Source organism: Schistocerca cancellata, chromosome 2 (assembly GCF_023864275.1).
Source record: "Schistocerca cancellata isolate TAMUIC-IGC-003103 chromosome 2, iqSchCanc2.1, whole genome shotgun sequence".
Taxonomy (NCBI): domain Eukaryota; kingdom Metazoa; phylum Arthropoda; class Insecta; order Orthoptera; family Acrididae; genus Schistocerca; species Schistocerca cancellata.
Genome location: NC_064627.1, coordinates 125,796,050 through 125,868,138, shown reverse-complemented (window position 1 = coordinate 125,868,138; position 72,089 = coordinate 125,796,050). Strand labels below are relative to the sequence as shown.

At 42.9% G+C, this 72,089-nt stretch overlaps 1 protein-coding gene across 1 annotated transcript; it reads right to left on the bottom strand.

Annotated features, from left to right (window-relative positions):
* Window positions 1-26,938: 26,938 nt before the first annotated feature.
* On the bottom strand, window positions 26,939-53,513 carry LOC126151670 (trypsin-1-like). Its single transcript, XM_049915960.1, has 5 exons — window positions 53,396-53,513; window positions 42,882-43,015; window positions 35,962-36,053; window positions 27,473-27,585; window positions 26,939-27,018 (listed from the first exon to the last, which is right to left on the bottom strand). The coding sequence occupies exons 1-5, from the start codon at window positions 53,511-53,513 to the stop codon at window positions 26,939-26,941; spliced, it is 537 nt and encodes a 178-aa protein (XP_049771917.1).
* Between the last annotated feature and the right edge of the window lie 18,576 nt (window positions 53,514-72,089).

The following is a 72,089-nucleotide window of genomic DNA, read 5'->3' as shown; positions in this document are numbered from 1 at the left end:
GAAAGAACGATATAATGAATTTACATGTGCTCTTTTAGTGAAATTTATGTAATTTTAAAGGTACTTTCCTCTTGTCTTGGTGTCGAGCACATATTTGCGCCAAAGCTGTAAGTTAATCTTCTGAAATTCAAAGTTTCGCAAATGTGTATTAATGCGTAGTGATTGCTGTAAGTAATAAAAGTTAGTTAACATGTTTTTATGCGATCATTTTCGGAATTTTAGGGTATTCCTTTGTGATTTGGTGATGAGCGTAAGTTCACTCCAATTGTTTAAGAAAGTTTCAACATTCAGAAATTCATGTTGCTACGCGAATTTTTCATTCTTGAGTCAAACGATTTTTTAATGATATATAGAGTATTAAGTGTAGTTTTTTGTACTTTATCTGTGACCACATTTTTCGCGCCGTTTTCGAGAACTAGCGCATAGCGATTAGTAATCAGGGCTTGGTATGGGTTTTCTTAACGTAAAACAATTTCCAGGGGAAACAGAAGCTCGTTGACCTTGCCTTTATTGATTTATAATAAATGTTGGAGACTTATGGCCTACCATGTGTGAATGTGAATTCTTTATACGTCTCTCAGAGGCTTTAGAGTTGAAATAACTAACTCGATAAATTTTAGAACTGCTTTAGTTTGCTACGAAATCGTTCTTGCATGAGGAATTTTCCCTCATTTTAACTGGTTTCGATTTCAGCAAAATTTTGATGATGTGGTGGAACTTATCTAATTTGAACTGAAACACAATTTAATTTTTCAGAACGCAACAGTAAATTTTTAACTGCCATTAGCCACTTTTGACGTAATAATGTTGGCAACTGCAATTAATAGTATTAAGACAATGAATGTATTACATGAGACTGATCTTATAGCCATTGTCCAATTTAAATGACTTGTTTCTCGTACTTGACGGAGGATAATTCCATTCAGGTTCTCTTAATCCCATTGAGTACAGTTTTCTATTGACTAATGCCCCTTATCCTTTCTTTATGTGAATGATTAGTACGACAGTGTCTGTTGAGTATGATAAAGGTTTCGGTAGATACCAATCAATGCACGGTTTATATAACAACCCGATTATCTCTACCACATGCGATAGTACATTCAACAACGCAGCAGTTATTGTGACAGCTATGTATTTTGGCATGCCAGTGCGAATGCGGTGTTGTTCATTGATCTTCCTGGACCATATACTGCGACACAATTTTATTATATCCATAAGAGACCAAAAGTGATCCCAACTGGAAATCAGTACTGGTAATGTTGTAGATTTATATGAATTATCAGAAACTGAACGTGAACCTGATGCAGACTTGCTGATGGTGTAATAACCTTTTTGTGTGGCTAAAGAATAAAGTGTTGCTCTCGAAATCTCCCCCACATACCAGTCAATTATGTGTTTTCAGTAATAAAAAATAATTGCAGGAAGGGAGCATTATCTGCTGCATATTTCCGTAACTGGGATTTTGGAACTAATTTTGTGCCAATAATTAATTAGCTCAAATCTAGTCATTTTTAATAAAACAACTTGGTATCAAGACACCCAACAAGCAGTAAGAGCTTATCTTAAGTAATAGAAGTTAACAGTAATTAGAAAATACAAGAAAACTTTCTCGGAAAGAGTTGTATCTGTTCATTCACCTCAATCTCAACCAAATAATCATGCAAGCTTTAGGGTTGCAATGTCAACAACAGCAGAAAGTAGTATAATGGGAGTAGGATTTGTTATGACTATGAAGGTAGAGTAAACAGTTCAGTGATAGGGATCTTTTCATCAGGTTTGACAGCAAACCAACACCAACAACAATACTTCATTTATACATGCCAATGGCACAAGTAGAAGATGAATAGGCAGAGAAAATATATGAGGACGCTGAACAGGTAATTCAGTACATAAAATGAGCCAAAGATCTAATAATCATGGGGACTGGAATGCAGTTGTAGAGGAATGAGTAATGAAAGGATTACAAAAGAATGCGGGCTTAACACCAGGAATCACAAAGAATAATTGAATTTTGTAATAAATTTCAGCTAATGATAACGAATACTCTATTCAAGAACCACAAGAGAAGGAGGTATACTTGCAAAAGGCCGGGAGATACGGGAAGATTCCAGTCAGATTACATCATGGTCAGGGAGAAATTCAGACAGTGGATTGTAAGGCGTATCCAGGAGCAGATACAAACTCAGATCACAATATGATACACTTCAAGTCCTCTTAGGCTATAGATAGAGCAATAACGAATAGCTCAGTAGGCAGTGCCGTTGAAGAGGAATGGAAATCTCTAAAAATGCAATCACAGAAGTTGGAAAGAAAACATAGGTACAAAGAAGGTAACTGCAAAGAAGTGATGAGTAACAGAAGAAACATTTTATTTGATCGATGAAAGAAGGAAGTACAAAAATATTCAGAGAAATTGAGGAATATAGAAATGAAAGCCGCTGGAAAATGAAATAAATAGCAAGTGCAGGGAATCAAAATCAAAATAGCTGCATGAAAAATGTGATGATATCGAAAAAGAAATGATTGTGGGAAGGACTGTCTCAGCATATACGAAAGTCAAACCTCACTGAAATTAAGAGCAAGGGAGGTAACATTAAGAGTGCAATGGGAATTCCCCTGTTACATGCAGAGGACAGAGCGGCTTGGTGGAAAGAGTACATCGAAGACTTCTGTAATGGGGAAGATTAGTCTGATGTGATAGAAGAAGAAACACAGATCATTTTATAAGAGATGTAGACTCAGTATTAGAATCAGAATTTAAGAAAACTTTTTTGGACTTAAGATCAAATAAGGCGGAAGGGATATATGACATTCTAACACAGTTTCTAAAATCATTAGGGGAAGTGGCAACAAAACGACTATTCACGTTGGTGTGTAGAATGTATGAGACTGGCGATATACCATCAGACTTTCAGGAAGAACCTCGTCCACAAGACAGCAAGAGCCGACATGTGCGAGAATTATCGCACAATCAGCTCAGCAGCTCATGCATCCAAGTAGCTGACAAGAATAACATACAAAAGAAAGGATAAGAAAACAGGATATTTTAGACGACGATCAGTTTGGTTTAGGAGAAGTAAAGGCACCAGAGGCGCAATGCTGACGTTCCGTTTGGTAATGGAAGCAAGACTGAAGAAAAAGTAAGACACGTTCACGGTATTTCTCGACCTGGAAGAAGCGTTCGGCAGTGTCAAATGGAGTAAGATGTTCGAAATTTATGTTCGAAATTCTGTGAAAAGTATGGGTAGGCTATAGGGATAGAAACAAGAGGGAACAGTAAGAGTGGAAGACCAAGAGCGAAGTGCTCGGACTAGAAAGGGTGTAAGACAGGGACGAAACCTGTCGCCACTACTGTTCAATCTATACATCGAAGATGCAATGGCGGAAATAAAAAAAATGTTCAAAATAAAAGAATATCTGTGGTAAGGTTCGCTGATGACATTGCGGTCCACAGTAAAAGTAAAGAAGAATTAGAGGGTCTATTGAATGAAAGGAGCAGTCAAATGAGTACCAAATATGGACTGAGAGTAAATCGAAGAAAGTTGAAAGTAATGACAAGTAGAAGTAATCAGAAAAGTCATGAAGAATTGGAAATCACGATCTAAATATGAGGACATGGGAAGATATTTCTGGCCACCACAGGCCTACTAGTATTAAATATGGTCCTTAATTTGAGAAGGAAATTTCTGAGAATGTGCACAGCAGCATATGGTAGTGAAGCATAAATTGTGGGAAGACAGGAACAGAACAGAATCTAAGAATTTGTGATATGGTGCTATAGGGAATGTTGAAACTTAGGTGGACTGATGAGATAAGGAATGAGGAGGTGCTCTGTACATCTATTGAGGAAAGGAATTCATGGAAAACACTGACAAGAAGAAGGAATAGGATGATAAGACATCTGTTACGAGATCTGGTATTAACTTCCATGGCACTAGAGGGAGCTGAATAGGGTAAGAACTGTAGAGGAAGACAAAGATTGGAATACATGGAACAAGTAATTGAAGATATGGGTTGCAATTACTACTCTCAGAAGAAAAGGTTGGCGCAGGAGATGAATTCGTGATTGGCCCTTTCAAACCTATGAGAATACTCATGACAAGCAGTGAGCCCTTTCCTGGCATGTAAAACTACTGCGTTGCTCGTAATGCTCACTAATGGCAATTAAATTCATAAAAGACAAGAGACAGTAGATGTCACCCCTAGCAGGTACATTTCAGAGCCTGTATTGCATCATAAAACAATTTATTATATCATACTCTTCTTCCTATACATTTTTAAACCACAGTAACAGTAATCATGCTGGAGTGGATTATTCTCTCCCTACTTTTATTGTGATTCGATTCAATCTTCTCCACGTAGCTCTATATCTGAGAAATTTTTGTAGTAGGTCAACTGATACCGTTCAAACTGCATAAGTTTATAATGTCATTGGTAACTTTCTCAGCTGTACCGGAGGCAGACGCCTCATTGCAAGTGAATTCTGAACCAGTGTTAGTAATGCTCGCAATCACTGGTATTCTTCCACGTAGCATCTACGTGGATGTAGTAAGGGAGTGGATTAATGCTGTTCATCAGTAAGGTGGTTTATGCAATCATTGGCAGATTCTTAACACTCAAGATACTCATGCTGAGTAAAGTAAAATAAAGAAGTGTGGAAACAATTTGTCTTAGAAGATGGATCATGAACAGTAATGTCGTAGTATATATTTCTAAAATAACATTACGTGGTAATTGTGCAGACAATAAGAGTTCACCAGATGAGGTTTTAAACAGGTATAAAATAATTTATTTATTCGTTAATGAAATTGAGAAAAATATTGAATTTAAGGTTGATAGAGTGAAGCAGGTGAAATACTGGATTGTCATGTCAGTGGAAGGTAGTGGGGAGGTATTGTTGAGCGAGAGCGTCTGAAAATCAAGACAGACGCAAAATAGATGGGCGGAAACGCAGTAGAGAGTGAACATAGGGTGAGCTCAAATCGCTAACGACGAACTAAGCCAGAAGTGACCTGAACAGCAACACCCAATCACACATAATTCTACGTGGAAACCCAGATTTACGTATATAATGGAGTGCATATCTCTCTAGCAAAATTTCGTCCCACAAAACGATGGAAGTCTCTAAACTGAACATTTACATGGACATAAGTGGTTGTATCATTATGTTCAGAACGAGATTTATGTCTGCCGCACACTACGTCTATCACGGTACCTACGTTGTAAACACATAAACGATCACTAAATAGCAAGTAATTTAATTTAAAATAATTATGGTTTAAATACTGCCTTTAATGTGAATTAAGTTATTTTTCCACGTCAGGCTGTTTTAACATCAAAGAAAGACTTTATTTCATATCATTAGCTATTAGCTTATTTCGGCGCCTTGGGTATTAACAAGTGATATTAAACAGAAACACAGCTGTTAGCTAATTTTGGTGCGTTGGGTATTAAGGGGAGGTTCACTATCTTTGGGTTCAAAAAATAGATTTTCTAAAACTGCATTTTTGGATTCATAATAGTGTTTAGAATCCACACCTAAGACGGTTTTTCCGAATACGGAACGGAAACGTTTGTTATCCGCGGTTCAATAAAAGAAAACGCCCCTGCCTGAAATCGGCCTTTTTGACACACCCGTTTTTTCCTTTCGGAGGACCAGTTATGGTACCGGTGCTTGGGAGGTAACACACAAAATTCAAATGAAAGTTTGAACGCGTGTGTTTGGAAGTTAGCCCCCAAGCATTTCCATTCTGGTGCGAAGACTGTGGAGATTGCGACTTTCCCGGCAGTGAGCAGCTTCAACGAAGGATATTCAGCAACTCTGAAGACCATGACAACGATGGACGTCACCCTGGTACTCTGTTAGACGCAGTTCTCCAAGCATTCGGACAACCACCGGATTCAAGCGGCCGAAAACAGCTTGTCACCAGATGTACGAGCGGCTCTGGAGCAGCGCAGGATGGCCCAGATGGAGCAGAACGCCCTCTATGATGAAGAGGAAGGACTAGTTTATCGACCCGAAATAGCAGATTCAACGTTGCATAATATTGCATTTATATGTAGTGAAAACTACATATAAATTGTAGCGTCTGTGGGCCCAAGCATAAATAAGACTAGATTAAATTAGACTAGATGTGTTACTGAACGTGTTTCACTTCCTCGAGCTTGTGAATCAGATACTGGAACTGTTGTCATGCAACGATAAACTACCGTGGAGATTATACTAGTGAGATACTGGATTTTCTGCACGATTGGGGCCTCTTTCTGATAGTTTGACAAATGTAAAATATGACAGCTAATTAAACTAATAAGGGGCTCATGCAGTAACTGCTGATCCACGGTGATAAGAGGATCGATATTATTTCTTACATTATTAAACTACGGTATCTTTATTGGTTTGTACGGCAGTGTGCTAGAAAGGAGAATACGGATTTTCGTAACAAGTAACTAACGACACGGTAGTGGAGTAAGTGAAATTATCCTACCCAGGAAGTACTATTAATCAGGACGTCCGGAACGTTGGAAGATATCATAAGGAGATTAACAAAGACAAAGAACGCTCTCATCGATAGAAGGTCTCTGCTGGTATCGAATAGTGAGATGGAGTTGAAAATGAAATTTCTGAAGGTTTATGTTTGGAGTGCAGCATTATATGGACGTGGAAGTGTTCCTTAAAAGAGTTGATGTACACAATAAACTACACTCCTGGAAATTGAAATAAGAACACCGTGAATTCATTGTCCCAGGAAGGGGAAACTTTATTGACACATTCCTGGGGTCAGATACATCACATGATCACACTGACAGAACCACAGGCAACAGAGCATGCACAATGTCGGCACTAGTACAGTGTATATCCACCTTTCGCAGCAATGCAGGCTGCTATTCTCCCATGGAGACGATCGTAGAGATGCTGGATGTAGTCCTGTGGAACGGCTTGCCATGCCATTTCCACCTGGCGCCTCAGTTGGACCAGCGTTCGTGCTGGACGTGCAGACCGCGTGAGACGACGCTTCATGCAGTCCCAAACATGCTCAATGGGGGACAGATCCGGAGATCTTGCTGGCCAGGGTAGTTGACTTACACCTTCTAGAGCACGTTGGGTGGCACGGGATACATGCGGACGTGCATTGTCCTGTTGGAACAGCAAGTTCCCTTGCCGGTCTAGGAATGGTAGAACGATGGGTTCGATGACGGTTTGGATGTACCGTGCACTATTCAGTGTCCCCTCGACGATCACCAGTGGTGTACGGCCAGTGTAGGAGATCGCTCCCCACACCATGATGACGGGTGTTGGCCCTGTGTGCCTCGGTCGTATGCAGTCCTGATTGTGGCGCTCACCTGCACGGCGCCAAACACGCATACGACCATCATTGGCACCAAGGCAGAAGCGACTCTCATCGCTGAAGACGACACGTCTCCATTCGTCCCTCCATTCACGCCTGTCGCGACACCACTGGAGGCGGGCTGCACGATGTTGGGGCGTGAGCGGAAGACGGCCTAACGGTGTGCGGGACCGTAGCCCAGCTTCATGGAGACGGTTGCGAATGGTCCTCGCCGATACCCCAGGAGCAACAGTGTCCCTAATTTGCTGGGAAGTGGCGGTGCGGTCCCCTACGGCACTGCGTAGGATCCTACGGTCTTGGCGTGCATCCGTGCGTCGCTGCGGTCCGGTCCCAGGTCGACGAGCACGTGCACCTTCCGCCGACCACTGGCGACAACATCGATGTACTGTGGAGACCTCACGCCCCACGTGTTGAGCAATTCGGCGGTACGTCCACCCGGCCTCCCGCATTCCCCTTTATACGCCCTCGCTCAAAGTCCGTCAACTGCACATACGTTTCACGTCCACGCTGTCGCGGCATGCTACCAGTGTTAAAGCCTGCGATGGAGCTCCGTATGCCACGGCAAACTGGCTGACACTGACGGCGGCGGTGCACAAATGCTGCGCAGCTAGCGCCATTCGACTGCCAACACCGCGGTTCCTGGTGTGTCCGCTGTGCCGTGCGTGTGATCATTGCTTGTACAGCCCTCTCGCAGTGTCCGGAGCAAGTGTTCTTTTTTCCATTTCCAGGAGTGTATATTTAAAATAGACCCGTAGTCGGGGAGTACAACATAACATTTTGTATACAGTACAAACGTAGAGTTACCTACATATTGTGCCAGTCCACTTCAAATGAGGTGCATGTCAGTTATAAGATCTCTCTGATATCAAAACTGAAGTGCATCTGAGAAACGCAGAACGCTGATTATAGCCACGTCGATGTGGTCACAAAGGAGCCTTCACCTATTCCACCTTTGCAGTAAACTGCACAGCATGCACATGTTACCCTGTCAAACGCTAAAAGGTCACACTTGACGGTCACACTGTACACCACTATCACAGTGTTCAGCGTACAGGGTTTATATTAACGGTCTCTTGTTATGTGTGATATACTCTCTCAATATATCTCTGCCTTGTCGTAGAAGTATGTATTCAATGCCACGTTTTACAATTACAACAGTGGGTGATTCAGATGCCCCTGTCGATCTTGTTTATGCAGCCCGCAAAATTATATCTGGCCTTCAAAAACTACGCGTGAAATTTTCATTCCTCTCGCTCGCCACTCGCAAACTAGTACTCCTACAACTCCTACAGAAAAACTGAGCACGATTTTTTGTAGGAAATTTAATGTACAGTAGTTAAATTTTGTACTGGGATACTCTTTCTCTAGAGGCCATGATCTTCAAGTTATTCAAGAAAAGCGTAGAAAAGTCTCCTTCAAAAGCACCCGCACTCCAAAACACACCCTCCACCGGTCGAGAATTCTACTGTGTTGTTCACAACACTCCGTCGTACTTTTGCGACCGCATGAAGTGTTTGCCCCATTCGGCCTTTTGTGGTCTTCATTGACTGCCCTTTTTACTCCACGGCTTTGTGGAGAACTTACAATCTGAAAACTGACGATTCTGTAAATTTACCTAACAATTTTGTGAATTTGAGCAGCATAAAATAAACAGTTACGCCTTTGTATTTGTCAGGCCTCCTGACTAGGAAACTACTGTTCTTGTAAGGGTAAGTTTGAATCAAATTGAAAATGTAATTAGGTTTAGTGTAAAGTTTACAAGATTTGTTTACTTCCATTACCCTTACGGATATGTTTATATTAATAACGTTAACGAAATAGCCAACTATGCTGACAGCGTATTAGCCCAATTACTATAGACCAAAAAAGGCGAATATCGGAAATATTTTGGGTAGTCGGAAATATTTGTACAGTGGTGGGAGGGAATGCCGTGAACAAGAAACTAGAAATCACGAACGGTGAAGGATGAGTTTTGGGATGGACATGCTTTCGAAGCTCACTTTCATACATTTTCTTGAATAACTTGAAAATCACGGCCTCTAGCATAAAAGTGTCCCCTTACAAAATTTAACTACTGTACATTAAATTTCCCAAAAAGATATATGTTTTGTAGAGCTATTAGTTTGTGCATAAGAAGTGAGACAACATGAAAACCTCATCCGTGAATTGTAAACGCCAGCTGTAACATTGCAGCTTGCATAAAACGACGTCCGTAGATGCAGGTAAATTACCCTATGTAAGCTAGAATGCATAAAAATTTATAAAGGTAGAATATTTATAACGCAATAAAGCTGATATTATCTGTCACAAACAACGCACATACCAAGTTGAACATAACGAGACGAAACTTAGTCTACCACATAACAAGACACTCAACTCGAATTTGGACCTAAGGCTGATCCAACATATTCTTCAAAATTTTGTCTATTTTACATGCAGGAAAACGCATAAAAGTGTGATCCGAACATATCAGATTAAAACATTGTTAATCTCCTGTATTTACGTCTTACATATGCCTCTGGCTATGAGCTATGCGTTCGAATAACGGCATGACAATGAAATATATACTACATGCATCTCATGTTGTACAGCAAGATGTATTTTAACACATACTTGCTAACTGCGGAGCACCAAACATACAAGGAATGGATGTGGGCTATAGGAAATCCGGAGAGGAAATTGGCAACATTTGAAATGAGCTACTACGGAATAATAATGAAAAGTTAAGAGCACAGTTAAATGAGTAATGAAGATACTTTAAAAAAGACTAGGCACGGAAACACGTCTGTGAAAGAACCTTCCAGGAAGAAGGAATAAGTCAGTGGGAGATTTAGTAGTTTCAAGGCATAGTTAAGAGATTATCAAAGGAGAGTAAACGGTGGATGTCAGTGTAAAACTAGCCAGAAGGCTAGAGACTGCAAAAAATAACGCAGTTTTAAATATTTTCATTAACAAAGTCGAGGAAAGCAGACACCCTGGTGTGCATGGTGGGGCCTCCCTCCCTGCCACACGGGGTGATGACCCACGACGCCACGCCAATCAGCGTGCCGTTTTGCGCGAGTGGACCGCCAGAGTCACCCTGGAAAAAAAGTAAAAGTATACAGGAAACATAGGAGCAAGCAGTAACAATGTATAGGGTAACCCAGAGGTCCGTTACCATTCGAAAATGTACTAATTCTCGGAGTAATGTAGTTAGAGAGATAAACATTGACACACACACACACACACACACACACACACACACACTTGAAATTACATTGGGTTTTATTGAGTCCAAAAACTGGACAACTGGACGGCAACACGTCTGTGACGCCGAGAGTCCGTCAGCGGCCACAACTGCAGAATTCGGGCTACCGAAAATCCTAGAAATGTCGTGGAAACCCCACTATATGACTAGAAAGTCACGGTGTGGTGTGGATTTGTCACATGAATCGTGATGGGACTCCGTTTCTACAGGGAAATGTGTGGTGCTGCTTTTGAAACTGCGAGCGTGTTTGTTTCGAGGTATGCTGATATGTTACACATTCGCATTATCTATAACCTGGGTGATAAACACACGCTGAGAGGTACAACTTTTATACAGGATGACGCTCCACCCGATATTGCAATACGTCTGAAAGATCTCTTGCCAACATACTGGAGCGCCACTTCCGTCATGCTTTGCCTCCCAGGACCTCAGACCTCAGTCCGTGTGATTACTGACTGCGATATTTCCTGAAGCCGAAAGTCTACTGCGATCGTCCGACGTCTTTCGGATGCTAAAAGACAACATCAGACGGCAGTTTCTCACCATATCTACTGACATGGTGTCAAGTGCTCTTTACAATTTTGTCCCACGACTACAAGTGTTGTTGATGAATGGCGACCGACATGCTGAGCATTTGTTATAAAGAACATGGTGTTTGCTAAAAATTGTTATGCTAATTTTTACTTTTGCATGATATGAAGTGCCATCTGTCGGTCATTTTGTGCACTTTCTTTTTGTTTCAATAAAATCCCATGTCATTTCGAGCACTTGCGTCACTTTTACCCCCCCCCCCCCCCCTATATTATTCCGTGAAGTACAGAATTTTCTAAGGTTAACGGAGTTTTGGGTCACCCCGTAAAATAGTACAGATGAATCTCAATAGGAAACATTGAGATACTACTTCTAAAAACGTGAAATGTGCGAGACTTAACAGAAACCATTACAGCTGTTTTATTTTATAGTGTATGTACAGCCATTCTTATGCCGCCTTATCAGATACGAAACACTGAAACATAACAACTGCGTAAAGTGCATAGTTAGAAGACTCCAAATTTAGGTATTCTGAAAACAGATCAAATGCATTTGGATATAGGAAGAACCAAAGCAGTTATCTTTATTTTGCAACTTCTTACTTGTCCACAGAACATTTGTTACAAGCTGCTTTGCCAGCACATACACAGAAAAGTATGTAAGTCCAAAATGTTAAATGGAGGTAAAAGTAAGTCTCTGGTGCAAATATAATGAAATAATAATCAACCAACTGCGTAAAAGAAATTTAAATTTTTTACCAGTTTCGGGCACTTAGTGTCCTTCTTCGGAAGGTTATGCGTAGCGCATTATTTGCAAGTGTCAGTAATAAAGTGCATACAGCAATACTAAAATATTTATGCAGGAGCAATAAGGAATACAATACTGAATCCATTAAAACAATAAGAGCTCTTAGACGCTTACATGTAGGTCACAGTGCCTGCATAAAACTGGTGCAAGCCCGCTACCGGTAGGTTGACCAGACTGCAAGCGGAATGCAGCCCTTCTACACGCCACAACACAATGATGGGGACGGTGGCCTGTCCGTCACCCTTGCCGCCTTTTATCCCTGCGAAACGTTCCTGGTATTCAACTGACCAACAGGCTGTGGCCGTCCATGAATGAAGAAAATCCCCGCACCCACCCGGGACTGACCCCGGGAACTTCAGTGCCATTGTCTACCTTCTACACCAACAAGTTTACAAAATGAAATTTGCAAGGTAACGTAATATCCGTGGTAGAACGATTGCGCCGATATTTCGTAATTTAGTGGAAAAATTTGTGCCTCCAGAATACATCTTCAGTTTCATCAGTCCGCACTTCATACTTTATTCATCTCATCTAGTATTGTTTCAAATACAGCAAATTTTTTTCGGATTTTCTACTTCCTTTTGTTTTAACTGCCCTTTTCTTGTACGAGAAGTAAGTGCAATTTTGCCTACTTTTCAGCTTTGGGGCAAATTCTGCGATATGATAACATTCGATTCTACGAGAGGGAGTCAAATGAAAACCTTGAAAGTATGATTAAAACAGACATTTCACGACATGTTCTATAAGTTCCTAAAGGCGGCAGCGTACAACACACAACCGAAACGCGGCAACAGTACCAGTTCAAAATGACTGCCCCAGTTGCGACTTACACCAAGGAAGGAAGAACAGTGTTACGTCATACGTTTTTTCACCACTGAAGGTACGAATCCTGAATCCTACTGAAATACACTACTGGCCATTAAAATTGCTACACCACGAAGATGACGTGCTACAGACACAAAATTTAACCGACAGGAAGAAGATGCTGTGATATGCAAATGATTAACTTTTCAGAGCATTCACACAAGGTTGGAGCCGGTGGCGACACCTACAACGTGCTGACATAAGCAAAGTTTCCAACCGATTTCTCATACACAACAGCATTTGACCTGCGTTGCCTGGTGAAACTTTGTTGTGATGCCTCGTGTAAGAAGAAGAAATACGTTCCAACACATTTCCAACTTCGATAAAGGTCGGATTGTAGCCTAACGCGATTGCTGTTTATCGCGTCGCGACATTGCTGCTTTCGTTGGTCGAGATCCAATGACTGTTAACAGAATATGGAATCGGTGGGTTCAGGAGGCTAATACGGAACGCCGTGTTGGATCCCAACGGCCTCGTATCACTAGCAGTCAAGATGACAGGCATCCTATCCGCATGGCTGTAACGGATCGTGCAGCCACGTTTCGATCCCTGCAGATGGGGACGTTTGCAAGACAACAACCATCTGCACGAACAGTTCGACGACGCGTGCAGCAGCATGGACTACCATCACAGAAACCGTGGCTGCGGTTACCCTTGACGCTGCATCACAGACAGGAGCGCCTGCGATGGTGTACTCAACGACGAACCTGGGTGCACGGATGGGGAAACGTCATTTTTTCGGATGAATCCACGTTCTGTTTACACCATCATGATGGTCGCATCCGTGTTTGGCGACATCGCGGTGAACGCACATTGGAAGCGTGTATTCGTCGTCGCCATACTGGCGTATCAGCTGTCGTGATGGTATGGGGTGCTATTGGTTACACGTCATGGTCACCTCTTGTTCGCATTGACGGCACTTTGAACAGTGGACGTTACATTTCAGATATGTTACGACCCGTGGCTCTACCCTTCATTCGATCCCTGCGAAACCCCACATTTGAGCAGGATAATGCACGACCGCATGTTGCAGGTCCTGTACGGGCCTTTCTGGATACAGAAAAAGTTCGACTGCTGCCCTGGCCAGCACATTCTCCAGATCTCTCACCAACTGAAAAGGTCTGGTAAATTGTGGCCGAACAACTGGCTCGTCACAGTACGCCAGTCACTACTCTTGATGAACTGTGGTATCGTGTTGAAGCTGCATGGGCAGCTGTACCTGTACACGCCATCCAAGCTCTGTTTGACTCAATGCCCAGGCGTATCAAGGTCGTTATTATGGCCAGAGGTGGTTGTTCTGGGTACTGATTTCTCAGGATCTATGCACCCCAATTGCGTGAAAATGTAATCACATGTCAGTTCTAGTATAATATATTCGTCCAATGAATACCCGTTTATCATCTGCATTTCTTCTTGGTGTAGCAATTTTAGTGGCCAGTAGCGTACATCGGAGAGTGAAGATCCAGTGTGGTGATACACGTCTATGACTGCTGCAAGTGTACGACTGGAGTAGAAAGATTACAAATGGCGTGACAACTGTGACAGACGTGCACCACACAGGTCAGGCACACCACGTTGTGCCACAAAATCTACTGCACCAGTTGAAGCCACTGTGGTGAAAATCGTCGTGTGACCCTGGGTGGAATTTTCGTAGATCTGAACTTTAGTCACGGCTCAACACATCACATCACTCAGGAAGTGCTTAAGATTCGCAAAGCGTCTGCAAGATGGGTGCGACGGAAGCTGACTCCGGAACTGAAAGAGCGACTACCGTAGGGCATCGTAAACTATCACAAGTAACCCGTCGACTATCGTAGCATTCCTGCAAGAGCTGGGCAATTAAGATAACAACTGCATTACCTGTACGTTAGGTGTGTTGTATACATATCGGGCGGTGCCTCATTTCGATTGTTTTGTTGGCATGTACGACCAGTGTCTCACTAGCTTCCCCTAGATATCGGAAGCGGTGGACCTTCTAGAAACTAGGTGAGGATATATAAAGGGCTGCGTAACCGCCGAAACATTTTCGTTCTGCATAGATATTCTCCTGTCCGTTACTTATAAATAAGCAGTATTATTAGTAAAATTGAAATTTTCAACATTTAATTTAGGTTTTATTTAAAAATTGTTGATTTGTAATGTGAAACAGTGGAATGCTGCACTAAAAACAAAGAAAAACAATACAGATTCATCATATAACGCTGTAGCGCTATACCGCTAGAAAACGCAATTTCCTGAAAAAAGAAAGAAACAAACAAACATCGCTTCAGTACATCGTCTAGCTAATATAAAACATATTTCTGGCATTCAAAATAACTTTCACACTTATCAATAATAACAGGGAATTCTTGCCTTTGATCATGATCAAGAAAGTTCAATTGAAAAAAGCAATTATACTCGTAATATACTATGTCTTATATTTGTGCACGTAAAATGTACTTGCATCAGAAGTGATTGATTTGGTTACAGACAAGCGCAGAAGTTACGCGATAAATTAATTTTTACTACTTATTAACACATTTTATATTTAATTAGGATACAGAATAAACAATAGCCCAACCCCGAACGATGTGCGGTTTTAATATCGCGGAAAACAAGCAAAAGACAAGGAGAAGTCATCGGCTCCTAGTTTCTCTCTTCATTTATGTTTTTTCCCACACCAATGTTACGATTATTACCGGCAACCCTACTATTTCCTACGTCATTTATGTATCGTATCAAAACAAGTATACAGTAATTTTGGTAGAGTGGAACTCTAAGTGACGTGTTGACGTCTATGAAATGCCTTGGCTCATTGAAGCGGAAGGTGTTTGTACCGACTTGTTTCCTGATGAATTGGTCAGCCAGAAAGGTGATGTGAGGAAAGAAATTTAATTCCGTTGAAAAGTTGGAGCAGGCTGTACACGAGTGGCTTCGTCACGAGCAAGAGAATTGTTTTTCATGGGAATCCACGCACTACCTACTTTAGCCGTTTTTTTTAATATATAGAGCAACAATGGCGAAAAACATACTTGCACCTAATGCTCTTGATTGCTTCACCGAAGTGCAAGTCACAAGACATGAAACAAAACAGACACTACTAAGTCTGTCCTACCCCTCCCACCTTCCTTTTCAGTTTTCCGTGTTTCCATCATCACTGATCGGTAGTCCAACAAGGTACTTACGTTGCAGAGACTAATTCCTCCTGTGACTGGTCCTGTGCAGATCATGGTGTCAGTCAGCGGGTTTTCAGACACGAAGTTGTCCACCAGCTGCCGACAAGTCGCTTCATCGATAATGACGACATCAACCGTCTGCAGGATATCTGGTTGGCTGCTGTCCTCTGTAACTCCCCAGCCTGATGCAACAGCCGATGATCCAGCTGCGGAAGACAATTCTCTTCCAGTCCTCATGTTATTCAGGTGCATAGGGCCAGCACATTTCTATGTGAAATAGAACTTATTTTTAGATGGGAGATCTTTTTGAGTGCAGATATGTTTGTGCTGCTTCTGAATTTTGAAAAGTCTCTATCATGTTTAGAGACCAATAACTGATACGGAAAAGAAATTTTTATGGAATTTCTAATGGCATTGTTTAACAAGAATAGACCACCACCTGTAACACTTGTAGTAAAAAATAAGATCGTTGCACTAATATGTTCAATGTTGGATTAAGCTGGTGTTTACATACATTCCTCCACAAAAACCGGAAGATCTTCTTTTTCTTACTGACATGTTTATAAGCAAATAATATTTTTAAAGCTCAGTGTTACAAGAAGTCTTATCTCTGCCGATGCAGCTATTATGTTAAGTGCCAACGAGGTAGGAAAAGGAATGGTTTAGGGATTTGGAATCGTAAGATGGATAGAGGTCATTACAAGGAAGCATAGTATCTACCAACACTCAAACCCTAAAAGCATGAAACTAGTGGAAATAGCTAATGTCCTTTTCTGATTTAAAGACGGCGACAGGTATAAACTGATTTGAAAACTGAACAGGACGAGACTATGGAATATAAAGAATAAACAGGGCATCCACATTGACACATCCGAGTTCTCTAAAGAATGTATAGGACTGCATTCATTGTAGGGGTATGGTTAATAAATCAAAATGGTGTGAGGACTATGCAGAGGATAGCGCAAACTCTTCACTCTTTTCAATTTACACATTTAAAAGAGTGGAAGGAAAGGATAAACGCTGGAATCAAAATACGTGAACTGTGTTGGTAAACGTTCTTCTATATACTGTATATACTATTGGCGTCTAACCTACTGCTGCGATATACAGTCCCACCGATGTAGAATTCTTCTACTGTTCACTCGCGATGTTAACCAGATTCTTATTCATAAAACGACACTGCACAACACAATTAAACGATCACTTTTTCTAAACGCCGTAATTGTCTTCCACTGCGACGTAGAAGGTTGAAATTTGGCTCAAAGCTGCCTACAGCATTCATTTATAACTGAGCAAAAGCGTGGCATACTGATACGTTACTTTCGAGCTCGGAGACTCTTCGAACAGCAAGGTGTCGACATCAGAGGAAAAAAAGGACAGAGCTCGAAAGTTAATTTGAGATGTAAGGTAGGTTAACGATGGCACATCGGTACCAAATTTCGCCAAAATCCTTCCCAACGCCACCGTGAACGTATCACACATTACAGCCCTTCTTACCCACATTTCATAGCTTCTTTTCTAGCCTCTATGATGGAATTCAAAACTGGAACTCCCAGCTTTGAAATCAACCGGTTTTCTAATGGGTGGTCGAGGAAAACATATCAGACATGAAGAAGAAATAATGATGCGGTCAGTGGGCCAACAAGTAAATGGTAATGCCCAGAATGATACTTTGTATAAGGCTTGAGATATTAAATTTGATTGGAACAAACAAATATAAAAGTGCGTCATCTGGTACAGGCAAAAGGTAACAAGGACGACTGAATATGAAACTGTCAGCTGCTGGAAAATGGTAAAGCAGGGGTGGATAGAGGAGAATTAGTGTAAGGTTTTAGATGTCACATATAGAAAATTAAAGGAACCTGTGGAGGAAAGTCTGCCGCGGTGGCCTCGCGGTTCTAGGCGCTCAGTCCGGAACCGCGCGACTGCTACGGTCGCAGGTTCGAATCCTGCCTCGGGCAGGATGTGTGTGATGTCCTTAGGTTAGTTAGGTTTACGTAGTTTTAAGTTCTAGGGGACTGATGACCGCAGCTGTTAAGTCCCATAGTGCTCAGAGGCATTTGAACCATTTTTTGTGGAGGAATGAGAAGCAGTTGTATGAAAACTAAACGTTCGGATGGGAAGATAATATTAATGGAAGAACCTAAAATGGGAAGGAATATATAGGAAAGCTATATTAAAGAAAGAAATTTGATGACAGTATTGTGGAAGAAAGGAAGAGGAAAGATGAAAATGGGATGGGGTATAATATAGTGCGAGCAGAATTAGACAAAGCCCTTCGAGACCTAAGGTTCCTGGAGTGGACCACCTTTCGGCAGAATTTTTAATATAATGGGGAGAGCCAATAAAAACAAAACTGTTATACTTGGTGTGTGGGATATATGAGGCATGGAAAGTAACCTCAGACTTTAAGTAGTAACCCAATACTGAAGAAGCTAGGTTTTGAGAGGTGTATTATCGAATTATCACTATAATACGCTATTGCCTTGGAATAGCTATGGAAGAATCGAATGACTGGAAGATGCTGTCCCGACACGTTCTTGAAGCAATGCGGATCACACTGTCTTAGAGGATAGGTTGAAGAAAAGCATGCCCACGTTTATACCATTTGTAGAGATTGAAAAAAGCTTTAGAAAAGGTTCACAGTAAAATATCTTCGTAATTCTGAAGTTATCGCTGATAAAATACAAGAAACGAAAATTTAACTACAAATTGGGAGAATCTAGACTGTATCTCCAAGAGCCGAAGAACATGAAAGCAAAATAAAAAAGCTCGGCTGTTCTGGCTCAATTGGAAAAAAGGAAAGATCTGACGTTCTAGCCAAAGAACACAGAAGGGCCAATAGAACACGAGCATCATCCGTGTCATCCGTCAGCGAATAGCGTCATTTCGACTCGTTGTCGGGGGGGCGGGCATAGGCATAGGTCAGCAAACCGTTCTCCCGGCTGCTGTCGGGTTGGCAGACCTGGCGGGAGCTCCTTCTACTAGGGATCATCTGAAAGAGTGTAGCAATGGTCTACAAAGGAATGAGACAGTATTGTAGCCTACCCACCATGTTATATTTATATACAGTGAGCCAGTAATAAAAAATTAAAAAGGAAGTTCAGGAGCATAAATGAAACATAAAAGTTCACCAATGTCAATAAAATTCTGTCTGAGATGGCAAAGGACTTGGAATATTAGTTGAAGAGAATGGGCAATGGCAATATGAATGACAGTTTTGTTATTATAATGAAGTACAACTGGAAGAAGTTTTCATAAAGTTGCAAATACACTCCTGGAAATGGAAAAAAGAACACATTGATACCGGTGTGTCAGACCCACCATACTTGCTCCGGACACTGCGAGAGGGCTGTACAAGCAATGATCACACGCACGCCACAGCGGACACACCAGGAACCGCGGTGTTGGCCGTCGAATGGCGCTAGCTGCGCAGCATTTGTGCACCGCCGCCGTCAGTGTCAGCCAGTTTGCCGTGGCAAACGGAGCTCCATCGCAGTCTTTAACACTGGTAGCATGCCGCGACAGCGTGGACGTGAACCGTATGTGCAGTTGACGGACTTTGAGCGAGGGCGTATAGTGGGCATGCGGGAGGCCGGGTGGACGTACCGCCGAATTGCTCAACACGTGGGGCGTGAGGTCTCCACAGTACATCGATGTTGTCGCCAGTGGTCGGCGGAAGGTGCACGTGCCCGTCGACCTGGGACCGGACCGCAACGACGCACGGATGCACGCCAAGAACGTAGGATCCTACACAGTGCCGTAGGGGACCGCACCGCCACTTCCCAGCAAATTAGGGACACTGTTGCTCCTGGGGTATCGGCGAGAACCATTCGCAACCGTCTCCATGAAGCTGGGCTACGGTCCCGCACACCGTTAGGCCGTCTTCCGCTCACGCCCCAACATCGTGCAGCCCGCCTCCAGTGGTGTCGCGACAGGCGTGAATGGAGGGACGAATGGAGACGTGTCGTCTTCAGCGATGAGAGTCGCTTCTGCCTTGGTGCCAATGATGGTCGTATGCGTGTTTGGCGCCGTGCAGGTGAGCGCCACAATCAGGACTGCATACGACCGAGGCACACAGGGCCAACACCCGGCATCATGGTGTGGGGAGCGATCTCCTACACTGGCCGTACACCACTGGTGATCGTCGAGGGGACACTGAACAGTGCACGGTACATCCAAACCGTCATCGAACCCATTGTTCTACCATTCCTAGACCGGCAAGGGAACTTGCTGTTCCAACAGGACAATGCACGTCCGCATGTATCCCGTCCCACCCAACGTGCTCTAGAAGGTGTAAGTCAACTACCCTGGCCAGCAAGATCTCCGGATCTGTCCCCCATTGAGCATGTTTGGGACTGGATGAAGCGTCGTCTCACGTGGTCTGCACGTCCAGCACGAACGCTGGTCCAACTGAGGCGCCAGGTGGAAATGGCATGGCAAGCCGTTCCACAGGACTACATCCAGCATCTCTACGATCGTCTCCATGGGAGAATAGCAGCCTGCATTGCTGCGAAAGGTGGATATACACTGTACTAGTGCCGACATTGTGCATGCTCTGTTGCCTGTGTCTATGTGCCTGTGGTTCTGTCAGTGTGATCATGTGATGTATCTGACCCCAGAAATGTGTCAATAAAGTTTCCCCTTCCTGGGACAATGAATTCACGGTGTTCTTATTTCAATTTCCAGGAGTGTATATGTCTCGTTTATGCTTGGAATTATATATGAGGCTTTGAAATACGCATTATGCTCTGATAAAATGACATATTTGCTGATATAATGAACACGAATGTGTCCTCGGAGCCTTTCTCGACGGCATGCATGTTCTCGGTTTTCCATCCGCATCAGTTCCAATAAAATTCTCGAGCTTTCGATGACCATCTCCGCCATCGCAGTCAGGAGTTCACTGACTGCAGGGGCTGTTACGGTCTCACGCTTTTATAGGCATGATGACATCATCAGCATCCACTCAGATAGACGCAATGTGGCGCGCACGCGTAAGTTGACCGGGCAGTTAGCGGAGCTATTGCCCGTTGCCCTGGCAGCACTGGTAACGTCGGGTGGCGCCAGGGGCAGGCGCCACGTTTGAAACTGCCGCTCCAGCGTCGCCCATCTGTCTCTGCTTTCTTTCGATGCCCAACGCCTGCCCCCATGCCCTGCTGAGTGTGTACCCCTGGTCTCTGTTGAAACTGTTGTTGTTTAAGTGAATCTCGGCCGCTTCCTTTAAAACGGAGTCCCAATATGTAGACGCATGAGCGAACACTTTTGTATTTTCGAACTGTATTTTACGTCCGTTTTCTAGGAAATTCTCCGCTATGGCCGACTTGTCAAGCTCCCTTTGTTTTATATGGCGCTTGTGCTCAGTACAACGCTCCGCAACAGTGCGAATTGTTTGCACGATATACATGCTGCCACATTCACAGGGTGCACCATACACACCGCGCACTCCAAGATCAATGTCGTCTTTAACAGGGTGCAACATATCTTATATCTTGGGGGCCGACCAGAACGCTGGTCTTAGCTCACGTTTATGAAGCAGACGTCCTAAATTACTGCTAATTGCTCCACAGTATGGCAGGAATACAGTCCGTTTGGCCCTCTACTGATTCACCAAGTGTCTTTCGTCGGCTGCCCTTTAAAGCGTTTGCGATGTCTCCTTTGCTGAATCAATTTTCCCAGAAAACACGTTTTAAGTTCTGCAATTCAGACTGTAGGTGGTCGTCGTCAGAGATAACTTAAAATGTGAGTACTGGAATCCTCCAGGTTTTTTTATGACACAGACAGAACACTACATGATTATTTGAATATATTGTCAGATAGATAACTTTGTTTTACTGGCAATACTCATTCCTTTATTATGAGAAATGAAATAACGAGTTACACGTGTAATTTCGAATCAGAGCTGTTGGATACGTTTGGTGTTTTGCACAGGTATCGCATATCACTTTATTCAAACTGAGTCAACGGTTCAATGCTACTATGTATTGGCACTTACTGAGATGTCAGGTGGGCCTGACTAGATCCTCTTTCTATAAAACAGATAAACAAAGGTAAAATCAGTATCTATGCCACACAGAAAGATTCTCGTGCAATATACATCGTGTGCGGCGAGTCCTAGTCGAGATGCCTAGTTGTTGTCAATCCAAGACGGAAACTCTGGCCCGATAACTTATTTTGGATATAAATAATACTTTGTGAGTTATCAAGAAGTATTTGTGGATAACTCATGCTCTGAAAACGGGCAGCAGTCAATCCCACAAATGCGCATTCTATTTTGGAGCTTTATAAAGATAGAAGAGACACTAATTGTCAGCACATTCAAAACACAGAGTAGGAAGTTTTGGAGAAACTACAGGGGAGTCAAACTGATAGCGTACTTTTTTTTTTGGTCATCAGTCTACTGACTGGTTTGATGCGGCCCGCCACAAATTCCTTTTGCCCTCTACAGCTCCCTCTAGTACCATGGAAGTCATTCCCTCATGTCTTAGTAGATGTCCTATCATCCTGTCCCTTCTCCTTAACAGTGTTTTCCACATATTCCTTTCCTCTCCGATTCTGCGTAGAACCTCCTCATTCCTTACCTTATCAGTCCACCAAATTGTCAACATTCGTCTATAGCACCACATCTCAAATGCTTCGATTCTATTCTGTTCCGGTTTTCCCACAGTCCATGTTTCACTGCCACACAATGCTGTACTCCAGACGTACATCCTCAGAAATTTCTGCCTCAAATTAAGGCCGGTATTTGATATTAGTAGATTTCTCTTGGCCAGAAATGCCTTTTTTGCCATAGCGAGTCTGCTTTTGATGTACTCCTTGCTCCGTCCGTCACTGGTTATTTTACTGCCTAGGTAGCAGAATTCCTTAACTTCATTGACTTCGTGACCATCAATCCTGATGTTAAGTTTCTCGCTGTTCTCATTTCTACTACTTCTCATTACCTTCGTCTTTCTCCGATTTACTCTCAAACCATACTGTGTACTCATTAGACTGTTCATTCCGTTCAGCAGATCATTTAATACTTCTTCACTTTCAATCAGGATAGCAATGTCATCAGCGAATCGTATCATTGATATCCTTTCACCTTGTATTTTAATCCACTCCCGAATCTTTCTTTTATTTCCATCATTGCTTCCTCGATGTACAGATTGAAGAGTAGGGGCGAAAGGCTACAGCCTTGTCTTACAACCTTCTTAATACGAGCACTTCGTTCTTGATCGTCCACTCTTATTATTCCCTCTTGGTTGTTGTACATATTGTATATGACCCGTCTCTCCCTATAGCTTACCCCTACGTTTTTCAGAATCTCGAACAGCTTGCACCATTTTATATTGTCGAACGCTTTTTCCAGGTCGACAAATCCTATGAAAGTGTCTTGATTTTTCTTTAGCCTTGCTTCCATTATTAGCCGTAACGACAGAATTGCCTCTCTCGTCCCTTTACTTTTTCTAAAGCCAAACTGATCGTCACCTAGCGCATTCTCAATTTTCTTTTCCATTCTTCTGTATATTATTCTTGTAAGCAGCTTCGATGCATTAGCTGTTAAGCTGATTGTGCGATAATTCTCGCACTTGTCACCCCTTGCCGTCTTCGGAATTGTGTGGATGATGCTTTTCCGAAAGTCAGATGGTATATCGCCAGACTCATATATTCTACGAACCAACGTGAATAGTCGTTTTGTTGCCACTTCCCCTAACGATTTTAGAAATTCTGATGGAATGTTGTCCATCCCTTCTGCCTTATTTGACCGTAAGTCCTCCAAAGCTCTTTTAAATTCCGATTCTAATACTGTATTCTTTCCACCTGTCTGCTCTCTCCTCTGCATTTAACAGTGGAATTCCCGTTGCACTCTTAATGCTACCACCGTTGCTTTTAATGTCACAAAAGGTTGTTTTGACTTTCCTGTATGCTGAGTGTGTCCTTCCGACAATCATATCTTTTTCGATGTCTTCACATTTTTCCTGCAGCCATTTAGTCTTAGCTTCCCTGCACTTCCTATTTATTTCATTCCTCAGCGACGTGTATTTCTGTATTCCTGATTTTCCCGGAACATGTTTGTACTTCCTCCTTTCATCAATCAACTGAAGTATTTCTTCTGTTACCCATGGTTTCTTCGCAGCTACCTTCTTTGTACATATGTTTCCCTTCTCAACTTCTGTGATGGCCCTTTTTAGAGATGGCCATTCCTCTTCAACTGTACTGCCTACTGCGCTATTCCTTATTGCTGTATCTATAGCGTTAGAGTACTTCAAACGTATCTCGTCATTCCTTAGTACTTCCGTTTCCCACTTCTTTGCGTATTGATCCTTCCTGCCTAATGTCTTGAACTTCAGCCTACTCTTCATTATTACTATATTGTGATCTGAGTCTATATCTGCTCCTGGGTATGCCTTACAATCCAATATCTGATTTCGGAATCTCCAAGTATACCTCCTCCTCATGTGATTCTTGAACAGGGTATTCGCTATTACTAGCTGAAACTTGTTATAGAACTCAATTAGTCTTTCTCCTCTTTCATTCCTTGTCCCAAGCCCATATTCTCCTGTAACCTTTTCTTCTACTCCTTCCCCTACAACTGCATTCCAGTCGCCCATGAATATTAGATTTTAGTCCCATTTTACATACTACATTACCCTGATGATGATGATGAGCGTTTGGCGTCATTGGCCGGGAGGCCCCTCGCGGGGCAGGTCCGGCCGCCTTGGCGCAGGTCTTATTACATTCGGCGCCACATTGGGCGACCTGCACGCCGGATGGGGATGAAATGATGATGAACACAACACAACACCCAGTCCCTGAGCGGAGAAAATCTCCGACCCAGCCGGGAATCGAACCCGGGCCCGGAGGACGGCAATCCGACACGCTGACCACTCAGCTACTGGGGCGGACACTACATTACCCTTTCAATATCCTTATACACTTTCTCTATCTGTTCATCTTCAGCTTGTGACGTCGGCATGTATACCTGAACTATCGTTGTCGGTGTTTGTCTGCTGTCGATTCTGATTAGAACAACCTGGTCACTGAACTGTTCACAGTAACACACCCTCTGCCCTACCTTCCTATTCATAATGAATCCTACACCTGTTATACCATTTTCTGCTGCTGTTGATATTACCCGATACTCATCTGACCAGAAATCCTTGTCTTCCTTCCACTTCACTTCACTGACCCCTACTATATCTAGATTGAGCCTTTGCATTTCCCTTTTCAGATTTTCTAGTTTCCCTACCCCGTTCAAGCTTCTGACATTCCACGCCCCGACTCGAAGGACGTTATCCTTTCGTTGATTATTCAATCTTTTTCTCATGGTAACTTCCCCCTTGGCAGTCCCCTCTCAGAGATCCGAATGGGGGACTATTCCGGAATCTTTTGCCAATGGAGAGATCATCATGACACTTCTTCAATTACAGGCCACATGTCCTGTGGATACACGTTACGTGTCTTTAATGCAGTGGTTTCTACTGCCTTCTGCATCCTCATGTCGTTGATCATTGCTGATTCTTCCGCCTTTAGGGGCAATTTCCCACCCCTAGGACAAGAGAGTGCCCTGAACCTCTACCCGCTCCTCCGCCCTCTTTGACAAGACCGTTGGCAGAATGAGGCTGACTTCTTATGCCGGAAGTCTTGGACCGCCAATGCTGATTATTTATCAAAATTTAGGCAGTGGCGAGGATCGAACCCGGGACCGAAGACGTTTTGATTATGAATCAAAGACGCTACCCCTAGACCACGGTTACCTCTTATGCCCACGTATATGGAAAGATCCTGGAGGCCAGGATTCGAACAAAGGTCGAGAACAAATCGAAAGAGGGACTGCATAGTGTCAGATCCGGGAGCTCAACTGTTGACTTCATTTTTGCTGTGAGGCAGCTGCAGGAGCACCATTGCGAATTTGGTGATCTTGTGATAGCATTTATCGATATAGAAACAACATTTGACAGGGCTTGTAGAAAAAGGTCAGGAAGCACTATAAAATAAAGGAGTGGAAAAAGAGACAACAAGCAGAGTGGAGCAGATGTACTGTGGAAGACTCAGTTGTGTGAAAGTGGCAAATGTGAGCATAGACTGGCTCCAGCAAAGAAGTGGTTTTGGATGTTCACAGATAACTCGATGATTTGGGGAAACAGGGAGGAGGAGATTCAGGAACTGCTGGATAATAGAGAAGAAACTGTGAAACATTACAGAATGAAATTTAATGTAAACTAACGTAAGATCCTGATTACAACTAGAAAGAGAGATAGCCTAAGCGACGGAATAACGACTGGAGATGAATAATAGCAGAAGGTGGAAAGTATCAAGCAATGGGGAAGCGTGTCAAAGGAAAATGGAAGAAATGAGAAAGAGATCGATGAGCGTGACTGAGAGGCCAAAGCATTCCTGCGAAGTGGTAGAGCCTAGTTTGTAATACAGACGCCCCACAAAGAAGAGCAGACGTAATATATATAGAAGTTACTACATTCCAATACTGACCTATACGTCTGAAACGTAAATAATGAAGAAAAGAGATAAGAGTTCATGCGAAGTAGGCCAGCAGTAGCTAGGAGAGATACGATGAGGAATGAAAAGACAGAGGAAATAGTGAAAGAGGAACGCTGAGAGCAGAATACACGAATCAAGGCTAAGATGGCACAGGCACTTAAAGAGAATAGAAAACAAGAGGATTCCCAAGTAAATACATAAAATGGAGATTCGAAGGAAACTACCAAGAGGAAGACCACGGGATAGATGGCTGAAATGTGTCAGGGAGTATGTTGAAAAAAGAGATGAGGACTGGACGAGAGCGAACAAAGAAAGATGGTGGGGAAAACGGGACTAGATGGTGACCCAGCCTGGGGCTGGAAACTGATCAAAATGGTGATAATGATACAGATCGAACAGTTGTCACTTTTACTGTTACATCAGAATCCTAATTTTATACACTGTCTTAACAGGAGCTACAGCACTCAAATATTTCTTAGCATGGGCAACTGAATTATTAAAGCGGTCTAGTCGTCAGCTGGAAGCATCGTGTCAGGGGGTATTCGATGATTAATCATTTTAATATCAAGACATTTCAACTTGTAACCTGAGCAGAATTAAGGGAGTTTGTACTAAAAACCTTTTACACATGTGCATATAAAATCTTTTGGGAGCTAGGCTGCGTCACATTCATCTTGAACTGCTTATCGAACTCGGTGTTTCGCCACCTTTGCTCGAATATTCTTCAGATGTCCTCTGGTGTCCTTGTGTGGCTGAACACTTGCAAGAGCGCAATCACCCAAAAGATTTTATCTTCAATGGCAACATTCATGAAAGCCAGCAAACGCATTTAGACATATTTTGCTCCGATACTTTAAAGCTATTACAAATACTGCACAAGTATAAATAGCAGCTTCCTCTGATAGTTCCAAAGTATCCAAAAGTTTATATCTGTTAGTCTATTTTCAGTCTGTATTTTCTATAATAACTGTGTACTTCACTTACAGACAGTTCAGTTGCGAGGTGTAACAGTGCCGTATATTTACCGGTTGAGAACATACCTTTGGGGATGACTCCGGCGTATGGAAGGCTAATGGGCTGTACGTAAGAGTTGAACGTGAAGGCAGTCCTCAGTCTGAAGACGGCGATGTCGTTGGGGTTCACGTTGTTACCACTGTAGAAGAACAATTGTTACAGAGCTACATATTGGCATAACAAAACAGAAAATGAATAATAAAGGTCCGCAGCTCGTGGTCGTGCGATAGCGTTCTCGCTTCCCGCGCCCAGGTTCCCTGGTTCGATTCCCGGCGGGGTCAGGGATTTTCTCTGCCTCGTGATGACTGGGTGTTGTGTGAAGTCCTTAGGTTAGTTAGGTTTAAGTAATTCTAAATTCTAGGGACTGATGACCATAGATGTTAAGTCCCATAGTGCTCAGAGCCATTTGAACCATTTGAATAATAAAGGAGTGGATAATAAATTAATAAACATATTAATATGTGTAAAATGTATGATGTCAACTATACTGACACAGAAAGGTAGGGCTAGATAACTGTCCCGTGATCCTCATAGCCGTAAAAAGACTACAGTGATCGAAATTCATGTACCTGTTTTTTACTTAATTCCCCCTTTCCTCTTCATTTTGTATCCTTGTTTAAGAAATCTGAGCAATGTATTTTCTGGGTTCTGAGATTACGTTTTGTTATTAAGGTAAACACTTCTTATTTGCTTCCTGTGTAAATTAAGAGACAACTCTTGCAGTAAAAAAGGTTTATGTTGTCCTTATGGAAATTCTATACGATACGACATGCTCATTTGTCCACCGATATCCCAGAGGGAACTTCAAAATTAATTTACATGACATGTAAAAATATTACTTGTCGCAGTTGAGGAAGGTCAGACGGCTCAGTGCGTAACGAACTCGCACATGAGTATATCAGTTGTCTGTTAAATGCGGTTGGAAGATGTACGGGAATAAACAAATTGTTTCTCCCTCACATAATATAGAGGGTTCGACAGGCTATCGGTGTTGGAAAATTCAATTCTCACACTCTTTGAGTTATTCTTTTACCATCCTTACATATCGTCAGGCCATACCATTCTAGATGTTTTCCTTTCTGCCAACTACACCAATACTGAATCTATTTTTATAGTTCGCTTGATGTCTTAATACCTAATCTATTCATTATTGTGGTTTTACAACACTTTTTTCAGTACATTATTTCGTTTGCTTGAGCCCTTCCCTCAATTTCTTTGTTAAGTGGTGCCCACACATATATCCCAAACGACACAGTGTTTTCTACGAAACCCCTACGCAGTACTTATCGTAGCTTTGAAAATACTGCTATTCCATAACACTGGATGTAGCTGTGTAGCTGTCTAGTTACGACCTTTCCTATAATTTTTAGTTCTGTACATCTTGAATATTCCTCCCCTCCGCTGTCAGTGTCACGTCTAAGTACTTACATTAGGTGGTGTGCTCAATAACTATGTAATTGGTTTTTAAGCAAAGCCCTTTCACCTATACAATCATAGACTGCGTCTTTCCATCTTTAAACCCCAATTCCCGCTTTCTTCCGCTAATTTTCTAAATGCACAACATATGTGTTGTACGTCATTTTTGGAACACAACCGACGACCAGCTTAGAGACAGAAATGATGACATTTTCTGCAAGACCCGTCCATCATTTTGCAGGACAATGCTCAAGCACGTACAGTGCAAGCTGTTACTGATTTGTTTGACTGATGGAGCTGCTAAGTACTATACCACCTACTGCACTCCCCTGACTTAAGCCCTCGTAAGTTCAACTCCATTTCTAAACTTAAGGAAACACTTCACGGCATTAGCTTAAGAACTGCTACAAATTCGTCGGGCAATAGACTGCGCCACTCGAACTGTCAACACAACTGGCACTGCTAAGAGTATCCTACGACTTCCACATCGCTGGAAACTGATTATACACAACGCTGGTGACTACTATGAAGGTCAGTAAAACTTTGAAACACGTATCTAATTTGTACGAGCTGTAAATAAATAGTAGCGAATATTAAAGTTCCAACCCTCGCATCATGGTAATAATAAATAAAGCAGATGAGCTATTAGTGTATTAAGTGTCAGTATATATGGGTGCAATTTAGCACTTTACATGTGCAGATCTATCATTAATAGAGGAGGAGCTGCCATTTACACAAAAAGGGTATAAGTACAAAACTGTAGAAGTAAGCAAGTTTTGTGTCGATCAGCACTCTGAAGTTTGTGCTTGTGAACTACAGTTAATTAATGTGGTGCTGATATTAGCAATAGTGCACAGGTAGGTCCCTATTAGGAGATTGGGAGCTATTCATAAAAAGTTTTATTCCCTGTTATGCTGTCTATCTGACAAAAAGAAGTTATTAATATATGGTGACTTCAATGTTAACTTCCCAAGGAATTATGACAGGAAAAGTGAACTAGAAGTGTTATTAATGACAAATAACTCAGAATCAGTGATCAACTTCCCTACATGTATACCTCAAAACAGTAGCACTCTAATACATACTGTATTTGTGTAGCACGAGGATGTAAACTAGCACATGCTTTCCCTGTGACAAATATATTATCAATCCATGATGCACAATTGAGTACCTTACAAAACATAGCAGGGAGTACAGGTCAGAAACCATTACTTTAATCAAACTGGTATCTATAAAGCACTCCAGAAAAAGTTTAAGAAATGTTAAATGGAAGATTTGTATAATAGGCCAAATGCTAGTGATAAATGCAATATTTTTCTTGATAAATTTATATCACTTTTTGAACACTGTTTCCCCAAAATAATTACTAAATTTAACACCAAGCACTTTTCAAAGATATCTTGGATTACTACTGGTATTAAAGTGTCTTCAGAAGGAAAAAAGAAAATTGTATGAGACAGCAAGAATTAGTAAAGACCCAGACGTAATTTTACACTATAAAAATTATTGTAACATTCTGAGTAAAGTCGTCAGAAAATCTAAAAATATGTGTATTAGAGATGAAGTTAACAAGTCGGGCAATACAATCAAATCAATATGGAATGTTGTTAGAAGACAGACAGGAAAAGTAACTAATAGGGTAGCTAGCATTACTATCAAATAGAATGAGCCATATTAACCAAACGTACACAAGCAGCTAATGTATTTAACAACGATTTCTGAAGTGTAGGTGAAAAACTTGGTGAGAATAGTTCAAAAGAAAAAACGAAGCAGTATGTGGAAGAGCCAGTTTTGAAAAATCCTTGTCAGATTAATTATCATTTAACAATATCTTGTGAAATTATGAAAATCATCAAATCTTTGAAAAATAAATGATCTGTTGGAGTGAACGATACCTCTGACAAGATATTAGTAGAATGTGGAACAGTTACAGCTGATGTTCTGAGTCACATCTGTGATGTATCGCTAACTCAAGGTTCTTTCTCAGACAGGTTAAAATATGCCACTGTCAAGCCTCTCTACAGCATTTTCAAAAATCGTCACGAACGTAATGTACTCAAGAGTGGTTAGCCATCTCATCAGTGATGGGATACGTAGTAAATCACAGTTTTGGTTTCGAAAATGCTGTTCTACTGAAATAGCAATATTCAATTTCAGTGCCCACATAATAGACGCTTTAAATAATAAAATGTCACCAATATTAATTTTCTGTGACTTATCCAAGGCATTTGATTCTGTGAACCTTGACATTATGTCATAGAAATTACAATTCTATGGTATAAATGGAACAGAATATGAGTGGTTTAAATCATATCTACAGAACAGGAAGCAAATTTATATGGTTTAAGTGATTTATGGAAGTTTCCCACTTCATCTATCTGGAGTGAAATTACGTTAGGTGTTCAACATGGTTCAACCATGGGTCCCCTTTTGTTCTTGATATATATGAATGACCTCCCATCTTATCTGAAAAAAGAAGCTTAACTGACACTGTTTTCTGATGATACAAGCGTAATTATTAATCCAGTAAAAGAAACTCCAATAGAAAATGATACACTCCTGGAAATTGAAATAAGAACACCGTGAATTCATTGTCCCAGGAAGGGGAAACTTTATTGACACATTCCTGGGGTCAGATACATCACATGATCACACTGACAGAACCACACGCACATAGACACAGGCAACAGAGCATGCACAATGTCGGCACTAGTACAGTGTATATCCACCTTTCGCAGCAATGCAGGCTGCTATTCTCCCATGGAGACGATCGTAGAGATGCTGGATGTAGTCCTGTGGAACGGCTTGCCATGCCATTTTCACCTGGCGCCTCAGTTGGACCAGCGTTCGTGCTGGACGTGCAGACCGCGTGAGACGACGCTTCATCCAGTCCCAAACATGCTCAATGGGGGACAAAAGGTTCAAATGGCTCTGAGCACTATGGGACTTAACTACTGAGGTCATCAGTCCCCTAGAACTTACAACTACTTAAACCTAACTAACCTAAGGACATCACACACATCCATGCCCAAGGCAGGATTCGAACCTGCGACCGTAGCGGTCACGCGGTTCCAAACTGACGCGCTTAGAACCGCACGGCCACATCGGCCGGCAATGGGGGACAGATCCGGAGATCTTGCTGGCCAGGGTAGTTGACTTACACCTTCTAGAGCACGTTGGGTGGCACGGGATACATGCGGACGTGCATTGTCCTGTTGGAACAGCAAGTTCCCTTGCCGGTCTAGGAATGGTAGAACTATGGGTTCGATGACGGTTTGGATGTACCGTGCACTATTCAGTGTCCCCTCGACGATCACCAGTGGTGTACGGCCAGTGTAGGAGATCGCTCCCCACACCATGATGCCGGGTGTTGGCCCTGTGTGCCTCGGTCGTATGCAGTCCTGATTGTGGCGCTCACCTGCACGGCGCCAAACACGCATACGACCATCATTGGCACCAAGGCAGAAGCGACTCTCATCGCTGAAGACGACACGTCTCCATTCGTCCCTCCATTCACGCCTGTCGCGACACCACTGGAGGCGGGCTGCACGATGTTGGGGCGTGAGCGGAAGACGGCCTAACGGTGTGCGGGACCGTAGCCCAGCTTCATGGAGACGGTTGCGAATGGTCCTCGCCGATACCCCAGGAGCAACAGTGTCCCTAATTTGCTGGGAAGTGGCGGTGCGGTCCCCTACGGCACTGCGTAGGATCCTACGGTCTTGGCGTGCATCCGTGCGTCGCTGCGGTCCGGTCCCAGGTCGACGGGCACGTGCACCTTCCGCCGACCACTGGCGACAACATCGATGTACTGTGGAGACCTCACGCCCCACGTGTTGAGCAATTCGGCGGTACGTCCACCCGGCCTCCCGCATGCCCACTATACGCCCTCGCTCAAAGTCCGTCAACTGCACATACGGTTCACGTCCACGCTGTCGCGGCATGCTACCAGTGTTAAAGACTGCGATGGAGCTCCGTATGCCACGACAAACTGGCTGACACTGACGGCGGCGGTGCACAAATGCTGCGCAGCTAGCGCCATTCGACGGCCAACACCGCGGTTCCTGGTGTGTCCGCTGTGCCGTGCGTGTGATCATTGCTTGTACAGCCCTCTCGCAGTGTCCGGAGCAAGTATGGTGGGTCTGACACACCGGTGTCAATGTGTTCTTTTTTCCATTTCCAGGAGTGTACAAATAACGTCGCTGGAAAAGTTATTGATTAATTTTCTTGCGAGTGGGCTTGTTCTGAACTTTCAAGAAACACAGTATATTCGATTTTCTGCGGCTGGGACTACAGTTCCTTCAATAAATATAACACATCAACAGAAGTCAGTAGGCAGGGTATTGCATACTAAGCTTTTGGGTGCACACAAAGATGAGAATCTTAATTGGAAAATTAGTGTTTTGGATCTCCTAAAGTGACTAGGTTCAACTACTTTTTTAATAAGAATAATTGCTAATTTTGAGGATATGGAAATTAGCAAACTAACATACGTAGCATACTTTCACACTCTGATGTCATACAGAATAATATTTTGGAGTAACTCAACAGTTAGGCAAAAAGTATTCGATGCTCAAAAGAAAATGGTTTGAACAACATGTTTGGCTCACAGTCGCACATCTTATAGGTATCTGTTTAAAGGATTAGGAATTTTTGCAACAGCCTCACATTACTTTACTCAGTAATGAAATTTGCTTTTGCAACAACATGGACCAGTTTAAAAACAACAGTGACATTCATGATTATAATGCCAAAAGAAAGAAAGACTCTCACTATCCTCCATTTAACCTCACTGTGGGACAGAAAGGGGTAAAATTAGCTACTGTAAAACTTTTCGATAAATTACCAGATAAAATAAAATGTCTGACGGACAGCAGTAATAGTTTCAAAAGTAAATTGAAATGATATCTCCTTGACAGCTCCTTTTATGCCATAGGTGAATTCTTGAAAAGGAATAAATAAATCTATAGGTATAATATGTGCATTTTGTGCCATTTAAGGTAATGGAGTAGAAAATAAAAATTTCATTAAAAAAACCTTGATTCATTGATATGTTTCTTATGCAACTGACATGTTCCACGTCATAACAGTTACCGTAAGATTGATCAGTGATACACGTAACTAACTAACTAGTTATCGACTCCAGGTTCTTCCATCATGTTTTTCGGTAAGTCTTCTCTCATAGTGGTCCTCAATGTGCTGTTTGCACCTATCCACTCTCTCCTATGCTTTCAACAGTGGAATTTCCACTGTTCTCTTAATGATATAATCCTTGCTTTTAATTTCGCCGAAGGTTGTTTTGACTTTTCTGTATTCTGGGACAGTCCTGACAATTATTTCATTTCCGTTTTTTCACATTTTTTCTTGTAGCCATTTTGCCTGAGCTTTCATGCTCTTCATGTTATTTCATTTCTAAGTGACATGTGTTTCTGTATTTCTCTGGACATTTTCTTACTTCCTTCTTCTGCCGATCAAATTAAGTATTTCTTCTGTTATCCGTTGTTTCTTCACAGTTATCTTCCTTGTACCTACATTTTTCTCTGCAACTTGTGCCGTTTTCGTATTTAGATATGACCATTCCTCTTCAACTGAACTCCCTACTGAGATGTTCACTATGGCAGTATCTATAGTCTCAGAAAAATGGAAACGTATCTCTTAATTCCTTAGTGCTTCTGGATCCCACTTATTGGTCATTCATTCTTTCTTTAGCTTACTCTCCATCGTTAACAAATTGCAATCTGCGTCAATATCTGCTCATGGTTGCGATTTACAATCCAGTATCTGATTTCGAAAATTGTGCCTTACAATGATGTAATGTAACTTAAGTCTACTTGTATCTCCCTCTTCTCTTATGATTCTTGAACAGAGTATTCGCTATTATAATCAAAAATTTATCGAGTACTCAGTCTTTATCCTCTCACTTGTACTACCAAACCCACATTCTTCCGTTAACCTTTTCTCCTATTCTTTTCCTATAACGTCATTACAATCCTCCATGACTATTATGTATTAATCTCGCTTTACGTATTGAATTCTCGTCATCTTCTGCTAGCTACATCGTCATGAATACCTGAACTATTGATGTCGGTGTTGGCTTACTGTTGATTCCGGTGATAACAAACGTGTCTCTGAACGTTTCAAAGTAACTCACTCTCTGCCCTACTTTCCAATTCATAACACATGCGACTTCCCTTACACCATTTGCTGCTGCCACTGATATTACCCTACAGTCGTCTGACCAGAAGACTGTCTTTTTTTTCTCTTTCGCTTAACTGGCGCCCACTGTATCTAGATTGAGCCACAGCAGTCCCCATTTCAGATTTCCTGTCTTCCCTACAATGTTCAAACTTCTGATACTCCAAGCTCCGACTAGTAGAATGTTATCACTTCGTTGGTTATTCAATTGTTTTCTCATGGTCACCATGCCCTTGGCAGTCCCCTCCTGGGGATCCGAATCTTTTACCAACGGAGAGATCATCATGACACTTTTTCATTTACAAGCCACATGTCCTGGGGGTAAAAGTTATTATCTTTAATTCAGTGGTTTCCATTGTCTTTCGTAGAACACTGCTGAGTCTTCCGCGTTTTATGAGGAGTTTCCCACCCCTAAGGGCAAGGGAGTGTCTTGGACCTCTCTCCACTCCTCTGCCCTCTCTGAGAAGGCCGTTGGCATGATGATAGTAACTTCTTAGGCCGGAAATCTTTGCCCGCCATTGCTGACGATTTTTATTGACAATTTAAGCAGTGATGGGGTTCTAACCCAGGGCCGAAGACGTTTTCGTTACTAATCAAAGACGCTATCCCTAGACCACAGGTACATCCTTTTTAATCTGGACGCTTCGTTATTGGTCTTCTACTCTTATAGGTCCTTCTACTAAGCAAATACAAACAAATGGGACGAAGAAATATTTGAAGGATACGGACTAAACACCATAACAAGGTGCGACATGCTAAGCCTAAATACTTCCACTGGGTGACGTGATGATGATGATATTTTAAACATCTGCAAACTGTAACAAATGCAGAACTTAAACGCACAGGAGTTGTTTAGTTAGTGGAATTTACATGCACGCTGTGGAACTAACTCACTACATGTACTCACCTTGGGTAGTCGGGGTGCGGGATCATTTGCGAAACCCTTGCCTCCTGCTCCGTGCCTTCGTCAGTGCTCAAGTCGAGTTCTCCAGCCACTGCCTGGAAGAATAACTTGGACTTATCTCATGCTCTTTTCCACAGTCCAAGGGACAAACTTTAACAGCTGTGTGATATTAGAGAGCCTGTCTTATCCTTAATCACGATAAAAAGTTCCTTTGGACATCCATGCATGTCCAAAGGAACTTTGCATCGCAGTTAAGAATAACACAGCCACTACAACATCGCATTTACTCTCCGATACCGTGCTCACGGCTTTCAATCAAAATGTCTCATCTGCGCAAGTATATACGTAACGTATGTAAGAGTACAGGTTGTACACACGACGACATACGAAAGTTTGGTTGTCAACGTGAGCCGTGCACAGATAGCGAAATGGTAAGGCCGCCGCTTTCGATAAGCGGGAAACCCGGGTTCGAGTGCCGGTCCGGCACAACACAAATTTTCACTATTGTCATTTCATTACACAGCTGATGGTTGTCCATATTCGCATCTGCGAATACATTTAATGTATTTACCAACTTCTGTTGTCGCCGCACTGCCCGTTCCTTTGGACATGCACGCATGTCCGGAGGAACTTTCCGTAGTAATTCGGAATGAAACAGAAACTGCAATATGGTATTAGAGGTGCTTGGGTATGGTGTTGCCACTGAGAATGTAGCACAACTACATCACCAAATTGAAAATGTCAGTGCAGCTGTGGGGAACGAGATGAACAGAGTCTGTAACATTCCAAGAGAGGTAAGAAGTCCTGCACTTCACTGCTTTTGTCTTCATAGACATCAGTTTGAACACTTGTAAGTAGGCTGTTTAGGTTTTTATGTTGGTAACGCCACGTAGCACTCTCTATTAAAACCGCTGACTGGGCTGTGTACAGTCTGTGTCTGGTGGGACTCGTTGTTAGAAGTTATACGCCATTGTAGCGTTGGGCAGTTGGATGTGAGCAGGCCAGCAGTGGTGGATGTGGGGAGAGAGATGCCAGAGTTCTGAGATGTTAATATGAGCGGACGATCTGGACGTGTGTCGGTCAGAAAAAGGAAATTTATTAAATTGGATGTAACGAATTTATATACATATTATGACTTTTGAAGATTATTAAGGTAAGTACATTGTTTGTTCTATACCAAAATGTTTCGTTTGCTAACTATATGCCATCAGTAGTTAGTGTCTTCAGTAGTTAGAATCTTTTATTTAGCTGGCAGTATTGGCGCTCGCTGTATTAAGGTAGTTCGAGTAACGAAGATTTTTGTGAGGTAAGTGATTAATGAAGGGTATAGTTTATTGTTAGTCAGGGCTATTCTTTTTTAGGGATTATTAAACGTCAGATTACGTTGCGTTAAAATATTGTGTGTCAGTTTAGAACTGATCAGAATTAGTAAAGAGAAAACAGAATCAGTACGTTCAGTTTTACTCTGGAGTTCGAAAATCAAGTAACATAGAAGTTTTACCAACACAGTCATTGATTCATTCAAAGGGGAAGTTTCACAGTGCGTAGTTGTGTTTAATTTCGGGTCCCTATATATAGTTGCTTTCTGAGAAGAGCTTATTTTCTGTCCCACCTGTAATCCCTACTTAATTATGAAATTAAGCAATTTCAGACAAAAATCTATTTAACGTGTTACTTTCATTGTGTTGCATTAATCACAACCACAAAGTGTGTATAGTAACTTTTGAATCACCCTGTATATACACGATGTCACGGAGATGTTGCGATATTCTTCGATGTGTTTCAGAGGGTGCTTTGAGGAACAAATCTAAGATAGAAACCCGTGTTCGGAAACGTCGTCCTACGAATCTACAGAGCGTTGTTATAGGCACTGGCGCCTGTTGGTACGCCACTCCTTCGACTGCAAAAATGACTTGGTACGCTGACAGATTGTAAGTGGAACATCGCGCTAAGATGTTTGTTATTCAGTGATTGTGTCTGATTGCCCCGATCGCCAGTGGAGAAGATGGAGGTAGCTGCTGCTCCGTCGCCTTGGTAGGTGACACTGGTTTCCATCTAAAGTGTATTTCCAGGAGAAAAATAAACTGTGGATTGAAATCTTTGTCTGAAATTGTCATCCAGAGAGGAAACCGAACATCGTATTCGTAGGAAGCAAGGTCTTTCTACATAGCAACTAGCTCCATCATCTCCTCTGGCGATCGTGGCGGTGTCACGATCGCTGAATAACTAACACGCTCCGCCTACAGGCCGTCAGCGTACAAAGTCACGTTTCCTGCCAAGGGGGTGGGCTGGTGGCAGTTGCCGAGCCTATAAATATGACGCTCTGTAGCGTCACTGAATGACGTTCCCGGTCACGGGTCTGAATGACGTATGCAGCAGACTGACAAGGTGGACATAAAAACTCGGTGAGTCTGAGTATAAAGCAATACACAAATCAGGAAGAAAAAACAACATTGAAATGCTGACGAATTAAGCAGAATGATAGCGGTAATTCAAGCACTGGATCAGGACATTGAGGAATGGCTGTCGGCACAGAGTACCAACAAGGAATCTAACGACACAGAAGCAAGCATCAGTTCAGCGTGCACGACGGTTTGTTGTGTTGGAAAACTAATTTAGGACAACGGTTGGTCATGCCAACAGTGTTGAAGGAAGAAGCACTACATAGAATCTATGATCATGTAGTGTCGGACCATGGAGGATGCCGACCGACGAATCAGGGTGGGGGAAAAATACTAGTGGAGGGGAAGGAAGAGTGATGTTGATCATCACATTAGAATTTGTGTAGTATCAAAAGCACATACTGTTGCAGAGGTGATAGAATAATTTAGTTTCATTGAGGTGGATGAGTTAGGACTATTCAGCCGAACACCAGCGAGTAACCATTTTGTGCTGACAATAACAGAATTTTTTTTCTCGTTACATAGAGATGATGCCAATACCGGACCAACAGGTAGTCACAGTCACACTAGCATTTGTGAACAGGTAGATACTGACGTCTGCGGTGCCTGGTTCAATAATAGTGGACCTGAGCACAAACTTCATGTCGGACCTGATTAAAGAGCTGTGACTGTTGTCAAGAGTAAAAAGATTAACAACAGTAGGAGAATAGGGGCCTTGTACTAATGCTCAATATGCACTGAGGGAGAGGAAATAATCTATATGTATTGTTTTCTTGTTAATATAGATAATTTTTGTCTTGTGTATAGTATAGGTCGTTTGTGATATTGTAGAGGAGGCTGTGTGTTGCTGTTAGGGTGGAATGCATGGGTAGTATATTGAGATGTGCTGTCAGTTACAGTGGGGTTCTGAAGGGAGGGGTGGTGATAATGGTCCCTGTTCTCAGCTTGTCATTTGGAGAAAGGGCCAGAGGGGATGATTTCTAATTGTGGCAGTGCCGTATCACTTCGCTGGATCCAGAGTGGAGGTACTTCAGTATCATCAGCTGGATGGAGGAGTTGCATTTTCAATTGCAAGGAGGCTAGACGAGATGCTTTCAAGGATACAGCTGTTACCAGATAGTAACGATATTTTTAGTGAGGACACCAAGGAACATAGAAAGCTATTCGGGGCATTTACACCATTTAAAGAGCAGATGTGGGAGGTAATCAGTTTAGAGGTAGCATTTCGTGTCCTGCATGAACGCAGGAAGGTAAAAAGGGGATACACGAGGCAGAATTCAGAAGACTGCATTTGGGACAGTCGACGCAAGTGATGTGAGCAAACAGTAATCGCATAAAGATATCCATCAGCTGCTTCACAGGCAGTTAAGTACATTCTTGTTACCACCTGAGCAATATTTAACATGTTAGTGAGAGTTATTTGCTATGAGTAAGGAAAACTTATGGAAGCAAGGTGTTTAGAGTTTCAAGGTACTAGGATGTTGATCAACAGACTAAACGTGATGTCATGTGATCTATGTATCATTTACCAGTCAATGTGATCGGAATTACTTTGTTGCATACGACACAGCCACCGCTGTACTGTCAAGATAAACGATTTGGGATATCCAAACAGAACCTTACCTTTTTTTAACGACATCTGGGAACCCAGCCTGGACCAGTCATTGAGGCAAATGAAAGATGCAAAAGAGGGGATGTTGTATCTTGTAAGACGATATTGGATGGTAGATGTTAAGTAACCGTGACCTTGAATGTTGCAATTCCTTGCGCCAGGGTGACTGACTTTGTTTTGTTTAGCCTTGACATATCTGAGGGGATGTGCTGTTCAGAGACCTGATCCAGGAACGATTCATGTTGCCATGGACTGGATTCCCTGAGTGAGGGATGGAAGATTTATTGTTAGGTTAAAGATAAAAGTGGTAATCGTTTAGTAGTAGGAATAATTGGTCTAGTTGTGATTGTCTTTATTTATGGATTATGGAGGGAACTAAACAGGGAACCTGGTCCAAATAAGACCCAAGGGGTCAGGTCTTCTCTTTGGAGGAGGCCAGTGTAGTGTCACTACCCAGTCATTTAGAAAAAGTAATAAGTCTTTTTGTAAAAGTAATAAGAAGTCTTGAGAAAGCGGTCATGGGGCATTGCATTGTCAGCACAAGTGTGTTGCACACAGGTCAGAATAACATATGCATAAGGGGATTGCAAGGTGAGGCTCACCGTACTTAGAGAAAATCTGCGGCAATATCACAGCAGGCAGATCAGTGTCACCACACCGGGGCAAGTCTCTTGTTATGGGCGATATGACTAGGGGCCAGGTTTTAGAGAAACAAATGCACATCAGAGCGATTCAAATATGTCTGGATTTTGAGGCAGAAGGTATTCTTGTATTTCTCTCATCGCCAGAGTCCTGCAGCACGAGCACAATAACCATGCTTGACAGTGGGATGACTGGGCATTGCCAGCAACAGCCATGGGTTTGCGACTGGGCTGTATCTGCTGCCATCACTGAGCCACTCATGGGATTTGGTGCTTTAGCCTGACCAACTTGCCATCTATGCCCGATGTCACCAGCACCGAATTACTAGTGGGATGCCACTGACATCACAGCCATGTCCCCCAGAGACTGCAATCCTGCCACAAGTTTATGTCATCATCACAGGGAGCCTATGCAGTGTCCAAGGTGGAAGCTGCTACCCATATGTCAGGGGCAGGGAGGTGTGCTTACCTCACTGAGCTCTGATGTACCATGAATTGGAATTAAATAAAGGCATTATTTACTGTCAACAGTGATTGCACTGGGCCTTCTCGCCTGGCACCAACACTCACTCCTCCCCTTCTCCCTAACTGCCACTGCACTCTTCAGAAAGGTGTCAAAGTGGTCACCTCCTCCAGGCATTCTTCAGCACACGACTGAGGACATTATCAGTTCAATAGGTCGAGTATGTCATCATATCTGCACAGTATTTGGTGCTGACATTGTTGATAGCAGGAACTTACAATCCAGGATACTGAGTTCATTATGTCCTAATGTGATTTATCGCTACTACACTGCTGTGCTGTGGTGAAGATTTAAAGTTGGACAAAAATAAATCAGGCTGTTGAGTTCTGAAGTCTCATAAGTCAGGCACATGCTGTTGGAGCTCGACTGGCTCACATGGACCTTGTAGGATAGCTACGTGATCATCAGGGGCCACTGTATTGTGGGAAAAGATACTAAGTAAAAAATATGTAATATAATAATAATAATAATAATAATAATAATAATAATAATAATAACAGAGAGAGACGGAAGGATTAATACTTACATTAGAATTTGGCAACCCTCATATTCTCCCTGGGCTCAGTGGTTGATTTCTACTGCTGATACTTCATAGTGCCAATCGGCCAATGTACAGAGCACAAATTCTAAGCCTGTCAGGTGAGGCCGGATACCCTGAAGCGTGGTGGCGGTGGGTGCGAGGTGAGGGTCAATGCACTACATGAGTGGGAGAGGGTATTCCACTTTTGTATCTTAAATTATGGTAACTAAGATTAGATGTACATAAACGTAACTTGGGATGGTGGCAGTCAATTCTTAGTAGTAAATTATTGTAATAAAAATGACAGATATGAGATTTATACAGGTTCGTAAATTACGTGGTTTGCTTACACAAGGGGAACCAGGCCATGTGGCAAGTTTGTGTACAAAAGGGGAACAATGCCCGCATTTGGCCTGAACTTGCACAGCTCCACTACTTGTGTGATCACATAAAACACATAATTAATTTTTTCTGAAGACAGATTCCCCGAGTTCCGAGTGTTACATGCTTGTGACATGAGTGTTCACGACTTTACCTCTGCAGGTATCCATGTAGAATATATTATTGACAATGCAAACAGCATGATTACAAGTGTCAGATTTGCTGAACAATGAAATTCTCCGTGTTTTGCCTGCATCTGTAAAGAAAACTTAGTTCTGAAAGCATGGCATTCTAAAAGCTTTACGTTTCGTCATGCTCGTATTTTTATATAATCGTCCTGATGATAATGTGTTTTACGTTTAATGCTCACATAGAATGTCAGAGAAAGTCTCCATCAATCTAATCAATGATGCTTATGCTGTTTGGAGACATTTACCTTTTGAGCTCTATTTGACTTCCGAGGGCTTAATGAAATTTGTTTATTTATGAGTCCCACAGTGGTGAGGCAGTGTTTGAACACTTCTCCTGTTAGATGCTGTCCAGAAATTGTTGAAATAGGAACTAATATTTAACGAACTTTAAGCGGTTTTTGGAATGGCTTCTACTGTTCCCATTTTTATCCTCAACCATTTCATCCGTTCAGCCCTCTTGCGTAAGTTACCAGTTTTGCTGTTATTTCTGTGCAGTGCTACCCTTTAAATTTGATACTACATTGGCATAACTAACAGAGGTCTCGCGCAGTCTGCTAGCTTGCTCGTATAGTAAGTCTTTTCCCTATCTCACAGTCTGATATACCAGCAGATCCTCAGTTGTTATTTGAACGGGAAGTTTAGCGTGTACTCACAACGTAACTGCCGAGATTGCTGACACAGTGGGCTGCTGTGAGCACGGATGTGCTGGTGATGATGGAGCCTCCACAGTTGTGCCTCTTGATTAACAGTCCCCCTATCTTCAGCGATACCAGATACGGAAATTCACCTGCAAAATTGGTGAATAATTAATGTAAAAAGACGACTGCAGTAGGGCCGATGTTGACAGATGTCCTAAGCTACTGTCGTAGTACAAAGGGAATTTACTGAATCGTGTAAATTAACTAAATTAGAAGAATAAAAGTCTAATGAAAAATTTAAGAAATGTATTACTGATGTATATCTTTTATACTTTTTTCCTGTGTTAATTAACATCATCCCTTTGTTCGTTCCTTATAAGTCATCATCTAAAATTTTCGTCGCCAGTTTGTTTATTTGTGACACTCTGGGTAATTATGTCCATAATTTCCTTGAAGAAATATAGCAACCTGCCACTTTATATATTGCCAAGACGCGTTTCGGGATTTCACTCATCTCCAACTGGCGTAATACTCCAAGGTGATAAAAGTCTTGGGATAACGATAAGCACATATACAGATGGAGGTAGCATCGCGGCCACAAGGTAAAAAAGGTCAGTGCATTGGTGGACTTGTCATTTGTACTCGGATGACTCACGTAAAAAGGTTTCCGACCTTCTTTATTAACAGACTTTGAACGCGGAAGGGTGGTTGGAACACGACGGATGGGGCCTTCCATTTCGGATATCGTTACGGAATTCGGTATCTCGAGATCCACGGTATCAAAAGTATGCAATTTTCAGCCATTATCTCTCAGCTCGGACAATGCAGTGGCCGACAGCCTTCACTTAATGACAGGGTTGTCAGTGCTAACAGACAAGAAACACTGGGTGAAGTAACTTTAGAAATCAATGTGGGACGTACGGCGAAATCTGGCGTCAGTGGGCTATGGCAGAAGACGACCGACGCGAGTACCTTTCCTAGCACCATGATATCGCTTGCTGCCCCTCTGCTGGGGTCGTAGCCATAGCGGTTGGACCCTAGACAACTGGAAAAACTTGGCCTGGTCAGATGAGGCCCGACTTCCTTTGGTAATAGAGCTCAATAGTAGGAGTGTGACGCAGATCCCACGAATCCATGGACCCAAATAGTCAACAAGGCACCGTGCATGCTGGTCGTGGCTCCACAACACAGTGGACAGTGTTTACAGGCAATGGGCTTCGTCCTCTGGTCTAACTGAAACGATCACTGACTGGAAATGGCTATGTTGGGCAACTTGGGTACCATTTTCCGCCATTCAAGGACTTCCCAAACAACGACAAATTTTTGTTTCTGGGCCACAATTGTTCGTGACTGGTTTGAAAACTTTCTGGACATATCGAACAAATGATTTGGCCACCCGTATTGCCCGATATGAATCCCCTCGAACGTTTATGGGACGTCATGTAGAGGTCACCTCGTGCACAAAATCCTACACCGTCAGCACTTCTGCAAATTTGGACGGCTGTAGAGGCAGCATGGTTCAGTGTTTCTGCTGGTGACCCCCAGAGACTTCCTGAATCAATGCCGCATAGAGTTCCTGCAATAAGCGGGGCAAAAGGAGGTCCGGCATGATATTAGTAGGTACCTTATGACTTTTGTCATTTCGGTGTAGATTTATAGCTTCATCGTCACTATAATTTCCTGTACTGAATTTTGAAACTTGCAACTGCCTTGCGCAAACTAACAATTTACGGTTTTCATGTTTATCAAGTTGTATGTTGATATTTAAATAATAGTTGGGTTCCCTTACTTTTATTCTGTAACTTTTAGTTCCCATTTTCGCTTTTGTATGCACGGCAATGAGACTTTTAGCTTCCATGATTCACTGATGCAGGACAACATTCACATTGCGGGTTACTTATGAGTGTGTTTATTGCACTTATAAAGAAAGTCAGGTTCCAATTTATTATGCATTCTGAAATTGGTCCTGAAGTAATTTTTGTTTATTGACTTAATAATGCAAACCTTAAAAAATGATACATGCCTCTGTGCTACTAAAAATGAGTAGTTTCACTTATGGGTTGAAAGTTGTCCGTTCATTTGGCATTGCTTCCAATTATAATTTGTTTTTAGCAGGTCGTGATACCTGTATTTGCTCTATTTTATAGAAGTCTGCTGTAATCAGTTTATATTGATCGTAACAATGCCAAGGTATTTTCCATAATACACTTTACCAAGGGTACTTTATGCCCAACCGAAATAATAAAAGGTTAATAATAATGCTTAAATTGCTGTTGAATTATATTAACAAAATACTTTTTAATGAGTTACTATTGTGTAAATAGGGTCCAGAACGTGAAAATACCACTTAGCACACTCTTAACGATATCAATGCACTTTCAATAACTAGATTTCGTGAGTGCCACAAAAATATACCAAAAAAATGAAAATTTAGTTCATTGTTATTGACTTTTACACTCATCCTGCTTTATAAAGAGATGCTGATGTGTAAATTAGGCTCTGAACCTCGAAATACTGTACGACATTTTGGGGAAAGTGACATCTGCTGCTCAGTTTAAAGGCAACCTTCCACTCTCTGCTCTTACTGTAGTCCGTCCAGAGAAACCGATGATACTAGTCTGTTCTGACACCAAGAGGAAGACGTTTTTTGCCTGGTCCACGCCGTTGAGCGTATACTACAGTGTACAAGGAGCTAGGTGCCACTATTTCAATTGCGAGAGGCGAGGATAGACTAGCGTAGCTAACGTGTTATTTACAATTAATCCGTGAGCAGGGACTGGGCCGTGTTCTTTAGCATAGCAAAATGGATGCCGATCTGTTGCACAAATTAATCATATGGGAGCTGATTATAGCCCAGTAATTTTTTTTCCTCTTCGTCGTGTTGGTAACTGAATGTTTCTACTATCACCCGAAGTAACAAACAATTTTGTGTTCGTTAAAGAATTACGAGATGCAAACGCTATGTTGCGTTTGTCTGGCGAGAGTAAAAATATTTATTTGTGGGTCTGAATGTGTATGCTAGTTTGTAAATTTGTTTCTCCATATGCTAAGGTAGTATTTCAAAATAGCTACCCATTCTTTGTCAGTCGATTCGTGGAATCTATGCCATGTCACAAAGCAACTATCTCCTCTCTGTTTCACTGGCAATCACCAGTTGAGCTGCCCTTAAGAAATATTAGTAATAAATAGCTTTACTGCCCGTGCTATGACGTTTCAGATGCTAATAAGGGTAGACAAATGTGTGCAGCATTGCTGACTGTTGTTTTTAGGACATGAAGCTGTGTAATCCTGTTCACTATAATGGTGTTAATTAAGACTGATACTCAAGATTCAGGTACTTATCCAAATAATGTAACTGTTCCTTTCATACCATATCAACACTACTGGCCATTAAAATTGCTACACCAATACGATAACGTGCTACAGACGCGAAATTTAACCGACAGGAAGAAGATGCTGTGGTATGCAAATGATTAGCTTTTCAGAGCATTCACACAAGGTTGGCGCCGGTGGCGACACCTACAAAGTGCTGACATCAGGAAAGATCCAACCGGTTTCTCATACACAAACAGCAGTTCACCGGCGTTGCCTGGTGAAAAGTTGTTGTGATGCCTCGTGTAAGGAGGAGAAATGCGCACCATCACGTTTCCGACTTTGATAAAGGTTGAATCGTAGCCTATCGCGATTGCGGTTTATCGTATCGCGACATTGCTGCTCGCGTTGGTCGAGATCCAATGACTGTAAGCAGAATATGGAATCGGTGGGTTCAGGAGGGTAATACGGAACGCCGTGCTGGATCCCATCGGCCTCGTATCAAAAATGGTTCAAATGGCTCTGAGCACTATGGGACTAAACCTCTGTGGTCATCAGTCCCCTAGAACGTAGAACTACTAAAACCTAACTAACCTAAGGACATCACACACATCCATGCCCGAGGCAGGATTCGAGCTGCGACCGTAGCAGTCGCGCGGTTCCGGACTGAGCGCCTAGAACCGCTAGACCACCGCGGCCGGCGGCCTCCTATCACTAGCAGTCGATATGACAGGCATCTTATCCGCATGGCTGTAACGGGTCGTGCAGCCACGTCTCGATCCCTGAGTCAACAGACAACAACCGGGACGTTTGCAAGACAACAACCATCTGCACGAACAGTTCGACGACGTTTGCAGGAGCATGGACTATCAGCTTGGACATCATGGCTGCGGTTACCCTTGACGCTGCATCACAGACATGAGCGCCTGCGATGGTGTACTCAACGACGAACCTGGGTGCACGAATGGCAAACGTCATTTTTTCGGATGAATCCAGTTCTGTAAACGTCATCATGATGGTCGCATCCGTGTTTGGCGACATCGCGGTGAACGCACATTGGAAGTGTGTATTCGTCATCGCGATACTAGCGTGATGGTATGGTGTGCCATTGGTTACACGTCTCGGTCACCTCTTGTTCGCACTGACGGCACTTTGAACGGTGGACGTTACGTTTCAGATGTGTTACGACCCGTGGCTCTACCCTTCATTCGATCCCTGTGAAACCCTACATTTCAGCAGGCTAATGCACGACCGCATGTTGGAGGTCCGGTAAGGGCCTTTCTGGATACAGAAAATGTTCGACTGCTGCCCTGGCCAGCACATTCTCCAGATCTCCCACCAACTGAAAACGTCTGGTCAATGAAGGCCGAACAACTGGCTCTTCATAATACGCCAATCACTACTCTTGATGAACTGTGGTATCGTGTTGAAGCTGTATGGGCAGCTGTACCTGTACACGCCATCCAAGCTCTGTTTGACTCTATGCCCAGGCGTATCAAGGTCATTATTACGGCCTGAGGTGGTTGTTCTGGGTACTGATTTCTCAGGATGTATGCACCCAAATTCCGTGAAAATATAATCACATGTCAGTTCTAGTATAATATATTTGTCAAATGAATACCCGTTTATCATCTGCATTTATTCTTGGTGTAGCAACTTTAACGGCCAGTAGCGTATGTTTACAAAATGAGACTTCAGGTTTAGGGCACAGCTAAAGACTATGAACACAAAGTTAACACTGTTTAGTTTGGTTCACCACTTTTGGAAACCAGTATTAACTGTTGGATATTTTGATTAGACATTTATTAGCTATGCTTTATTACGAGGGTACGTATGTGATTTTATAGGGGATGAAACTCATACATTTTGCATAGCTTAAATGTTTCAGGGTTTAATTATCACTGTTTTTGGGATGTGTTATTGCTTTTATACTCACAGACACGGCTTTAAGCGTGCTTGAGAAGTCTCCGTATCCCTCTTGACTTGGTACAATTAGAGAGTTAAGTATCTGATTGGCACCTATTTTAATTGGCACCCATTTGCAAAAGAGCAGCTGAACTTCACTTAGTGGCGTCAACAACGCATGACCTCATTAAGAAAGATTAGAAAATTGAAGTAATGAGAAAGATGTTCGTGAATGTATTATCTGACACCGGCACGGGCTAGCGAGGCGCAGCCTGGTCTGCTTTGCTACCACGATTTGCAAACGTCATCTCTCGCTCAAGAGTGTATTTTCTGATGAATGTGCGACGTATCGCAGTTCCACAAAAGTTAAGTTATTTTATGGTCTAAGGAAAATTTTCACCATGTGCAAGGGAGAAGAATGTGCCTCATGTTATGATATAGGCCAGGATGTCGTCACGTCCAGCGATATTTTTCGAAAAGTGCAATAATGTGTATTCTACTTTCGACACGTTGAAAACGTGGTTAATATCTCAGTTAAAAGGCAAGGGAATCATGGATCATTTGTAATTGCAGCAGGACGGAGATCCAACGTAGTCTGGTGTTCAGGTACGCGAGTTTCTTGATGAACAGTTTGGAGGCCGTTGGACTGCGGGTGCTTCGGTTACAACTCCACATCCATTGAAATGGCCACCACGAACTCCGGACTTAACACGCAAGACAACTCATAAAGGCGAGTAAGCAAGTCTCTTACAGCTCACCGTCGGTACATGACCACTGCTGAATTGCACAAAAATGTTGAGGAAAGCATTGGAAGCATGGCACCTACGATATTCCGCAATATTCTCAATCAGGACATGAAAACGGATAGATCTCTGTGTAGGGCGAGTTGGTGCGCATAGTGTTCTAACGAATACATAAATTGGTGTGTATACACAGTATACAGTATACTGTGTTGATTTATAGGTACATTTTCTTCTTCTTGCATTAACTACATAAAAATGCTATGTTAGCAATTAACTTTACTGGTCACCTACCGAGTGAGGTAGTAACTGGCAAGCATAGACAAAAAAATAACTAAGTTAAGCTGAATGTTACAAAATTGATAAGGGATTTCTTAAATATATGAAGTGATATTATACATTTTATATATATTTACTAGGCTAACGTACTGGAATAAGATTTACGAATGAATAAAGCAAGTAATAAATGACTTACATTATAAGGAGTCACTAAATTCTCACTGGGGGGAACATAAGTTATTGTCTTTTTTTTCTTATTATACTTTTTTTTCTAGGACTGCACTTGAAGTCTGGAAAATTCTTAAAACCATTTTGATCGGCAACTTTGTGGGAACACGCTGCTCTGTATCGGAGTATAAGTGCGTCAATGAATGTATGCATGCTATGCATGTAGATGTACGCGAAAGAAGGACTACAAGTTACCGAAAAAAAGCTATTAACTAAACATAAACATACAACTTGGCTCGGTAAACGAATTGCTATTTTGACCAGAATAGCTTCCTTTCCGCAGGCTGTGTCCTTAAACCTCCCCCTCCCCCTCCCCCCCCGGGTCGGCCCCCCTTCCTCCTCACAACTAAGTTCCATTAGTACCCTTTTCGCTCTTGCTGAAAGGAAGCTAAGCTGCGTAACTTCTAGGAATAGCACTTCTGGAAGAAAGGCTATTGTTGAGAAATGGATGAGGCAAAACATAATGCATTTATTTATTCATTTAACCTCTTGTGCTAAGGGCCAAAACGTCCTCTCTTACATCGACCCAGGGTTTTAAACGTACAGTGGAGGAGGCAGAGCTAAGTGTTTGACGTCCCGTCGAGGGCAAGGTCATTAGAGACGGAGCACAAGCTCAGATTGGGGAAGGATGGGGAAGGAAATCGGCCGTGTAATTTTTAAGGATCCATCCCGGCATTTACCTGGAGCGATTTGGAGATATAACGGAAAAACTACATCAGAATGGCTGAACACGGGTTTGAACCGTCGTACTCTGGAAAGCGCGGCCAGTGTATTAACCACTGCGTCACCCCACTCGATGACACATACGGTAGGTTGTCTATTACATCATAGTTACCTAAGAAATAACAGTTTTGATATAACTAGTGTTACAGTGATTTTATTGGTAGTGTGAGTAAATTATACTGTCTATCAACTAACAAAGTTAATACTGCAATTTCTAGGACTACCGAAGCTGCAGCCACTAATAGTGATATCAATGATAATAATAATAATAATAATAATAATAATAATAATAAGAGCAACAACTGTGACTCTAATAATATTAATGATAGTGCCATATATAAGAAATGTTTATGTATCTACCAAATAGGTGTTTTCCGATATAGCGAGTTCTGTGAAAAGAAAATTTAAGGACACTACATCGGCCAAGAATACTAGAAATGAGGGTGATCAGGTTGGATAGAGGGATGTACAAGGGTAACGAGTGCTTGCAGGGACAATGGTGATCTTATTGTTGATTTAGTAGAAATGCCACTACCTGTGTTCTGAAGTTGGAGATTCTGTTTAGTTGTCTAATACAATGCGGGGTGTTGTCCCAGAGTCGTGTTTCTGCTACTGAGAACGACTTCGAGAAGGTGCCTGAACGGTGGAGTGGGACAGAACAGATTTTTTTTCTGATTGGAACGGATGTTTCTGCAGTGTTGTGTTCAGAAAAGAGCGTTAAGGTCGAGGAGAGAGGGACAGTGATGACTGATAAGACAGTAGAGAAGACAGAGGGTTTGGAAATCTCTGCACTTGTCTGCACGCAGCTGAGCATGTGATGGTGAAATGTGACCAAAGAGTCGAAGAATACAGATATAACGAACACAGGCACTCGTAACCAGTTCTAGGAGCCGTGAGCTTTCTTCAGAAAGGCCTTCCAGGTTGATATCGCTGTAATCAATAACTGGAAGTGTGTCTGTACAAGTTTGTTTTTGAGCTCAAGAGATGAGAGCTTTTTATATTTTTGTCGGACACTGAGAGATGCCAATGCCTTCTTATTAATTATAATTACGTGCTCATTCCAACTTAGATTTTCGTCTGCTATAACTCTTATACTCCTTGCTGAATGATAGATATTGATGTGTGCCCCATTTATGGTTAAAGGCGACAGGGATACCCGATACATCGGGCTAATGTGCCTAGAATGATGAACTGTAACATGTTACCCTGTGCCTATTTTGATAGTAGACACAAGTCGATTCTGAGATTCTCTGTAGCTGCCTTTAGGTTTATAGGATTTGCACTAAGACACAACTGGAGTCATCAGGGTAAATGTGGTATTTGCAATAGGAAAAGATTCGTGACAAGTCATTGACGTACAATGAAAAGAGTATACGACCTAATACCGAACACTGGAGACGCCTGATGCTACCTGTCTCTATTGTGGCCTTATGATGCCGGACATGAACCACTGGTGGCAAGACATCACTTACGACCGAAACCATTGCAGAACACTGTGCGAGAAATTTGGGCTGCGTCAGTTATTACTTCTAATATTAAACTTAAGTTTGCAGTGGGATCTGTGTTGTTTGATAGCTTCCTGGCAGTGTGCCATACGAGGATTCTGACCCAGAAGCTTGCCTTACGTACTGAGTTATCCAGGCACAGCCACGACGCGTCCTCACTTGTACCGGTAACTATCCCCTAATTTTCAGACTATGAAAATGAGAGCTTTTCCCACGATAGGTAAGGTTCTGTGTTCGCGTCTTACGCGGTACACAGTTTTACTCTACCAGGAAGGGCACAACCCTTTGTACAGATACAGGCTGCTTCTGGGAACAAGTGGGCAGTGTCAGTTACCTGAAGAACTACACTCCTGGAAATGGAAAAAAGAACACATTGACACCGGTGTGTCAGACCCACCATACTTGCTCCGGACACTGCGAGAGGGCTGTACAAGCAATGATCACACGCACGGCACAGCGGACACACCAGGAACCGCGGTGTTGGCCGTCGAATGGCGCTAGCTGCGCAGCATTTGTGCACCGCCGCCATCAGTGTCAGCCAGTTTGCCGTGGCATACGGAGCTCCATCGCAGTCTTTAACACTGGTAGCATGCCGCGACAGCGTGGACGTGGACCGTATGTGCAGTTGACGGACTTCGAGCGAGGGCGTATAGTGGGCATGCGGGAGGCCGGGTGGACGTACCGCCGAATTGCTCAACACGTGGGGCGTGTGATCTCCACAGTACATCGATGTTGTCGCCAGTGGTCGGCGGAAGGTGCACGTGCCCGTCGACCTGGGACCGGACCGCAGCGACGCACGGATGCACGCCAAGACCGTAGGATCCTACGCAGTGCCGTAGGGGACCGCACCGCCACTTCCCAGCAAATTAGGGACACTGTTGCTCCTGGGGTATCGGCGAGGACCATTCGCAACCGTCTCCATGAAGCTGGGCTACGGTCCCGCACACCGTTAGGCCGTCTTCCGCTCACGCCCCAACATCGTGCAGCCCGCCTCCAGTGGTGTCGCGACAGGCGTGAATAGAGGGACGAATGGAGACGTGTCGTCTTCAGCGATGAGAGTCGCTTCTGCCTTGGTGCCAATGATGGTCGTATGCGTGTTTGGCGCCGTGCAGGTGAGCGCCACAATCAGGACTGCATAAGACCGAGGCACACAGGGCCAACACCCAGCATCATGGTGTCGGGAGCGATCTCCTACACTGGCCGTACACCACTGGTGATCGTCGAGGGGACACTGAATAGTGCACGGTACATCCAAACCGTCATCGAACCCATCGTTCTACCATTCCTAGACCGGCAAGGGAACTTGCTGTTCCAACAGGACAATGCACGTCCGCATGTATCCCGTGCCACCCAACGTGCTCTAGAAGGTGTAAGTCAACTACCCTGGCCAGCAAGATCTCCGGATCTGTCCCCCATTGAGCATGTTTGGGACTGGATGAAGCGTCGTCTCACGCGGTCTGCACGTCCAGCACGAACGCTGGTCCAACTGAGGCGCCAGGTGGAAATGGCATGGCAAGCCGTTCCACAGGACTACATCCAGCATCTCTACGATCGTCTCCATGGGAGAATAGCAGCCTGCATTGCTCCGAAAGGTGGATATACACTGTACTAGTGCCGACATTGTGCATGCTCTGTTGCCTGTGTCTATGTGCCTGTGGTTCTGTCAGTGTGATCATGTGATGTATCTGACCCCAGGAATGTGTCAATAAAGTTTCCCCTTCCTGGGACAATGAATTCACGGTGTTCTTATTTCAATTTCCAGGAGTGTATATTTACCAGATGATGTACAGTTCGGATTATAAAGGAACTTTTGGGTGAATCAGAAGGGTGTACTCACCCATCGCGGCGTCGTGGCCGCCGTAGATCCGGCCTATAGCGACGCCCTGCCTCCTGGCGGGCCCAGTGTGTGCAACACGGCGAACCGGCAGCGAGGCTCCTGCAGTGTAACAACACATTACGACACGGCCCATGTAACCTCAGTACGTGTATTGCGATAAGAAATTACCTGCTGCTACCCACCTAGCACACAGGCTGCGGAGGCGAGTAGCACGAAAACACAAAGTCGTAGCATATTGCAAGAGCTGAAAGGTTCTGCCTCTCTCACTGCTAAAACGAAACAATCAGACTCGGAGAACCGTGGCCGTCTCAGCAATTAAAGCCAGCCGACGGTGAAAATTATCGATGTGCTAGCGTATCAGTGATAACGAGTCGATGAGATATTCAGATTGTGATTTGACACAATCTTATGAGCAGCTAAGTCACAGCCAGAAAATTCAAATGTTGCTCTGGAAGTGTGGTTTTATACTGAATCCTTCTACGCCTGATCTATGTCGAAGTTCATCTATAATGTTCTCTGAATGTCGTGGTGTATCACAGCACTATCGCCACGACGGGACTTCCGTCTGCGGCATCGTCACGGAAAACAGCACAGAACCGGGCTCCCGTGCCTCCACAGCGATAGCAGCGCCGTGTGACTCACATACTTCCATACTGATGACTAGGAAAACACGGGAAGTAGCATTACCCAGTATCCCAGAAACTTCGCTTAGTGAAAGAGGGGTCAAAATAAGTGAACCTCAGTTTATTCCAAGTTACTTGACCGTTTCTGAAAAAACAGCGGCGAAAATTTTGGAAGTACTCTGCTTTCTAGTGGCTAATGAGCTCGACTGAAGCGGTTGCACAGCAACCAGTGTTGCGGTTTCATAATTTCGCACCGAATGTTTAAAACCCCATTCTTCTTTTTGTTTCTGTTCACTTACTAACATCGGTAGAAGATTACTACACGATTGTCTTCCAATGTCTGCTGAAACAACGTGGTCATTATTCGTCTGTCTGGTGAAAGAAGAAGAAAAACAAAAAATGAGAAAATTATTTGAAATTGTTTTCGGTAAAATTTCTGTAGTGTATCTCGCTTCATAATCAGTTACAAGCGCCTATTTTAGGAAAAAATGACCCGTAACGCGTGGTGAAATTCCTGTAGTGTAACTTCATTCACACTCAATTGCAAGCGCCAGTTTTCGAAAAAATGATGCGCTATGCATGGTTTGTCACGAAATTATTGCCAATGTGTATAAAATCCAGCAATGATAATCTCGTTTGTTTCCCAAGTGAGATTCATACGAAGAAATGTTGCTGTGATATACTTGCCTTCGTGCGATGCTCATGTATTCAGAATTTCTACATTTCGAAAATTTCTACAATCGGCATAATTAAAGTGAACGCAATAAACGTCCCTGAAAAATAAACATAACATCAAAATGTAAGAATTAATATAAGAACTAACACGAGAATGAATATAAGAACTTAAAAAGGTTGTAACCTCTGAGAATACCATATGTGCACATGTTATATATAATAAACGTATGACAATGTTAGAGAAGGAAAGTTCCTACTCACCATAAAGTGGAGATGATGAGTCGCGATAGGCACAACAAAAAGATTCACACAGTTATAGCTTTCGGCCACTAAGGCCCTTGTCAGCAACAGACACACATACACACAAGCACACACACACACACACTAATGCAAACGCAACTTGCATACACGTCTGCAGCCTCAGACAACTGAAACCACACCGTGATCAGCAGCACCAGTGCATGGTGGGAGTGGCGACTGGGAGGAGGTAAGGAGGAGTCTGGGCCGGGGAGCAGGAGGGATAGTATGGTAGCGATGGCAGACAGTGAGGTGCTGCAGTGTAGATGGTGGGCAGGAGAGAAGGTGCGGAGGAGGGGTGGGGGTGCTAAGTAGCGGAAAGGAAAGAAATAAAAAGAAATTAAAAGACTGGGTGTGGCGGTGAAATGAGGGCTGTGTAGTGCTCGAATGGGGAGGGAAAGTTCCCACTTGTGCAATTCAGAAAAGCTGGTGTTGGTGGTAAGGATCCATATGGCACACGCTGTGAAGCAATCATTGAGATGAGGGATATCAAGTTTGGCAGCGTGTTCAGCAGCAGGGTGGTCCACTTGTTTTTGGCCGCAGTTTGTCGGTGGCCATTCATGTGGACAGACAGCTTGTTGGTTGTCATGTCTACATAGAATTTAGCACAGTGGTTGCAGCTTTGCTTATAAATTGCATGACTGATTTCACAGATAGCCTTGCATTTGATGGGATAGGTGATGATAGTGACCAGAACGGAGTAGGTGGTGGTAGGAGGATGTATGGGACAGATCAGGCATCTAGGACTATTACAGGGGTATGAGGCATGAGAGGGATTGGGAGCAGGGGTTGTGTAAGGATAGACGAATATAATGCATAGGTTCGATGGATGGTGGAATACCACTGGAGGAGGGGTCGCGAGGATAGTGGGCAGGACATGTCTCATTTCAGGGCATGACGAGAGGTAAACAAAACCCTGGCAGAGAATGTAATTCAGTTGCTCCAGTCCCAGATGGTACTGAGTTACGAGGGGAATACTCCTCTGTGGCCGGACTGTGGAATTTTGGGAGGTGGTGGGAGACTGGAAAGATAATGCACGGGAGATTTGTTTTTGTACAAGGTTCGGAGGAGAATTATGGCCAATGAAGGCTTCAGTGAGACCTTCGGTATATTTTGAGAGGGACTGCTCATCAATGCAGGTGCGACGACCACAGGTGGCTAGGCTGTATGGAAGGGACTTCTTGGTATGGAATGGATGGCAGCTGTCGAAGTGGAGGTATTGCTGGTGGTTAGTAGGTTTGATATGGATGGAGGTACTGATATAGCCATCTCTGAGGTGGAGGTCAACATCTAGGAAGGAAGCTTGTTGGCTTTAGTAGGACCAGATGAAGCAAACGGCGGAGAAGTTGTTGATGTTCTGGAGGAATGTGAATAGGGTGTCCTCACCCTCAATCCAGGTAGCAAAGATGTAATCAATGAATGTGAACCAGGTGAGGGGTTTAGGATTCTGTGTTTTTAGGAAGGTTGCCTCTAGATGACTCGTTAATAAGTTGCCATAGGATGGTTCCATGCAGGTGCCCATAGCCGTACTCTGGATTTGTTTGTAGGTAATGCCTTCAAAGAGGAAGTAATTGTGGGTGAGGACATAGTTGGTCATGGTGACTAGGTAAGAGGTTGTTGGTTTGGAATCCATAGGGCGTCTGGAAAGGTAGTGTCCGATAGCAGTAAGGTCATCGGCATTAGGAATGTTAGTGTACAGGGAGGTGGCATCAATTTTTGGTTGAGCTTATCGCGACCCAACATCTCCGCTATATGGTGAGTGGCCACATTCCTTCTCTAGCATTGTTACATTCCATCCTGATGTTACATTCCATTCTGATAAATGTATGACACTTACTGCGAAAACTAGTTGTACTTTTACAGTTAATACAACGCTCGTGTATCACCTAATTTGATAGGGAACATGTTCGCACTAACCTCTCCAGGCGCTTCAGTTCACCTTGTACGGTCACTGGTTCGTATCTTCTTCTAGTCATATCAGCATCGTGACTGGCTGGCCATCTTATTATGTCAACTGTACTATTTTCTGGGCTACGATTAGCAGTTGATTTACAAATATAAAAGCTGTACAAATGACTGTTACATTTGACGCAGGTCTCACGGCTCTCGCAATTATACCGACGTGTTAGTCGTGCCTACAGGTCAAAACGCCAGTGCAAAGTAACGGGATTCTTTCGGGTTTCATACCTTGGGTTCTGTTGGTGATAGAAAGATGGTGTCAAGTGTCTTGGATATCACTTGGGGGGGGGGGGGGCATTTGTATCATTTGTATATCCAAGAGAAGGATCACCTTACTGCAACTCTCTTACAGCACAGAATCAATGCTTGAATATTGTACGTACATTTCCTGCAGCTTAGGCAAATGGATAAAATCTGTTTTTCTTCTTAAATTAGATGTGGAGTATGGTGTGGCTTAAGGCGCTTATGGACATATCATTTATTTCACTGGCAGTTCCTGAGAATAAAACGAGAAACACAATTTTTCTGTGACAAAACCTAGCCCAGAAATCGCAGACTGTTATGCACAGAAAGTGGCTGAAATCCTTACGACATATTTCTAATTATCTTTACCTGTTTCTGAAATGCAGAGTTTCAAAATTACCTTAATGGTGCATGTAAAATACGCACGTAAAACCCGGTGTGAGGCGAAAACATCGTTTATAAAATGATGCATCAAGGAGAAATAAGCTGTAAAGGGTCTCAGTTGTCGTCATAAGGGTTCTAGTAACACCAAGTAGTACTGAAGGAAATGAAAAATTTTGTGAACGTAAAATCCGGTCTGAGGTGTAATTTTAGTTCTGCAATATTTCAATTTCACGAACGTAAATTATAAAATATTACTAACGCATTACGTTGTTTTTACATGTGTGAGCTGCCCTACTGCTGCAGTGAAAAGAAAGGAAGCAGCTGTCAGAGCAAAAATAGGCTCATATGCTCCTTTTTTAAAAGACTCTGAAAAAAAGGAATCAGCTACCTACTTCTACATTCCTCACCCCCTTTAAAAATAATCCCAAAAATTTTGGCATGCGCACAGGATAAAGTAGGCAGTAGCAGTTGAAAACGGAGGGAAAGTAGTACATACTGCAAGATAGTTAACAATGGTCGTGGTATTGTAAGATTCTATACTAAATCTGCGGAGGAGATAGCACTACTTCGAACTACATTGAAGAGCCAATGAAACTGGTAAACCTGCCTAATACCGTGTAGGGTTCCCGCGAGCACACAGAAGTGCCGCAACACGACGTGACATGGACTCGACTAATGTCGGAAGTAGTGCTGGGGGGAGTAGACACCATAAATGCTGCAGGGCTGTACATAAATCCGTAAGAGTACGAGAGGGTGGAGATCTCTTCCGAACAGCACGTTGCAAGGCGTCCCATACATGTTCAATAATGTTCATGTCTAGGGAGTCTGGCGGTCGGCGGAAGTGTTTAAACTCAGAATAGTGTTTCTGGAGCCACTCTGTAGCAACTCTGGACGTGTGGGGTGTCGTATTGTCCTGCTGGAATTGCCCAAGTCTGTCGGCATGCACAATAGTCATGAATGGATGTAGATGAACAGACAGGGTGCTTACGTACGTGTCACCTGTCAGAGTCGTCTCTACCGTGTCAGGGGTCCCATGTCACTCCAACTGCACAAGCCCCACACCATCACAGAGCCTCCATCGGCTTGAACGGGCCCCCGCTGACATGCAGTGTCAATGGATTCATGAGGTTGTCTCCACAATCGCTCGATACAATTTGGAACGAGATTCGTCCGAGCAGGAAACATGTTTCCAGTCATCAACAGTAGAATGCAGTTTAGTGTCGTGCAGTCATCAAGGTTTCGAAAGCCCCTATTGATGATGTTTCGTTGAATGGATCGCGTGCTGCCACTTGTTGATGGCCCAGCAATGAAATCTGTAGCCATTTGCGGAAGGATTGTACTTCTGTCACATTGAACGATTCTCTTCTGTCGTCGTTGGTCCCGTTCTTGCAGGATATTTTTACGGCAGCAGCGATGTCGGAGATATGAAGTTTTACCGGATTCCTAATATTCACGGTATAATCGTGAAATGGTCGAACGGGAAAATCCCCACTTCATCGCTACCTCGGAGATGCTGTGTCCCATCGCTCGTGTGCCGACTGTGACACCACGCTCAAACTCACTTAAATCTTGATAATCTTCCAACGTAGCAGCAGTAACCTATCTAACAAGAGCGCGAGACGGTTGTTGTGTTACACTCCTGGAAATGGAAAAAAGAACACATTGACACCGGTGTGTCAGACCCACCATACTTCCTCCGGACACTGCGAGAGGGCTGTACAAGCAATGATCAGACGCACGGCACAGCGGACACACCAGGAACCGCGGTGTTGGCCGTCGAATGGCGCTAGCTGCGCAGCATTTGTGCACCGCCGCCGTCAGTGTCAGCCAGTTTGCCGTGGCATACGGAGCTCCATCGCAGTCTTTAACACTGGTAGCATGCCGCGACAGCGTGGACGTGAACCGTATGTGCAGTTGACGGACTTTGAGCGAGGGCGTATAGTGGGCATGCGGGAGGCCGGGTGGACGTACCGCCGAATTGCTCAACACGTGGGGCGTGAGGTCTCCACAGTACATCGATGTTGTCGCCAGTGGTCGGCGGAAGGTGCACGTGCCCGTCGACCTGGGACCGGACCGCAGCGACGCACGGATGCACGCCAAGACCGTAGGACCCTACGCAGTGCCGTATGGGACCGCACCGCCACTTCCCAGCAAATTAGGGACACTCTTGCTCCTGGGGTATCGGCGAGGACCATTCGCAACCGTCTCCATGAAGCTGGGCTACGGTCCCGCACACCGTTAGGCCGTCTTCCGCTCACGCCCCAACATCGTGCAGCCCGCCTCCAGTGGTGTCGCGACAGGCGTGAATGGAGGGACGAATGGAGACGTGTCGTCTTCAGCGATGAGAGTCGCTTCTGCCTTGGTGCCAATGATGGTCGTATGCGTGTTTGGCGCCGTGCAGGTGAGCGCCACAATCAGGACTGCATACGACCGAGGCACACAGGGCCAACACCTGGCATCATGGTGTGGGGAGCGATCTCCTACACTGGCCGTACACCACTGGTGATCGTCGAGGGGACACTGACTAGTGCACGGTACATCCAAACCGTCATCGAACCCATCGTTCTACCATTCCTAGACCGGCAAGGGAACTTGCTGTTTCAACAGGACAATGCACGTCCGCATGTATCCCGTGCCACCCAACGTGCTCTAGAAGGTGTAAGTCAACTACCTTGGCCAGCAAGATCTCCGGATCTGTCCCCCATTGAGCATGTTTGGGACTGGATGAAGCGTCGTCTCACGCGGTCTGCACGTCCAGCACGAACGCTGGTCCAACTGAGGCGCCAGGTGGAAATGGCATGGCAAGCCGTTCCACAGGACTACATCCAGCATCTCTACGATCGTCTCCATGGGAGAATAGCAGCCTGCATTGCTGCGAAAGGTGGATATACACTGTACTATTGCCGACATTGTGCATGTTCTGTTGCCTGTGTCTATGTGTCTGTGGTTCTGTCAGTGTGATCATGTGATGTATCTGACCCCAGGAATGTGTCAATAAAGTTTCCCCTTCCTGGGACAATGAATTCACGGTGTTCTTATTTCAATTTCCAGGAGTGTATATCAGGCGTTGCCGATCGCAGCGCCGTATTCTGCCTGTTTATGTATCTCTGTATTTGAATACGCATGGCTATACCAGTTTCTTTGGCGTTTCAGTGTGTAACCAATGTGTAACATCTTCATTACTATAATAGAGATAAAACATGTAAGTTACTAACCCAGTTACTGCAACATTACATCGCACATTTTCAGATTCCATCTTTTCTACGTCTGCTACATATAGGCTACCGTTTCAGTTACTGCTTCCATAACATCTTACCAATATTTACGTCATTTAGGTCTCAGATTCTATACATTACAATATCGTCACTTGTAGGTTACATTTTCAGTACATTACATTTACAATCAGTAGATTGCTGGTAAACGATTTTCAATTTACCGCGATTTTCGCTCGCAGGTGGCGACTAGCCCTGCAATCTCGAAATGACTCCAAACCAGAATGGTCGTTTAACCACCGACTACCAAGCCGTGGACAAGGATTAGCGCCTTTAACTAACAGACAAAACCTTCAGGGTCATGGGATCGAACATACTCTCTGGTTGGGGTGTGCCACACTCAGTGTGATGTGCCGCGTCACGTCAGAGACAGAATGACTTCAATTAGAAGCTGTGAGGAAGGAAAGATTTGGCTGATTCATGAAAAGCTGAATTCACGTTCATTGACACATTAGCAATGCAGCATGGACCTATCTCAATGTTTTAGACAGTGTTGTTGGAGGTAGAAAACGCCAATGTCAGTGGACAAGAAAACTGCATTTGCAACATATCTTAAGAAAGATTCTTTTAGCTGAAGTAGGAAACATAGTGTACAAAGTGATTTTGGTTATCCTTTTAACCATATTTTTTGTAACTTTCTGTTTTACAGAATTTTAATTTGTACTGATTTACTAATTATAATCATGCAATAAAAATAAATAAATAAATAAAATTATAAACCCACGGAGCCTAAAACTGGCGGTGCCAGGTAGGTATATGTAACGTGATAGGTGAAGCAAAAAAGAATGGGTGGCTGAGGAAGGAGAGAGTACGTAACGCCGGAAATGCATATCCTCCTATTTCCTTCTATTGTACTATAAATTTTTCCTTATTTTGTTACCTGAAGATATGACATTTCTGTGTCTTTATATATTGTAATTGTTTTACTATTCTTATATATATATATATATATATATATATATATATATATATATATATATGCATTTATGTCGATGTATAATTGGTTTGTTTTGTAAATATTATTTGTATTTTTACGCTGGGTATGGCCTAGGGAAAACTATGCTATCGAACGACTACATCGATAGGTCGTGTGGAGAACCAAAGTGTTTAGGATCTTTGGTAGTGTTAACTCTGCCTCATGGGGCGCGGGCACAGGGGGTCTGGCTGGAGTAGCGAGTGGAGCAGGTGTGTTGTGTGAAGCTCCCGCGAGTTGCCGCGCTTTCGGGGTTTGGCAGCATGTAATTGCGCTCGACTTGCTATGATAGGTTCTGACATGGTGTCGCGGACGGGAAGCATTAGCTAGCGCACATCAAGAGCCCGTTTCGCCTGGTGACCGTGTCGAGAAGAAGGCGCGCCAACATCCAGCTTTTGCAACACCGATGGCCGACAATGAGTGACTGTCGCCACCTCCTCGATCGACAACTTCAAACCTTCAATCAACCAACAAGGAAGACTGAAACCACGTAAAGTTTTAGAACTGTATGGCAGACCTCAGGTTTTAAAATTATCATCACTAAAATACAGCAACTTAGCATGAACCTTTGTTGTTCATTGTCCCAATTGCATTACCAAGCAGGGTCCTTTCTTTTTCCGAAATGAACCCGAGTGTCGTTGAAATTCAAAAATCAGCCTTAAAGTAATGTCATACCATTTCACTGCTTTAATTTCAAAGTTAAGTGAAAGTATTCATAGCTAGCTACAATATTTAGCTTACAGAAGCATAAATTAATAGTGCGATTTTTGTTACCACATTTTAGCTTACCTGTGACTGCAGCTCAACTTGGTGTGTACAAAATTTTACTGTTGTTAATTGTTCAGAATCATTTAATTCAAGTTCAAAGTCAAATCTCTTATTTCAGAATTGCATAGATTCAAGGAGATTTAGAAATGATTGTTGAGGTAGCACAAGACTAACCTTATTTTATTGAATTTTGTAGTGCTTCAGAAACAAAGTTCACTATTAATTTCAGTTATTAAATTAGCTTTCAATTTTCCAGTTTTATTAATTCTTTTGCTAAATTAAGTCAGAGTGTAGCGCAATTTATTACTTCTGACAAACATTCAGTTTTCACACAACACGTGTCAACCTTCAGTTGCCACGCTTCTAATGCTAATTATATGTACGTTAATCTTTCATTTTCAGTTATTATAGTAGTTGTCCATAGGATTGGCGACCGTAATTTTCCCCAAATCTCAAATTAACGCTAATTAATTGTTAACGGAACGACCACACATTTACTTTCTTTATTAATTTTACCCTTTTCTCAAAATTAATTTTCACCAATTTCATTTGCATTTTTCCTTTCATTTAGGTGTAACCCTTTCCTCCCTCTTTACCGACAAATTAACTTCGGTGACGATTGCTTTTCCCAAATTTGCATTAGGTACACGCGATTTAATTTTTACTGTCATTAAGGTCGATAAGTGAGGGGGGAGGTTGCAAGTAATGCTCAAAATGTAGACGCTGCTTAAATTTTGAATAACATGTGTCAAAAATTGCAGCCGAAGACATCCGACGTTAAAAAAGATCCTCCTTCTGTCAATGGCCTTGTCAATGAGGTCGGCGAAGCGGGTAAAGTTTTAGGGCACTCTCTTGTTCTTGGGATAGGATACTGCTCCAAAAAGGCGGAAGAATCAGCAATTATCAAATGGTTCAAATGGCTTTGAGCACTATGGGACTTAACATCTGAGGTCATGAGTACCCTAGAACTTAGAACTACTTAAACCTAACTAACCTACGGACATCACACACATCCACGCCCGAGGCAGGATTCCAACCTGCGACCGTAGCAGTGTCGCGTTTCCAGACTGAAGCGCCTCGAACCGCTTGGCCACAGCGGCGGGCTAGCAATTCAAAAATGGTTCAAATGGTTCTGAGCACTATGGGACTTAACATCTGTGGTCATCAGTCCCCTAGAACTTAGAACTACTTAAACCTAACTAACCTAAGGACATCACACACATCCATGCCCGAGGCAGGATTCGAACCTGCGACCGTAGCAGTCCCGCGGTTCCGGACTGAGTGCCTAGAACCGCTAGACCACTGCGGCCGACCGGCTAGCAATTATTAGCAGCATGACTATGCAGAATAAATGGATACTACTGCGTTAAAGACACAAGTCGTATCCGCAGGAAATGTGGGCTGCAATTGACAAAAAAAAAAAAAAAAATTCATGATGATATCCTCATTGGCAAAAGATTCCAGATTAGTCTGCCATTCGGATCTCGACCGAGGCTGAGGCGACCATTAGAAAAACGTGGAATAAATACCGAAAAAGTAACGTTCTACATGCAGCGCGTGGAAGGTCAGAAATTTGAACGTGGTAGGGAAGCCAGAAAACATGAAAAGGGAAATGCAAAGGATCAATTACAGACAGAGAAAGGTCAGTGAAATGAAATGGAAAGAAGATAACGATATCTAGTCAGACAAATATAAGGTACAATCAACAGCACTGTAGGATTCGTTATGAGTAGGAAAGTAGGACAAACAGTAAGCTGCGGTGAACAGTTCAGTGATGGGGTTGCCTTCATCAGACTCGACAACAACACAGGCCGAAAAAGATAGTCCTCGTATACATGCCGTCGTCGCAAGCGGAGGATGAAAAGAAATAAATAGGAAGGAAGAAAAGGAAATTGTGAAATAAAAAAAAGATCTTCGGAAAGATTAATTTAGGATATCGAGATATCAAAAAAGTCTTGGGTGTCAACATGAACAATGCAATGGATTGCCAATGGTAAATACAAAGGAGAGAGCGGATAGGTGGAGAGAGTACACTGAAGACCATTCGACGTGCTAGAAAACAAATTTGGAATCGAAATTGTAGATACAGAATCTCTGTTATTAGAGTCGGTATTTAAAAGAATTTGGAAGACTTTTTGAGATCAAATGGGGCATAAGGGATAGATGACATTACACACAGTTTCTGAAGTCATAGGTGGACACAGCTTTGTAAAATTTATGAGACTGGAATATACACACAGACCTTTCGAAAAATATCAAACACGTAGTTTCTAAGACAACAATGTCAGAGAGAATAATCGGAGACGCAACCTAACAGCTCCTGCATTTAAGTTGCTGAGAACACTAGCACAGAAGAATGAAAAAAATTATGCATGTCTTAGGCGACAGAGAGGCAGTGCTGTCATTGCGCTTGATAACGGCAGCAAGACTAAAGAAAAATTAAGACATATTCATAGGACTTGGAAGGAGTAAGAATAGTATTTCACTGCCAGGAACTACTTCGTCACTCATAAGGAGACGTTTTATATTGAGACACAAGGCAACACGGCGTAACATTCACTTCGCCACTGCTGTATAAACAAGGCTGATGACGCCATCCCACAAACAAGAGAGAAGGAAGTCAATCGACTTCTACCGAGTACTGCAGATCCAGAACTAGGGAACTCTCATTCATCTCTTTGTGAAGAGACTATAGATAAGTACCGTCAGTTGGGGTTACTTTACACTCATATTTTGTGTTTCCTTGATTTTATAAAGCGTCACTAATTATATAATTGATATAAGCAGGTTTGTATAAACTATCAAGGTTCTTAAGGACACTTATAACCTCAAAATGAATGAAAATCATGGTTATTACATGTGTTAAACAAAAAAAGTGTGAAGTTACTCTGTCCTAGGGATCTGGAAATTTAAATGGAAATAAAACAGGTATCTGAAGTGGCATGACATTTTTCTTAGCTTTACAGACCTGTCGGATCACATTAAAAGAATAAATGGAATCTGATGAGTCACTTCAAATTTAGATTTTTATGACGTAAAGTGACAATAACGTTTCTGCTGTGTCCAGAAAACGACTTCTCACTATTTCTATAGCAATACTGTAGCAGTGTGATGCTCCACTAACCCTATTTTCACTTCAATAAGGACATATTTACATACGTTAGTGCAAGAACTTTCGAACTTGGGAAACCCACTTAGACATGCCATAAGTTCATCAAGTAGGCCCTCCACGTCCTGGCAACTGGTTTCAGATATACGTTCAGCGTCACGCCATACAAATTTGTATGTTGTGTCACCAGCCTCCTCATGAACTCAAACTGTCTCTCATCTCTAGACATCACTATGTCTATTTGCCCAATGAAGTTCTTCGTTTTTTTCTTTTATTCGTTTCTGCTTTCGTTTGAATCTTACAGTTTCTGTAACGTTACCACCGCCCAAGCGTGAGACGTAGACCTTCATTTATTTTCAGCTTGCTAGTAACATGCCTCCACAAAAGAAGATTTTCTTCTGCAGTTCCCAGGTCTTGAGGCCTTATTGCAGTACATTTCATACGAACAAGAATAACAAACAGAGCATAACATGACACAGCCATGAAAGTTTCTAGGCAACATAAAATATGTAAAGATACTCACGTTCAGCTAACTGCATTTATGATTCATGAAGATGATGCACAAACAACACCTTCGCATATTTTACTACGTTACTCAGAACTTCCACCCACGTGCGACGCTTGATGGAAATTAGTTGGAAGCGTGTAAACTAATCCAGACTGTGTAAAATAATGTTGGCTGACGGTAGAAGTTAAAGTGGAATAATGTCATGTTGTTTGGGAGTGCCGGACAAAATTTATTATTATTATTATTATTTTTTTATCTAATTTTCTTTCTGCCGTTCGCCTCGTGATGACTGGGTGTTGTGTGATGTCCTTAGGTTAGTTAGGTTTAAGTAGTTCTAAGTTCTAGGGGACTGATGACCATAGATGTTAAGTCCCACAGTGTTCAGAGCCATTTGAACAATTTTTTTTCTGCCGTTCTTCGACAGTATAGAGAGGACATGAAGTTGAGAGGACTGATTTTGATTGCTATGTCTTATCATGTTTACCTAAATAGCTTAACTTTTGTCCACAGATAACTGATACTAAACATGGCCGAAACTAAAAATAAGTGTGGACGTAGAGTGTTGATTATTTGAAGTCTGGCTTCATTCGTCATTGTCCACTATATACGTGCCTTTTAAGCAGCGAAATATGAAGCAATAACGCTATGAAAACAACGAAGCTGGAACATAATCAGGGAAGGTGTCACCTTGTTAATACAGGTAAAGGTTTGAAGTACTTTCAAGTACTTAAGGAAAAAGCTTCAAAATGGCGTTGCGGTGGTGTACATTCGCTTCGACGTCACAAAGATACTGTGAACGTTTGTGGAAGTCTTACTGAGTCCAGTAAGCTAAAGCGAAATAAGAAAAACCGCATACTATCGGGAAAAGTTAATTTTTCCAGCCGCTGAAGTTCTAAAAACCGTTCTACACAAACCTGCTTATGATGTACTCAAAAGGCCTACCGATGAAATGAGTTATGATCCTGTGTAATTAACTGCGAACGAATAGTTTATACATACAACTGGACGGGTCAACGTTACCCGGTAATGAAGCACGATTATTGGCATATGTTCGTTTTGTTATGGAGCAAGAAATCCATGAGGAACAGCTGACAGAAAGCGATCCCTTTATCAAATACAATATCAGAGGTAGAAGACTGAACACCTACCCTAATCGCGCGGTATCCTGAATTTATGTCATTTAAATCAGAATGTACGTGGAGTGTATATAATTCACAGTGTCATCCACCGACAACAGTTTCTAAAAATGTGACAGGTAAGTTGCATCACACTCTTCAATGTGTCATAAGTAGACAAAATTCGAAGCAGCACGTTGATTTCTATTTTGAGTGTGCCGTTATGAGAGGAAGCTAACGAGAACTTTGATCGATAACTGCTCCACACCGAAGTAAGCTGGCTGTAAAAATACGTGATCCTGAATCATATTTTACACTTCAGAAATTTGCACTAGTAAAAGCATATTACTGAGCGATACGTGCTGCCTCAGTATTTTTTCACTTGAGAGTTGTTGTATCTTATACTCTCCAGCCCGAACATGTCTCGAAAGGCCTAACAGCACCGACCGAGCGCCGTATCATTCTCAGACGATAGGCATCACTAGATGCGGGCATGGAGGGGGTGCGGGGTCAGCAGACTCCTCTCTCGGCCGTATGTCAGTTTTCGTGACCGGAGCCGCTTTTTCTCATAAAAGTAGTTGCTCAGTTGGCCTCACAACGCCTCCCCCTCCCCCCCTCCTCCGATTTTGTAAATCGATTTATAGTAAATAACCGTTTTTATTAAGATACAAACCCAGAATGACAACACTTTATTAATTATATGTAAACTGAAGCCGTAAAATGTGCCAAGATAATATTGTAATTCTACAAGGGTAGGGAAATTAAAACACATTTTAGAGGGCATCATCTACCCACAGTAGCAGATCAAAACTTCTGGAGTTGAAAACTTACGAGTCACCGAGCTAAGGATTTTATACAACACTAATAAGGTACATATTTACTTACAGAAAAATTCAGATAGTTGTTACTCTTCAGCTAACAATGATACAAATAATTTTGTAGCCATAAAGGATGCTGACTGGACGCTGCTGCCCACCCTGGAAGTAATTTTCGAGCGAGTGCTTCGTTCGCCGTCCGCAACGAGCATATACCCAGAAGTGCCAAAGAAAGTGGTATAGGCATGCGCGTTCAACTACAGAGATATGTAAACAGGCAGAATACGGCGCTGAGGTCGGCAACGCCTATATAAGGCAAGAAGTGTCTAGCGCAGTTGTTAGATCTGTTACTGTTGCTACAATGGCAAATTATCAAGATTAAAGTGAGTTTGAACGTGCTGTTAGAGTCGGCACACGAGCGATGGGACGCAGCATCTGCGAGATAGCAAAGAAATGGGGACTTTCTCGTACGACCATTTCACGAGTGTAACGTGAATATCAGAAATCCGGTAAAACAACAGATTTCCGACATCGCTGCGGCCGGTAAAATATCCTGCAAGAACGGGACCAACGACGACTGAAGAGAATCGTTCAACGTGACAAAAGTGCAACCCTTCTGCAAATTGCTGCAGATTTCAATGCTGGGTCATCAATAAGCTTCACGGTGCGAATCATTCAACGAAACATCATCGATATGGGTTTTAGGAGCCGAAGTTCCACACGTTTGCCCTTTATGACTGCACTACACAAAGTTTTATGCCTCGTCTGGGCTCACCTACACCGCCACTGGACTGATGATGATTGGAAACATGTTGGCTGGTCGGACGAGTCTCATTTCAAACTGTATCGAGCGGATGGACGTGCGCGAGTGTGGAGACAGCCCAATGAATCCATGGACCCTGCATGTCAGCAAGGGAATGTTCAAGCAGATGGAGGCTCTGTAATGGTGTGGGGCGTGTGTAGTTGGAGTGATATGAGACCCCTGATACGGTTAGATACGACTCTGACAGGTGACGCATGCGTAAGCATCCTGTCAGACTACCTACATCCATTGTGCATTCCGACAGACTCGGGCAATTCCTGAAGGCGGTGCCACACCCGTTACATCCAGAAATGCTACAGAGTGGCTCCAGGAACACTCTTCTGAGTTTAAATACTTCCGCTGGCCACCAAACTCCCAGACATGAACATCATTCAGCGTATCTGGGATGCCTTGCAACGTGCTGTTCAGAAGAGATCTCCACCCCCTCGTACTCTTACGGATTTATGGGCAGCCCTGCGGGCTTCATGATGACAGTTCCTTCCAGCTCTACTTTAGACATTAGTCGAGTCCATGCCATGTCGTGTTGCGGCACTTCTGTGTGCTCGAGGGAGCTCTACACAATATCAGGCAAGTGAACCAGTTTCTTTGGTACTTCCGTGTATTAAAAACGATGTGTGTGCACCAAGGAGGTTATTCGATCGTTGTCAGTCATACTGAAAGGCGCTACCCTCCTGTACAGATTGTGGGGTGATTTTATCCGCTACAGTGGCTGGTTAAGTGTTGTTTGGCGTTAAAAATGGCTGACGCTATTGTGTTTTAGTAGAAATATATGTCGCTTAAGTCTTGTAAATCTGCGTAAAAGTGAACTGAATTTTGTCAATGGTTTATCTGCAAAGCCTGTGTTTGGTTCTCAGTGTTCTGTTCTGTGTGCTATCCCATATATTAAAGAAAACCACATGGCAAATGCCCGAGATTATTCTTCACTTTTAAAGAGAGCAGTTAGCTTCAAGTAAATGGGAACAAAGAGGAGAATTCGTCACTGACATGTGTCGAGTGCTGATTGCGATAAGATAAGCTTCACTGCTTTTAAAAAATGATATCTGTTCGTGTGAATATTAGACAGAATATACTGATCAGTTAAGTGACTGTAGACGATTACTTATCGTCGTGGTTACTGACTCCTCTGCATTATTCTTAGAGAGTCGGAACATTTTAACTCAGTTTCCGCGAGGAGTGACGATCATCAACACTACGTTCTAGGTCGTTTTCTGGCTATTCGGACAAAGAGTTCCCAGGGCCTTTTGAAAGTCTGTGGTATCTAAAACTTGCTCAAGACTACTAAACATCACATCTTTCAAGATTAAGAAACTAACCATAATACAATTTTTACCCGTCGCCCTATATCGTGACAAACGGGAAAATCCAGTCAATGGATATACCCGTTGAGACTCAAACAAGTACAATAAAGGTAATACTCATATGAAACAACCGCCAACAAAGTAGGATAAACGGACGCCCCATATAAAAGAAAGATGTGTTCACAACCAAACGGAACACAGTCTTTCGTAACACTAATATACTTAATTTGAACGCATTTGCCTTTCGCGGTTAAATGCTCTACTGCAGAAGTAAAGCTACGAGGACGGTGCGTGAGTCGTGCTCGGGTAGCTCAGATGGTAGAGCACTTGCCCGCGAAAGACAAAGGTCCCGAGTTCAAGTCTCGTTCCGGCACACAGTTTTAATCTGCTAGGAGGTTTCATATCAGCGCACACTCCACTGCAGAGTGAAAATTTCATTCTAAAAACAACAATGTTTCATTCTGGCTAATGACGCCGTCAAAACACTGTTTCCACTCTTCAGTAAAGGTCTTCATGAGACCCTCGTACACATTCTTCTTCATCGTTTTCATTTCTCTTGTCAATAATCTAGGCACCCAACGTGCACAGATGTTTCTGTACCCTAGTGACTGTAACAGTGATACCACACTAGCCAATGACAAATGAGTCATTTCAGCAAGCTGTCGTGTCGTCACACATGCGCTCCTAGCACTACACAATTTTTGGAGGGCTTGGATCGCATTAAGGTCTAAGCCGAGATTATTCAACCGATTGAATGCGATTATTGTAGTGATAGGCTAAACTGCGATTTTCCGAACAGGCGCTTAAAGCTAGCGAAATGAGGGATGCTCAACTACCGGACCTACCGACAGATGGCTCCATTTTGGATGATTTGATCAATGGTCTCCTTATTTACATCACTCACTGCCATCGATGATCTACTGCATCGTGGATTGTCCAGTAGAGATAAATCACCTTCTCTAAACCTCTGCAACCACTGCTGGATACTGCTGCGATCCACTGTGTCCTCCTCATAAACGGGAGGAACTTCCTGTGAATCGATGTGGCAGAGTCATCGTCAGGCCTGAAGAGGAATTGCGCCACCTAATGTTGTCGCAACCTGACATCTACTTCACGGTCCATCATGGCTCACCTGTATTTAAAAGAAAATACTTGTATACACCAACTTATAGCTAAATGTTCCAAGTATGTTAAAAAAAATAAGAAAATTAGAAACGACTGTGCAAAACTTTTTGAACGCCCTTTGTACAGGACTATCAAGAACGGAAACAAAACCGCAAGTTAGTCCTATCAAGCACCCACCAAGGAGTTACAAAATGTTACTGAACCATGGAATGAAAAAATAACGACGACTAAAGATACGGAATAAGATCCCCGTAAGCAGTGATCTGATGATTAAACAACGTAATTCAATAAACGGCGTGCTAGAAACGTACCGCATGGCCACTATAAATGTTAATAGAATTGCATCCTCAACACAGATAACAGAACGGAAGTCAGAGGTCTATATACGAGTAGCTATTCTGCAAGTGACTTCTCCCTTATTTGCAGACAGTATTTGTTAGGAACATATGGACACCACGGTAACTGCCATTTTCTACAGACAAGAATGCAGTGTAATCCTGTCTCTCTGCTTGTTTCGGTAAGAGAAATAACATGACAATCATACGACACACAGTTAATGTATATCTGTGCTACATCCGGCATTGGCGCGAACTTAGAGCTACGCGAATATTTTACAACGCAACTGTTCCGCAGCTTGCGTACACCCACAACTCTTGTCGGACAGTTCATCAGTGTTGTGGACCGAAAGATCAAGCACCAAGAGTCCT

Bases quoted from the DNA above. Each gene is read 5' to 3' on its own strand.
- LOC126151670 (XM_049915960.1), bottom strand. From the start codon at position 53,513: ATGTGTTGTTACACTGCAGGAGCCTCGCTGCCGGTTCGCCGTGTTGCA. The intron at 43,016-53,395 runs GTGAGTACACCC...CCAATTTTGCAG, and splicing joins CGGCCACGACGCCGCGATGG to GTGAATTTCCGTATCTGGTA. The intron at 27,586-35,961 runs GTGAGTACATGT...GTTCTTCTACAG, and splicing joins CCGCACCCCGACTACCCAAG to TGGTAACAACGTGAACCCCA.